The sequence below is a fragment of the Odontesthes bonariensis genome, chromosome 7, assembly GCF_027942865.1.
Source record: "Odontesthes bonariensis isolate fOdoBon6 chromosome 7, fOdoBon6.hap1, whole genome shotgun sequence".
Taxonomy (NCBI): domain Eukaryota; kingdom Metazoa; phylum Chordata; class Actinopteri; order Atheriniformes; family Atherinopsidae; genus Odontesthes; species Odontesthes bonariensis.
The window spans coordinates 40,714,215-40,775,162 of NC_134512.1; the positions used below are offsets into that span (position 1 = coordinate 40,714,215).

Sequence of the window (60,948 nt, forward strand, 5' to 3'; positions counted from 1 at the left end):
TGTTGTTTTGTGTTGTTTTAAGTTGTTTAGTGATGTTTCTCTGTTCTTATAAGGTTTAATAAGTTGTTTTAAGGTTGTTGTGTGTCGTTTTTGTGTTGTTTTGTGTTGTTTTAAGTTGTTTAGTGATGTTTTTCTGTTCTTATAAGGTTTAATTAGTTGTTTTACGGTTGTTGTGTGTTGTTTTTGTGTTGTTTTGTGTTGTTTTAAGTTATTTAGTGTTGTTTTTCTGTTCTTATAAGGTTTAATAAGTTGTTTTACGGTTGTTGTGTGTTGTTTTTGTGTTGTTTCTCTGTTCTTATAAGGTTTAATAAGTTGTTTTACGGTTGTTGTGTGTTGTTTTTGTGTTGTTTTGTGTTGTTTCTCTGTTCTTATAAGTTGTTTTGTGTTGTTTCTCTGTTGTTATAAGGTTTAATAAGTTGTTTTAAGGTTGTTGTGTGTCGTTTTTGTGTTGTTTTGTGTTGTTTTAAGTTGTTTAGTGATGTTTTTCTGTTCTTATAAGGTTTAATTAGTTGTTTTACGGTTGTTGTGTGTCGTTTTTGTGTTGTTTTGTGTTGTTTCTCTGTTCTTATAAGTTGTTTTGTGTTGTTTCTCTGTTGTTATAAGGTTTAATAAGTTGTTTTAGGGTTGTTGTGTGTTGTTTTGTGTTGTTTCTCTGTTCTTATAAGGTTTAATAAGTTGTTTTAAGGTTGTTGTGTGTTGTTTTGTGTTGTTTCTCTGTTCTTATAAGGTTTAATAAGTTGTTTTAGGGTTGTTGTGTGTTGTTTTGTGTTGTTTCTCTGTTCTTATAAGGTTTAATAAGTTGTTTTAAGGTTGTTGTGTGTTGTTTTGTGTTGTTTCTCTGTTCTTATAAGGTTTAATAAGTTGTTTTAAGGTTGTTGTGTGTTGTTTTGTGTTGTTTTAAGTTGTTTAGTGTTGTTTTTCTGTTCTTATAAGGTTTAATAAGTTGTTTTACGGTTGTTGTGTGTTGTTTTTGTGTTGTTTTGTGTTGTTTTAAGTTATTTAGTGTTGTTTTTCTGTTCTTATAAGGTTTAATAAGTTGTTTTAAGGTTGTTGTGTGTTGTTTTGTGTTTTTATAAGTTGTTTTGTGTTGTTTTGTGTTGTTTTAAGTTGTTTAGTGATGTTTTTCTGTTCTTATAAGGTTTAATAAGTTGTTTTAAGGTTGTTGTGTGTCGTTTTTGTGTTGTTTTGTGTTGTTTTAAGTTGTTTAGTGATGTTTTTCTGTTCTTATAAGGTTTAATAAGTTGTTTTACGGTTGTTGTGTGTTGTTTTTGTGTTGTTTCTCTGTTCTTATAAGGTTTAATAAGTTGTTTTACGGTTGTTGTGTGTTGTTTTTGTGTTGTTTTGTGTTGTTTCTCTGTTCTTATAAGTTGTTTTGTGTTGTTTCTCTGTTCTTATAAGTTGTTTTGTGTTGTTTCTCTGTTCTTATAAGTTGTTTTGTGTTGTTTCTCTGTTCTTATAAGTTGTTTAGTGATGTTTTTCTGTTCTTATAAGGTTTAATAAGTTGTTTTAAGGTTGTTGTGTGTTGTTTTTGTGTTGTTTTGTGTTGTTTCTCTGTTCTTATAAGTTGTTTTGTGTTGTTTCTCTGTTCTTATAAGTTGTTTTGTGTTGTTTCTCTGTTCTTATAAGTTGTTATGTGTTGTTTCTCTGTTGTTATAAGGTTTAATAAGTTGTTTTAAGGTTGTTGTGTGTCGTTTTTGTGTTGTTTTGTGTTGTTTCTCTGTTGTTATAAGGTTTGATAGGTTGTTTTACTGTTGTTGTGTGTTGTTTTTGTGTTGTTTTGTGTTGTTTTAAGTTGTTTAGTGTTGTTTTTCTGTTCTTATAAGGTTTAATAAGTTGTTTTACGGTTGTTGTGTGTCGTTTTTGTGTTGTTTTGTGTTGTTTCTCTGTTCTTATAAGGTTTAATAAGTTGTTTTGTGTTGTTTTTCTGTTCTTATAAGGTTTAATAAGTTGTTTTGTGTTGTTTTTGTGTTGTTTTTGTGTTGTTTTGTGTTGTTTCTCTGTTCTTATAAGTTGTTTTGTGTTGTTTCTCTGTTGTTATAAGGTTTAATAAGTTGTTTTAGGGTTGTTGTGTGTTGTTTTTGTGTTGTTTCTCTGTTCTTATAAGGTTTAATAAGTTGTTTTACGGTTGTTGTGTGTTGTTTTTGTGTTGTTTTGTGTTGTTTCTCTGTTGTTATAAGGTTTAATAAGTTGTTTTACGGTTGTTGTGTGTTGTTTTTGTGTTGTTTTGTGTTGTTTCTCTGTTCTTATAAGGTTTAATAAGTTGTTTTACGGTTGTTGTGTGTTGTTTTTGTGTTGTTTTGTGTTGTTTCTCTGTTCTTATAAGTTGTTTTGTGTTGTTTCTCTGTTGTTATAAGGTTTAATAAGTTGTTTTACGATTGTTGTGTGTTGTTTTTGTGTTGTTTTGTGTTGTTTCTCTGTTCTTATAAGTTGTTTTGTGTTGTTTCTCTGTTCTTATAAGTTGTTTTGTGTTGTTTCTCTGTTGTTATAAGGTTTAATAAGTTGTTTTACGGTTGTTGTGTGTTGTTTTGTGTTGTTTCTCTGTTCTTATAAGGTTTAATAAGTTGTTTTAAGGTTGTTGTGTGTTGTTTTTGTGTTGTTTTTGTGTTGTTTCTCTGTTCTTATAAGGTTTAATAAGTTGTTTTACGGTTGTTGTGTGTTGTTTTTGTGTTGTTTTGTGTTGTTTCTCTGTTCTTATAAGTTGTTTTGTGTTGTTTCTCTGTTGTTATAAGGTTTAATAAGTTGTTTTACGATTGTTGTGTGTTGTTTTGTGCTATTTGTGTTTTTTTGTGTTGTTGTGTGTTGTTTGTGTGTTGTTATAAGTTGTTATGTGTTGTTTCTCTGTTGTTATAAGGTTTAATAAGTTGTTTTACTGTTGTTGTGTGTTGTTTTTGTTTTGTTTTGTGTTGTTTTAAGTTGTTTAGTGTTGTTTTTCTGTTCTTATAAGGTTTAATAAGTGGTTTTAGGGTTGTTGTGTGTTGTTTTGTGTTGTTTCTCTGTTCTTATAAGGTTTAATAAGTTGTTTTAAGGTTGTTGTGTGTTGTTTTGTGTTGTTTCTCTGTTCTTATAAGGTTTAATAAGTTGTTTTAGGGTTGTTGTGTGTTGTTTTGTGTTGTTTCTCTGTTCTTATAAGGTTTAATAAGTTGTTTTAAGGTTGTTGTGTGTTGTTTTGTGTTGTTTTAAGTTGTTTAGTGTTGTTTTTCTGTTCTTATAAGGTTTAATAAGTTGTTTTACGGTTGTTGTGTGTTGTTTTTGTGTTGTTTTGTGTTGTTTTAAGTTATTTAGTGTTGTTTTTCTGTTCTTATAAGGTTTAATAAGTTGTTTTAAGGTTGTTGTGTGTTGTTTTGTGTTTTTATAAGTTGTTTTGTGTTGTTTTGTGTTGTTTTAAGTTGTTTAGTGATGTTTTTCTGTTCTTATAAGGTTTAATAAGTTGTTTTAAGGTTGTTGTGTGTCGTTTTTGTGTTGTTTTGTGTTGTTTTAAGTTGTTTAGTGATGTTTTTCTGTTCTTATAAGGTTTAATAAGTTGTTTTACGGTTGTTGTGTGTTGTTTTTGTGTTGTTTCTCTGTTCTTATAAGGTTTAATAAGTTGTTTTACGGTTGTTGTGTGTTGTTTTTGTGTTGTTTTGTGTTGTTTCTCTGTTCTTATAAGTTGTTTTGTGTTGTTTCTCTGTTCTTATAAGTTGTTTTGTGTTGTTTCTCTGTTCTTATAAGTTGTTTTGTGTTGTTTCTCTGTTCTTATAAGTTGTTTAGTGATGTTTTTCTGTTCTTATAAGGTTTAATAAGTTGTTTTAAGGTTGTTGTGTGTTGTTTTTGTGTTGTTTTGTGTTGTTTCTCTGTTCTTATAAGTTGTTTTGTGTTGTTTCTCTGTTCTTATAAGTTGTTTTGTGTTGTTTCTCTGTTCTTATAAGTTGTTATGTGTTGTTTCTCTGTTGTTATAAGGTTTAATAAGTTGTTTTAAGGTTGTTGTGTGTCGTTTTTGTGTTGTTTTGTGTTGTTTCTCTGTTGTAAGTTGTTATGTGTTGTTTCTCTGTTGTTATAAGGTTTAATAAGTTGTTTTAAGGTTGTTGTGTGTCGTTTTTGTGTTGTTTTGTGTTGTTTCTCTGTTGTTATAAGGTTTGATAGGTTGTTTTACTGTTGTTGTGTGTTGTTTTTGTGTTGTTTTGTGTTGTTTTAAGTTGTTTAGTGTTGTTTTTCTGTTCTTATAAGGTTTAATAAGTTGTTTTACGGTTGTTGTGTGTCGTTTTTGTGTTGTTTTGTGTTGTTTCTCTGTTCTTATAAGGTTTAATAAGTTGTTTTGTGTTGTTTTTCTGTTCTTATAAGGTTTAATAAGTTGTTTTGTGTTGTTTTTGTGTTGTTTTTGTGTTGTTTTGTGTTGTTTCTCTGTTCTTATAAGTTGTTTTGTGTTGTTTCTCTGTTGTTATAAGGTTTAATAAGTTGTTTTAGGGTTGTTGTGTGTTGTTTTTGTGTTGTTTCTCTGTTCTTATAAGGTTTAATAAGTTGTTTTACGGTTGTTGTGTGTTGTTTTTGTGTTGTTTTAAGTTGTTTAATGATGTTTTTCTGTTCTTATAAGGTTTAATTAGTTGTTTTACGGTTGTTGTGTGTCGTTTTTGTGTTGTTTTGTGTTGTTTCTCTGTTGTTATAAGGTTTAATAAGTTGTTTTAGGGTTGTTGTGTGTTGTTTTTGTGTTGTTTTGTGTTGTTTCTCTGTTGTTATAAGGTTTGATAGGTTGTTTTACTGTTGTTGTGTGTTGTTTTTGTGTTGTTTTGTGTTGTTTTAAGTTGTTTAGTGTTGTTTTTCTGTTCTTATAAGGTTTAATAAGTTGTTTTACGGTTGTTGTGTGTCGTTTTTGTGTTGTTTTGTGTTGTTTCTCTGTTCTTATAAGGTTTAATAAGTTGTTTTGTGTTGTTTTTCTGTTCTTATAAGGTTTAATAAGTTGTTTTGTGTTGTTTTTGTGTTGTTTTTGTGTTGTTTTGTGTTGTTTCTCTGTTCTTATAAGTTGTTTTGTGTTGTTTCTCTGTTGTTATAAGGTTTAATAAGTTGTTTTAGGGTTGTTGTGTGTTGTTTTTGTGTTGTTTCTCTGTTCTTATAAGGTTTAATAAGTTGTTTTACGGTTGTTGTGTGTTGTTTTTGTGTTGTTTTGTGTTGTTTCTCTGTTGTTATAAGGTTTAATAAGTTGTTTTACGGTTGTTGTGTGTTGTTTTTGTGTTGTTTTGTGTTGTTTCTCTGTTCTTATAAGGTTTAATAAGTTGTTTTACGGTTGTTGTGTGTTGTTTTTGTGTTGTTTTGTGTTGTTTCTCTGTTCTTATAAGTTGTTTTGTGTTGTTTCTCTGTTGTTATAAGGTTTAATAAGTTGTTTTACGATTGTTGTGTGTTGTTTTTGTGTTGTTTTGTGTTGTTTCTCTGTTCTTATAAGTTGTTTTGTGTTGTTTCTCTGTTCTTATAAGTTGTTTTGTGTTGTTTCTCTGTTGTTATAAGGTTTAATAAGTTGTTTTACGGTTGTTGTGTGTTGTTTTGTGTTGTTTCTCTGTTCTTATAAGGTTTAATAAGTTGTTTTAAGGTTGTTGTGTGTTGTTTTTGTGTTGTTTTTGTGTTGTTTCTCTGTTCTTATAAGGTTTAATAAGTTGTTTTACGGTTGTTGTGTGTTGTTTTTGTGTTGTTTTGTGTTGTTTCTCTGTTCTTATAAGTTGTTTTGTGTTGTTTCTCTGTTGTTATAAGGTTTAATAAGTTGTTTTACGATTGTTGTGTGTTGTTTTGTGCTATTTGTGTTTTTTTGTGTTGTTGTGTGTTGTTTGTGTGTTGTTATAAGTTGTTATGTGTTGTTTCTCTGTTGTTATAAGGTTTAATAAGTTGTTTTACTGTTGTTGTGTGTTGTTTTTGTTTTGTTTTGTGTTGTTTTAAGTTGTTTAGTGTTGTTTTTCTGTTCTTATAAGGTTTAATAAGTTGTTTTACGGTTGTTGTGTGTTGTTTTGTGTTGTTTCTCTGTTCTTATAAGGTTTAATAAGTTGTTTTGTGTTGTTTTTGTGTTGTTTTTGTGTTGTTTTGTGTTGTTTCTCTGTTCTTATAAGGTTTAATTAGTTGTTTTACGGTTGTTGTGTGTCGTTTTTGTGTTGTTTTGTGTTGTTTCTCTGTTCTTATAAGTTGTTTTGTGTTGTTTCTCTGTTCTTATAAGTTGTTTTGTGTTGTTTCTCTGTTGTTATAAGGTTTAATAAGTTGTTTTAGGGTTGTTGTGTGTCGTTTTTGTGTTGTTTTGTGTTGTTTCTCTGTTCTTATAAGTTGTTTTGTGTTGTTTCTCTGTTCTTATAAGTTGTTTTGTGTTGTTTCTCTGTTGTTATAAGGTTTAATAAGTTGTTTTAGGGTTGTTGTGTGTTGTTTTTGTGTTGTTTCTCTGTTCTTATAAGGTTTAATAAGTTGTTTTACGGTTGTTGTGTGTTGTTTTTGTGTTGTTTTGTGTTGTTTCTCTGTTCTTATAAGTTGTTTTGTGTTGTTTCTCTGTTGTTATAAGGTTTAATAAGTTGTTTTAGGGTTGTTGTGTGTTGTTTTTGTGTTGTTATGTGTTGTTTCTCTGTTGTTATAAGGTTTAATAAGTTGTTTTACGATTGTTGTGTGTTGTTTTGTGCTGTTTTGTGTTTTTTTGTGTTGTTGTGTGTTGTTTGTGTGTTGTTATAAGTTGTTATGTGTTGTTTCTCTGTTGTTATAAGGTTTAATAAGTTGTTTTACGGTTGTTGTGTGTTGTTTTTGTGTTGTTTTGTGTTGTTTCTCTGTTCTTATAAGTTGTTTTGTGTTGTTTTTCTGTTGTTATAAGGTTTAATAAGTTGTTTTGTGTTGTTTTTGTGTTGTTTCTCTGTTGTTATAAGGTTTAATAAGTTGTTTTAGGGTTGTTGTGTGTTGTTTTTGTGTTGTTTTGTGTTGTTTCTCTGTTGTTATAAGGTTTAATAAGTTGTTTTACGATTGTTGTGTGTTGTTTTGTGCTGTTTTGTGTTTTTTTGTGTTGTTGTGTGTTGTTTGTGTGTTGTTATAAGTTGTTATGTGTTGTTTCTCTGTTGTTATAAGGTTTAATAAGTTGTTTTACGGTTGTTGTGTGTTGTTTTTGTGTTGTTTTGTGTTGTTTCTCTGTTCTTATAAGTTGTTTTGTGTTGTTTTTCTGTTGTTATAAGGTTTAATAAGTTGTTTTGTGTTGTTTTTGTGTTGTTTCTCTGTTGTTATAAGGTTTAATAAGTTGTTTTAGGGTTGTTGTGTGTTGTTTTTGTGTTGTTTTGTGTTGTTTCTCTGTTCTTATAAGGTTTAATAAGTTGTTTTACGGTTGTTGTGTGTTGTTTTTGTGTTGTTTTGTGTTGTTTCTCTGTTGTTATAAGGTTTAATAAGTTGTTTTACGGTTGTTGTGTGTTGTTTTTGTGTTGTTTTGTGTTGTTTTGTGTTGTTTCTCTGTTCTTATAAGTTGTTTTTGTGTTGTTTCTCTGTTGTTATAAGGTTTAATAAGTTGTTTTAGGGTTGTTGTGTGTTGTTTTTGTGTTGTTTTGTGTTGTTTCTCTGTTCTTATAAGGTTTAATAAGTTGTTTTACGGTTGTTGTGTGTTGTTTTTGTGTTGTTTTGTGTTGTTTCTCTGTTGTTATAAGGTTTAATAAGTTGTTTTACGGTTGTTGTGTGTTGTTTTGTGCTGTTTTGTGTTTTTTTGTGTTGTTGTGTGTTGTTTGTGTGTTGTTATAAGTTGTTATGTGTTGTTTCTCTGTTGTTATAAGGTTTAATAAGTTGTTTTACGGTTGTTGTGTGTCGTTTTGTGTTGTTTCTCTGTTCTTATAAGTTGTTTTGTGTTGTTTCTCTGTTGTTATAAGGTTTAATAAGTTGTTTTACGATTGTTGTGTGTTGTTTTGTGCTGTTTTGTGTTTTTTTGTGTTGTTGTGTGTTGTTTGTGTGTTGTTATAAGTTGTTATGTGTTGTTTCTCTGTTGTTATAAGGTTTAATAAGTTGTTTTACGGTTGTTGTGTGTCGTTTTGTGTTGTTTCTCTGTTCTTATAAGTTGTTTTGTGTTGTTTCTCTGTTGTTATAAGGTTTAATAAGTTGTTTTAGGGTTGTTGTGTGTTGTTTTTGTGTTGTTTTGTGTTGTTTCTCTGTTCTTATAAGTTGTTTTGTGTTGTTTCTCTGTTGTTATAAGGTTTAATAAGTTGTTTTAGGGTTGTTGTGTGTTGTTTTTGTGTTGTTTTGTGTTGTTTCTCTGTTGTTATAAGGTTTAATAAGTTGTTTTACGGTTGTTGTGTGTTGTTTTTGTGTTGTTTTGTGTTGTTTCTCTGTTCTTATAAGTTGTTTTGTGTTGTTTCTCTGTTCTTATAAGTTGTTTTGTGTTGTTTCTCTGTTGTTATAAGGTTTAATAAGTTGTTTTGTGTTGTTTTTGTGTTGTTTCTCTGTTGTTATAAGGTTTAATAAGTTGTTTTAGGGTTGTTGTGTGTTTTTTTTGTGTTGTTTTGTGTTGTTTCTCTGTTGTTATAAGGTTTAATAAGTTGTTTTACGATTGTTGTGTGTTGTTTTGTGCTGTTTTGTGTTTTTTTGTGTTGTTGTGTGTTGTTTGTGTGTTGTTATAAGTTGTTATGTGTTGTTTCTCTGTTCTTATAAGGTTTAATAAGTTGTTTTAAGGTTGTTTTGTGTTGTTTTTGTGTTGTTATGTGTTGTTTTTGTTTTTTGTGTTGTTTTGTGTTGTTTTTGTGTTGTTGTGTGTTGTGTTGTGTTGTTTTTGTGTTGTTTTTGTGTTGTTTTGTGTTGTTTTTGTGTTGTTTTGTGTTGTTGTGTGTTGTTTTGTGTTGTTTTTGTGTTGTTTTGGTGTTGTTTTTGTGTTGTTTTTGTGTTGTTGTGTGTTGTTTTGTGTTGTTTTTGTGTTGTTTTGTGTTGTTTTTGTGTTGTTATGTGTTGTTTTGTGTTGTTATGTGTTGTTTTTGTGTTGTTATGTGTTGTTTTGTGTTGTTATGTGTTGTTTTGGTGTTGTTTTTGTGTTGTTTTTGTGTTGTTGTGTGTTGTTTTGTGTTGTTTTTGTGTTGTTTTGTGTTGTTTTTGTGTTGTTATGTGTTGTTTTGTGTTGTTATGTGTTGTTTTTGTGTTGTTTTGTGTTGTTTTTGTGTTGTTATGTGTTGTTTTTGTGTTGTTTTGTGTTGTTTTTGTGTTGTTATGTGTTGTTTTGTGTTGTTATGTGTTGTTTTTGTGTTGTGTTGTTTTGTGTTGTTTTGGTGTTGTTTTGGTGTTGTTTTTGTGTTGTTTTTGTGTTGTTTTGTGTTGTTTTGTGTTGTTTTTGTGTTGTTGTGTTGTTTTGTGTTGTTTTGGTGTTGTTTTTGTGTTGTTTTTGTGTTGTTGTGTGTTGTTTTGTGTTGTTTTGTGTTGTTTTTGTGTTGTTTTGTGTTGTTTTTGTGTTGTTATATGTTGTTTTTGTGTTGTTATGTGTTGTTTTGTGTTTGTTTTTGTGTTGTTTTGTGTTGTTTTTGTGTTGTTTTGGTGTTGTTGTTGTGTTGTTGTGTGTTGTTTTGTGTTGTTTTTGTGTTGTTTTTGTGTTGTTTTGTGTTGTTTTGGTGTTGTTTTGGTGTTGTTTTGGTGTTGTGTGTTGTTTTGTGTTGTTTTGTGTTGTTTTGGTGTTTTTTGTATTGTTGTGTGTTGTTTTGTGTTGTTTTGTGGTGTTTTGTGTTGTTTTGTGTTGTTTTTGTGTTGTTTGTGTGTTTGTGGTTGTGTGTGTTTTGAGTTGTTTTGGTGTTTGTTTTTGTGTGTGTTTTGTGTTGTTGTGTGTGTTTTGTGTGTTTTGTGTGGTTTTTGGTGGTTTTGTGTGTTTTGGTGTGTTTGAGGTTGTTGTGTGTTGGGTTGTTGTTGGTGTGTTTGTGTTGTTTGTGTGTTGTTGTGGTGTTGTGGGGTGTGTTGTGTGTTGGTGTGTGTTTTTTGGGGTTGTTGGTGTGTGTTTGTGTTGGTGGTGTGTTTGGTGTGTTTTTGTGTGGTGTGTGTGTTGTGGGTGTGTTGTGTGTTGTTTGTTGTTGTTGTTGTGTTTGTGTTGTTTTGTGTGTTTTGTGTTGTTTTGTGTTGTGTTTGTGTGTGTTTTTGTGTTGTTGTGTGTTGTTTTGTGTTGTTGTGTGTTGTTTTTGTGTGGTTTTGGTGTTGTTGTTGTGGTGTTGTGTGTTGTTTTGTGTTGTTTTGTGTGTTGTGTTGGTTGTTTGTGGTGTTGTTTTGTGTTGTTTTGTGTGTGTGTTGTTGTGTTGTTTTTGTGGGTGTTGTGTGGGGTGGGGTGTGGGGGGGGGGGGGGGGGGGGGGGGGGGTGGGGGGGGGGTGGGTGGGGGGTGGGGGTGGGTGGGGGGGTGTGGGGGTGGTGGGGGGGGGGTGTGGGGGGGGGTGTGTGGGGGGGGTGGGGGGGGGGTGTGGGTTTGGTGGTGTTTGTGTTGTTGGGTGTAGTTGTATGTGTGTGTTGTGTTGTTGTTTGTGTTTGGTGTGTGTGTGTGTGGTTTGTGTGTTGTGTGTTGTTTTGTGTTGTTTTGGTTTGTGTGTTGTTGTTGTGTGTTGTTTTGTGTTGTTTTTGTGTGTTTTGTGTGTTGTTTTGTGTTGTGTGTTGTTGAGGGTGTGTGTGTGTTGTTGGGTTGTTGTTGTGTTGTGGGGTGTTGGTGTGGTTGTTTTGTGTTGTTTTGTGTTGTGTGGTGTGTTGTGTGTTGTGTGTTGTGTGTTGTTGCGTGTGTGGTGTGTTGTTGTGTGTGGGGGGGGGGGGGGGGGGGGGGGGGGGGGGGTGGTTGTGTGTGTTGTGTGGTTGTGTGTGGTTTGTGTTGTGGTGGTGTGTTGTGTTGTGTGTTGTAGTGTTGTTGTGTGTTGTTTTTGTGTTGTTGTGTGTTGTTTGTGTGTGGTTGTTTTTGTGTTGTGTGTGTTGTGTGTTGTGTTGTGTGTGGTGTGTGTGGTGGTGTGGGTTGGGGTGGGGGGGGTTGTGGGTGGGGGTGGGGTGGGGGGTTGTTTTGTGTGGTGTTTTGTGTTGTTTTGTGTTGTTGTGTGTTGTTTTGTGTTGTTTTTGTGTTGTTGTGTGTTGTTTTGTGTTGTTTTTGTGTTGTTTTGTGTGTAGTTTTTGTGTTGTTGTGTGTTGTTTTGTGTTGTTTTGTGTTGTTTTTGTGTTGTCCTGTGCATGTCAGTGGCTCGCGGGGAGAGGCCCTGGCTGTCCCGGACCTGATGGCCGCGCATGCGCAGTGGGTCGGAGGCTGCTGAAGTGTCGGAAGTTGAACTCGCAGTGATTTAGCCCGACAGACAGCTAGCGGCGGGGAGACGCTCCGAGCGCCCAAAACTTGGTTTTCAGCTCCTAAAAGTGCGTTCGGACGGAGCCCGGAACCCCACAGCGAACCGTTAAGGACTACCGATGGATTATAACCTGTTTTCTGTGGTTTAAATTGCGCTAACGGGAGCTCTAAGGCCGCCTGGAAGAAGTTGTGATTGTTTTTTTTTTTTTTTTTTTTTGGCGCTCCAGCAGCGCAGAGGGAAAGAAAGATGGAGGATCTGCTGTAGCTAATGCTAATGCTAACGCTAGCTGTAGCAGCGGCTAATGCTAGCTGTAGCAGCGGCTAATGCTAGCTGTCCGCCGCCGTCTCCGGACCAGTTCGAGCCGACGTCCGCCGTGTGGGAGACCCGGGAGTCGGGAAGCCAGAAGTCCCCCCAGCTAAGCTAACGGAGCCCGGTGAGTTTGTGCTGGCGGAACTGGCGGGTCTGTGGGGGCGGCTGGCGGGGTGGGAGCTGCTGGTGTCGGGGCGCTGCTGAGGGTTAGCCGCGGAGCTAATGAGCTGAAATCAGGGTTAGCTTATTGAAGCTGAGCTCTCTGCTAACCAGCTGCATTACACCCAGAAGTTTCAGTGATGGTGGACATCCAAAGGTGTTGTTCTACCGAATAAACACAGCTTATAAGTGTATGAGGAGGGTCAAAATACAGTTTTAAGTCCTGATCCAGCCTAATTTCTTTCTATTTTACCATGGTAACAGCTGCAGAGATTCACTGAAACATGTTCCAACATGAACATAAACCCAGAATCTGAGGCAGAACCAGAGTTAGTTCAGTTCTGAGCAGCTTTAAAGTGAATATCTGCAGATGTTTCCATGGTAACAGCTGCAGAGATTCACTGAAACATGTTCCAACATGAACATAAACCCAGAATCTGAGGCAGAACCAGAGTTAGTTCAGTTCTGAGCAGCTTTAAAGTGAATATCTGCAGATGTTTCCATGGTAACAGCTGCAGAGATTCACTGAAACATGTTCCAACATGAACATAAACCCAGAATCTGAGGCAGAACCAGAGTTTGTAGATAGTTCTTTAGGCCTGACACTTCTTCTTCTGTCCTCCACTTGTCCAGTTTCCTCAGATGTTTTAAGGACACACTGCACACCATGCTGAGATATGCCAAGTTTTCAGCTAGCAGCTCTTTGGGAATCACCTTGTTGCTGCAGAAATCCTGTTTTCTGTCTGTCACACTGTGTTATCTTTGCTGTTTTTCACACATGCAGCTAAAGAAATGGGAACAAATCTTAATTCCAGTCTAAAACCCACAAAGAGCTTCTAGATGATTCATTTCTGGTGGCATAAAACAGTTTAATCATTTCATTTATATTAACTGTTCCATAATTAGTCATTAGATTATATCTTATATTCCTTTTTTAAGCTTTAAATTGAATCTTATTTACTTTTTCTTGATGTTGAATAACATATAATTCTTATTATTGTCTGTTTTTTCCTACTTTTAGACGTGATAACGTTCATTATTTTGGGATTAGGATTTTTTTTAAACTGAATTTCATATATTAATTTGACTCTTTTGGTAACTGAAAGCAGTTTTAAACATAAATTTACAAAAAAGTTGAAACTATGAAGCTGTTTTTCACAGATGCAGCTAAAGAAATGGGAACAAATGATGTGTCTCTGTGACAGGCTGCTGGGAACAAAGAGCCTAAAGATCCAGTTTAAAATGTGGACACAGCACTGGTCCATCCCTTGAGTTAGGAGCCTTTTTCCTGCCTGAATGCTTCATAGGTCAGAGTTAAGTGGCTGAACAAAAAAAACACATTCCTCTGAAGATGCTCAGGTACAAGGACTGGGCTGAAGATGAGGGAAGAAGCAGAAAATGTCCAAAGAGAAACTGAGAGAGCTTCAGGAAGCTGCAGAACTGCTGATCAGGACACTTTAAAGGTTCCAGGAACAGAAATGAGGCTGATCAGGACTTTCAGAGCAGGGCTGCTCCATTATGGAAAAAATCAAAATCACGATTATTTTGGTCAATATTGAAATCACGATTATGTAACACGATTATTTCACGTGACTTTGGGAACTTTGGATTTATTGAAAAGACACCAACAATTCTTAAAAAAAAAATCTGACATTTGTTGCACTTTTTAAATGATCAAAATAAATAATATAACAGATATTCAAATAAAAGTAAAAATGATAACCTGAAATAAATAAGATCAACAATAAAGTGCACTTCCACAATCTCTTGAAAACAAGTAGTAGTATTAAATGCTGGCCCAGCATTAACAGCAAATAAGTGAGCTAAAACTCAACATGCTGCTAGGCCTGCTAATGAAATATCTTAAAGATTTTTAGCCAGAAACGCTAATCTGTTAACATTACCTGGTTTAAGGGATGAACAAAAGCAAGTGACAATGTTTCCACTTGTGCTAAAGAGCCTTTCTGAAGAGGAACTTGTAGCTGGAATGCAGAGGTACTTTGGAGCCCGGAGCTCAGACCGGAGCTCAGCCCGGCCCGGAGCTCAGCCCGGAGCTCAGCCCGGAGCTCAGCCCGGAGCTGAGCCCGGAGCTCAGACCGGAGCTCAGCCCGGAGCTCAGACCGGAGCTCAGACCGGAGCTCAGCCCGGAGCTCAGCCCGGAGCTCAGACCGGAGCTCAGCCCGGAGCTCAGACCGGAGCTCAGACCGGAGCTCAGACCGGAGCTCAGCCCGGAGCTCAGACCGGAGCTCAGACCGGAGCTCAGACCGGAGCTCAGACCGGAGCTCAGACCGGAGCTGAGCCCGGAGCTCAGCCCGGAGCTGAGCCCGGAGCTCGGCCCGGAGCTCAGCCCGGAGCTCAGCCCGGAGCTGAGCCCGGAGCTCGGCCCGGAGCTCGGCCCGGAGCTCAGCCCGGAGCTCAGCCCGGAGCTCGGCCCGGAGCTCAGACCGGAGCTCGGCCCGGAGCTCGGCCCGGAGCTCGGCCCGGAGCTCGGCCCGGAGCTCGGCCCGGAGCTCAGCCCGGAGCTCAGCCCGGCCCGGAGCTCAGACCGGAGCTCAGCCCGGAGCTGAGCCCGGAGCTGAGCCCGGAGCTCAGCCCGGAGCTCGGCCCGGAGCTCGGCCCGGAGCTCGGCCCGGAGCTCAGCCCGGAGCTCAGCCCGGAGCTCAGCCCGGCCCGGAGCTCAGACCGGAGCTCAGCCCGGAGCTGAGCCCGGAGCTGAGCCCGGAGCTCAGCCCGGAGCTCGGCCCGGAGCTGAGCCCGGAGCTCGGCCCGGAGCTCAGCCCGGAGCTCAGCCCGGCCCGGAGCTCAGCCCGGAGCTCAGCCCGGAGCTCAGCCCGGAGCTCAGCCCGGAGCTCAGCTCAGCCCGGCCCGGAGCTCAGCCCGGAGCTCAGCCCGGAGCTCAGCCCGGAGCTCAGACCGGAGCTCAGACCGGAGCTCAGACCGGAGCTCGGCCCGGAGCTCAGCCCGGAGCTCGGCCCGGAGCTCGGCCCGTAGCTCGGCCCGTAGCTCAGACCGGAGCTCAGCCCGGAGCTGAGCCCGGAGCTGAGCCCGGAGCTCAGCCCGGAGCTCAGCCCGGAGCTCAGCCCGGAGCTCAGCCCGGAGCTCAGCCCGGAGCTGAGCCCGGAGCTCAGCCCGGAGCTCAGCCCGGAGCTCAGCCCGGAGCTCAGCCCGGCCCGGAGCTCAGCCCGGAGCTCAGCCCGGAGCTGAGCCCGGAGCTCAGCCCGGAGCTCAGACCGGAGCTCAGACCGGAGCTCAGCCCGGAGCTCAGACCGGAGCTCAGACCGGAGCTCAGCCCGGAGCTCGGCCCGGAGCTCCGGGCTGTGGCCTGGTCCTGTTGCTCAGGAGGTGTGATTGTAGTGACCTTGGAGAAGCTGCCTCGGCCCTTCTTCTTCTTCTTCTTCTTCTTCTTCGGAGCATCTGTATCTTCAGCAGGTGTTGCTGCAGACTCAGAGGGATGTTCTCCTGGAGGGAACAAATGATAGATTTGGGAATTTAGGAATATTATTTTTAACCTGACCTGAGCTGACCGTTGTGGTATTAATGTTCACAATATTTGCCAACCTGTTCATGCACCGATTTATTATTATTATTATTATTATTATTATTATTATTATTACCATGACAGTCTTCATCTCCGCTATCAGTCTGTCTTCATTGACATATTTCAGTTTGAACCTTGGGTCCAGGGCAGAGGCTGTGCCACTGTATTTGTCATTGAGATTGTCTCTTATATTCATTTTTATGCTTTTGGCAAGGTTCGTGTCTTCATCTGGCACTTCCAATATTTGATTATTGAAGAGGTGGAGGGTTGGTTTCAGGAAAGAGACGCTGACGTATTTCTCTCCAGAAAGGGCGTCGGTGAACTCAACCAAAGGGCTGAGTGACTTCCTCCAGCACATCAATATCTTGCCATGTGAGGGAGAGATGATACTAATAATAATACATTTATTTATATAGCACCTTTCATACATAAAATGTAGCTCACAGTGCAGAGCGAGGAGGAAACGGACACAAACCAAAAAAATAGAAAAATTAATTTACCAATAAAATAGAGAAACAACAAATGCAATATACAAATAGTAATAATGATAATAATAGAATCCATAAAACTAGTAGAAGGCGAGGGTGTATAAATGTGTTTTTAGCTGCTTTTTAAAGTTTGTAATATCTGTTTTGTTTACACACATAATGAAAGGAGAATTACAGAGGGATTTCAGGATATCTGCTTTCATTTCCTAGGAAATCAAACTATACTGTCCATAGCCTAAAATACATCGATTTTCGCCATATTTTTTAATTATAATGTCACATAAATCAGGCCAGGAATGATTTATCAACAAATCCTTCAGTAAATATCTTCAGAATACTACTAAGTGCATAACTGGGAAGTTTGGTGTTAGTAGGTGCTCCATAGGCTGAGATACTGATACTGGAAAAATAAGGCTGGTTTCTGTATAAGGCTGGTTTCTGTATAAGGCTGGTTTCTGTAAGGCTGGTTTCTGTATAAGGCTGGTTTCTGTAAGGCTGGTTTCTGTAAGGCTGGTTTCTGTATAAGGCTGGTTTCTGTAAGGCTGGTTTCTGTATAAGGCTGGTTTCTGTAAGGCTGGTTTCTGTAAGGCTGGTTTCTGTATAAGGCTGGTTTCTGTAAGGCTGGTTTCTGTATAAGGCTGGTTTCTGTATAAGGCTGGTTTCTGTATAAGGCTGGTTTCTGTATAAGGCTGGTTTCTGTATAAGGCTGGTTTCTGTATAAGGCTGGTTTCTGTAAGGCTGGTTTCTGTATAAGGCTGGTTTCTGTATAAGGCTGGTTTCTGTAAGGCTGGTTTCTGTATAAGGCTGGTTTCTGTATAAGGCTGGTTTCTGTAAGGCTGGTTTCTGTATAAGGCTGGTTTCTGTATAAGGCTGGTTTCTGTATAAGGCTGGTTTCTGTATAAGGCTGGTTTCTGTAAGGCTGGTTTCTGTAAGGCTGGTTTCTGTATAAGGCTGGTTTCTGTAAGGCTGGTTTCTGTAAGGCTGGTTTCTGTAAGGCTGGTTTCTGTATAAGGCTGGTTTCTGTAAGGCTGGTTTCTGTATAAGGCTGGTTTCTGTATAAGGCTGGTTTCTGTAAGGCTGGTTTCTGTAAGGCTGGTTTCTGTATAAGGCTGGTTTCTGTATAAGGCTGGTTTCTGTATAAGGCTGGTTTCTGTATAAGGCTGGTTTCTGTATAAGGCTGGTTTCTGTAAGGCTGGTTTCTGTAAGGCTGGTTTCTGTATAAGGCTGGTTTCTGTAAGGCTGGTTTCTGTAAGGCTGGTTTCTGTAAGGCTGGTTTCTGTATAAGGCTGGTTTCTGTAAGGCTGGTTTCTGTATAAGGCTGGTTTCTGTAAGGCTGGTTTCTGTAAGGCTGGTTTCTGTAAGGCTGGTTTCTGTATAAGGCTGGTTTCTGTAAGGCTGGTTTCTGTAAGGCTGGTTTCTGTAAGGCTGGTTTCTGTATAAGGCTGGTTTCTGTAAGGCTGGTTTCTGTAAGGCTGGTTTCTGTAAGGCTGGTTTCTGTAAGGCTGGTTTCTGTAAGGCTGGTTTCTGTATAAGGCTGGTTTCTGTAAGGCTGGTTTCTGTAAGGCTGGTTTCTGTAAGGCTGGTTTCTGTATAAGGCTGGTTTCTGTATAAGGCTGGTTTCTGTATAAGGCTGGTTTCTGTAAGGCTGGTTTCTGTATAAGGCTGGTTTCTGTATAAGGCTGGTTTCTGTAAGGCTGGTTTCTGTAAGGCTGGTTTCTGTATAAGGCTGGTTTCTGTATAAGGCTGGTTTCTGTATAAGGCTGGTTTCTGTATAAGGCTGGTTTCTGTATAAGGCTGGTTTCTGTAAGGCTGGTTTCTGTAAGGCTGGTTTCTGTATAAGGCTGGTTTCTGTATAAGGCTGGTTTCTGTATAAGGCTGGTTTCTGTAAGGCTGGTTTCTGTAAGGCTGGTTTCTGTAAGGCTGGTTTCTGTAAGGCTGGTTTCTGTATAAGGCTGGTTTCTGTATAAGGCTGGTTTCTGTATAAGGCTGGTTTCTGTATAAGGCTGGTTTCTGTATAAGGCTGGTTTCTGTAAGGCTGGTTTCTGTAAGGCTGGTTTCTGTAAGGCTGGTTTCTGTATAAGGCTGGTTTCTGTATAAGGCTGGTTTCTGTATAAGGCTGGTTTCTGTAAGGCTGGTTTCTGTAAGGCTGGTTTCTGTAAGGCTGGTTTCTGTATAAGGCTGGTTTCTGTATAAGGCTGGTTTCTGTATAAGGCTGGTTTCTGTAAGGCTGGTTTCTGTATAAGGCTGGTTTCTGTAAGGCTGGTTTCTGTAAGGCTGGTTTCTGTATAAGGCTGGTTTCTGTATAAGGCTGGTTTCTGTATAAGGCTGGTTTCTGTAAGGCTGGTTTCTGTAAGGCTGGTTTCTGTAAGGCTGGTTTCTGTATAAGGCTGGTTTCTGTATAAGGCTGGTTTCTGTATAAGGCTGGTTTCTGTAAGGCTGGTTTCTGTATAAGGCTGGTTTCTGTAAGGCTGGTTTCTGTAAGGCTGGTTTCTGTATAAGGCTGGTTTCTGTATAAGGCTGGTTTCTGTATAAGGCTGGTTTCTGTAAGGCTGGTTTCTGTAAGGCTGGTTTCTGTAAGGCTGGTTTCTGTATAAGGCTGGTTTCTGTAAGGCTGGTTTCTGTAAGGCTGGTTTCTGTAAGGCTGGTTTCTGTAAGGCTGGTTTCTGTATAAGGCTGGTTTCTGTAAGGCTGGTTTCTGTAAGGCTGGTTTCTGTAAGGCTGGTTTCTGTAAGGCTGGTTTCTGTAAGGCTGGTTTCTGTATAAGGCTGGTTTCTGTAAGGCTGGTTTCTGTAAGGCTGGTTTCTGTAAGGCTGGTTTCTGTAAGGCTGGTTTCTGTATAAGGCTGGTTTCTGTAAGGCTGGTTTCTGTATAAGGCTGGTTTCTGTATAAGGCTGGTTTCTGTAAGGCTGGTTTCTGTAAGGCTGGTTTCTGTAAGGCTGGTTTCTGTAAGGCTGGTTTCTGTAAGGCTGGTTTCTGTATAAGGCTGGTTTCTGTATAAGGCTGGTTTCTGTAAGGCTGGTTTCTGTATAAGGCTGGTTTCTGTATAAGGCTGGTTTCTGTATAAGGCTGGTTTCTGTAAGGCTGGTTTCTGTATAAGGCTGGTTTCTGTATAAGGCTGGTTTCTGTAAGGCTGGTTTCTGTATAAGGCTGGTTTCTGTATAAGGCTGGTTTCTGTAAGGCTGGTTTCTGTATAAGGCTGGTTTCTGTGTAAGGCTGGTTTCTGTATAAGGCTGGTTTCTGTAAGGCTGGTTTCTGTATAAGGCTGGTTTCTGTGTAAGGCTGGTTTCTGTATAAGGCTGGTTTCTGTATAAGGCTGGTTTCTGTATAAGGCTGGTTTCTGTATAAGGCTGGTTTCTGTATAAGGCTGGTTTCTGTAAGGCTGGTTTCTGTATAAGACTGGTTTCTGTAAGGCTGGTTTCTGTAAGGCTGGTTTCTGTATAAGACTGGTTTCTGTAAGGCTGGTTTCTGTGTAAGGCTGGTTTCTGTATAAGGCTGGTTTCTGTAAGGCTGGTTTCTGTATAAGGCTGGTTTCTGTAAGGCTGGTTTCTGTATAAGGCTGGTTTCTGTAAGGCTGGTTTCTGTATAAGGCTGGTTTCTGTAAGGCTGGTTTCTGTAAGGCTGGTTTCTGTATAAGGCTGGTTTCTGTAAGGCTGGTTTCTGTATAAGGCTGGTTTCTGTAAGGCTGGTTTCTGTAAGGCTGGTTTCTGTATAAGGCTGGTTTCTGTAAGGCTGGTTTCTGTATAAGGCTGGTTTCTGTATAAGGCTGGTTTCTGTAAGGCTGGTTTCTGTATAAGGCTGGTTTCTGTAAGGCTGGTTTCTGTATAAGGCTGGTTTCTGTAAGGCTGGTTTCTGTAAGGCTGGTTTCTGTATAAGGCTGGTTTCTGTAAGGCTGGTTTCTGTAAGGCTGGTTTCTGTATAAGGCTGGTTTCTGTAAGGCTGGTTTCTGTATAAGGCTGGTTTCTGTATAAGGCTGGTTTCTGTATAAGGCTGGTTTCTGTATAAGGCTGGTTTCTGTAAGGCTGGTTTCTGTATAAGGCTGGTTTCTGTATAAGGCTGGTTTCTGTATAAGGCTGGTTTCTGTAAGGCTGGTTTCTGTAAGGCTGGTTTCTGTAAGGCTGGTTTCTGTATAAGGCTGGTTTCTGTATAAGGCTGGTTTCTGTATAAGGCTGGTTTCTGTATAAGGCTGGTTTCTGTATAAGGCTGGTTTCTGTAAGGCTGGTTTCTGTAAGGCTGGTTTCTGTAAGGCTGGTTTCTGTATAAGGCTGGTTTCTGTATAAGGCTGGTTTCTGTATAAGGCTGGTTTCTGTAAGGCTGGTTTCTGTAAGGCTGGTTTCTGTAAGGCTGGTTTCTGTGTAAGGCTGGTTTCTGTCTAAGGCTGGTTTCTGTATAAGGCTGGTTTCTGTATAAGGCTGGTTTCTGTAAGGCTGGTTTCTGTATAAGGCTGGTTTCTGTAAGACTGGTTTCTGTAAGGCTGGTTTCTGTATAAGGCTGGTTTCTGTATAAGGCTGGTTTCTGTATAAGGCTGGTTTCTGTAAGGCTGGTTTCTGTATAAGGCTGGTTTCTGTAAGGCTGGTTTCTGTATAAGGCTGGTTTCTGTAAGGCTGGTTTCTGTAAGGCTGGTTTCTGTAAGGCTGGTTTCTGTAAGGCTGGTTTCTGTATAAGGCTGGTTTCTGTAAGGCTGGTTTCTGTAAGGCTGGTTTCTGTAAGGCTGGTTTCTGTATAAGGCTGGTTTCTGTAAGGCTGGTTTCTGTATAAGGCTGGTTTCTGTAAGGCTGGTTTCTGTATAAGGCTGGTTTCTGTGTAAGGCTGGTTTCTGTAAGGCTGGTTTCTGTAAGGCTGGTTTCTGTATAAGGCTGGTTTCTGTAAGGCTGGTTTCTGTATAAGGCTGGTTTCTGTATAAGGCTGGTTTCTGTAAGGCTGGTTTCTGTATAAGGCTGGTTTCTGTAAGGCTGGTTTCTGTATAAGGCTGGTTTCTGTAAGGCTGGTTTCTGTATAAGGCTGGTTTCTGTATAAGGCTGGTTTCTGTATAAGGCTGGTTTCTGTGTAAGGCTGGTTTCTGTATAAGGCTGGTTTCTGTAAGGCTGGTTTCTGTAAGGCTGGTTTCTGTATAAGGCTGGTTTCTGTATAAGGCTGGTTTCTGTAAGGCTGGTTTCTGTATAAGGCTGGTTTCTGTATAAGGCTGGTTTCTGTATAAGGCTGGTTTCTGTATAAGGCTGGTTTCTGTAAGGCTGGTTTCTGTATAAGGCTGGTTTCTGTATAAGGCTGGTTTCTGTATAAGGCTGGTTTCTGTATAAGGCTGGTTTCTGTATAAGGCTGGTTTCTGTAAGGCTGGTTTCTGTATAAGGCTGGTTTCTGTATAAGGCTGGTTTCTGTATAAGGCTGGTTTCTGTAAGGCTGGTTTCTGTAAGGCTGGTTTCTGTATAAGGCTGGTTTCTGTATAAGGCTGGTTTCTGTATAAGGCTGGTTTCTGTAAGGCTGGTTTCTGTAAGGCTGGTTTCTGTATAAGGCTGGTTTCTGTATAAGGCTGGTTTCTGTATAAGGCTGGTTTCTGTAAGGCTGGTTTCTGTAAGGCTGGTTTCTGTAAGGCTGGTTTCTGTAAGGCTGGTTTCTGTAAGGCTGGTTTCTGTATAAGGCTGGTTTCTGTATAAGGCTGGTTTCTGTATAAGGCTGGTTTCTGTATAAGGCTGGTTTCTGTAAGGCTGGTTTCTGTAAGGCTGGTTTCTGTAAGGCTGGTTTCTGTAAGGCTGGTTTCTGTAAGGCTGGTTTCTGTATAAGGCTGGTTTCTGTAAGGCTGGTTTCTGTAAGGCTGGTTTCTGTATAAGGCTGGTTTCTGTATAAGGCTGGTTTCTGTATAAGGCTGGTTTCTGTATAAGGCTGGTTTCTGTATAAGGCTGGTTTCTGTATAAGGCTGGTTTCTGTATAAGGCTGGTTTCTGTATAAGACTGGTTTCTGTATAAGGCTGGTTTCTGTATAAGGCTGGTTTCTGTATAAGGCTGGTTTCTGTAAGGCTGGTTTCTGTAAGGCTGGTTTCTGTATAAGGCTGGTTTCTGTAAGGCTGGTTTCTGTATAAGGCTGGTTTCTGTATAAGGCTGGTTTCTGTATAAGGCTGGTTTCTGTATAAGGCTGGTTTCTGTATAAGGCTGGTTTCTGTAAGGCTGGTTTCTGTATAAGGCTGGTTTCTGTATAAGGCTGGTTTCTGTATAAGGCTGGTTTCTGTATAAGGCTGGTTTCTGTAAGGCTGGTTTCTGTATAAGGCTGGTTTCTGTATAAGGCTGGTTTCTGTATAAGGCTGGTTTCTGTATAAGGCTGGTTTCTGTATAAGGCTGGTTTCTGTATAAGGCTGGTTTCTGTATAAGGCTGGTTTCTGTATAAGGCTGGTTTCTGTAAGGCTGGTTTCTGTATAAGGCTGGTTTCTGTAAGGCTGGTTTCTGTATAAGGCTGGTTTCTGTATAAGGCTGGTTTCTGTATAAGGCTGGTTTCTGTAAGGCTGGTTTCTGTATAAGGCTGGTTTCTGTATAAGGCTGGTTTCTGTATAAGGCTGGTTTCTGTATAAGGCTGGTTTCTGTAAGGCTGGTTTCTGTATAAGGCTGGTTTCTGTAAGGCTGGTTTCTGTATAAGGCTGGTTTCTGTAAGGCTGGTTTCTGTAAGGCTGGTTTCTGTATAAGGCTGGTTTCTGTATAAGGCTGGTTTCTGTAAGGCTGGTTTCTGTATAAGGCTGGTTTCTGTAAGGCTGGTTTCTGTATAAGGCTGGTTTCTGTATAAGGCTGGTTTCTGTAAGGCTGGTTTCTGTATAAGGCTGGTTTCTGTATAAGGCTGGTTTCTGTAAGGCTGGTTTCTGTAAGGCTGGTTTCTGTATAAGGCTGGTTTCTGTAAGGCTGGTTTCTGTAAGGCTGGTTTCTGTAAGGCTGGTTTCTGTATAAGGCTGGTTTCTGTAAGGCTGGTTTCTGTAAGGCTGGTTTCTGTATAAGGCTGGTTTCTGTATAAGGCTGGTTTCTGTAAGGCTGGTTTCTGTATAAGGCTGGTTTCTGTAAGGCTGGTTTCTGTAAGGCTGGTTTCTGTATAAGGCTGGTTTCTGTATAAGGCTGGTTTCTGTAAGGCTGGTTTCTGTATAAGGCTGGTTTCTGTATAAGGCTGGTTTCTGTATAAGGCTGGTTTCTGTATAAGGCTGGTTTCTGTATAAGGCTGGTTTCTGTATAAGGCTGGTTTCTGTAAGGCTGGTTTCTGTATAAGGCTGGTTTCTGTATAAGGCTGGTTTCTGTAAGGCTGGTTTCTGTATAAGGCTGGTTTCTGTATAAGGCTGGTTTCTGTAAGGCTGGTTTCTGTAAGGCTGGTTTCTGTATAAGGCTGGTTTCTGTATAAGGCTGGTTTCTGTAAGGCTGGTTTCTGTATAAGGCTGGTTTCTGTATAAGGCTGGTTTCTGTAAGGCTGGTTTCTGTATAAGGCTGGTTTCTGTAAGGCTGGTTTCTGTAAGGCTGGTTTCTGTATAAGGCTGGTTTCTGTATAAGGCTGGTTTCTGTATAAGGCTGGTTTCTGTAAGGCTGGTTTCTGTAAGGCTGGTTTCTGTATAAGGCTGGTTTCTGTATAAGGCTGGTTTCTGTAAGGCTGGTTTCTGTAAGGCTGGTTTCTGTAAGGCTGGTTTCTGTAAGGCTGGTTTCTGTAAGGCTGGTTTCTGTATAAGGCTGGTTTCTGTATAAGGCTGGTTTCTGTAAGGCTGGTTTCTGTATAAGGCTGGTTTCTGTATAAGGCTGGTTTCTGTAAGGCTGGTTTCTGTATAAGGCTGGTTTCTGTATAAGGCTGGTTTCTGTATAAGGCTGGTTTCTGTAAGGCTGGTTTCTGTAAGGCTGGTTTCTGTATAAGGCTGGTTTCTGTAAGGCTGGTTTCTGTAAGGCTGGTTTCTGTAAGGCTGGTTTCTGTATAAGGCTGGTTTCTGTAAGGCTGGTTTCTGTAAGGCTGGTTTCTGTAAGGCTGGTTTCTGTAAGGCTGGTTTCTGTATAAGGCTGGTTTCTGTAAGGCTGGTTTCTGTAAGGCTGGTTTCTGTATAAGGCTGGTTTCTGTATAAGGCTGGTTTCTGTAAGGCTGGTTTCTGTAAGGCTGGTTTCTGTAAGGCTGGTTTCTGTAAGGCTGGTTTCTGTATAAGGCTGGTTTCTGTATAAGGCTGGTTTCTGTAAGGCTGGTTTCTGTAAGGCTGGTTTCTGTATAAGGCTGGTTTCTGTAAGGCTGGTTTCTGTAAGGCTGGTTTCTGTATAAGGCTGGTTTCTGTAAGGCTGGTTTCTGTATAAGGCTGGTTTCTGTATAAGGCTGGTTTCTGTATAAGGCTGGTTTCTGTATAAGGCTGGTTTCTGTATAAGGCTGGTTTCTGTATAAGGCTGGTTTCTGTAAGGCTGGTTTCTGTATAAGGCTGGTTTCTGTATAAGGCTGGTTTCTGTAAGGCTGGTTTCTGTATAAGGCTGGTTTCTGTATAAGGCTGGTTTCTGTATAAGGCTGGTTTCTGTAAGGCTGGTTTCTGTATAAGGCTGGTTTCTGTAAGGCTGGTTTCTGTATAAGGCTGGTTTCTGTAAGGCTGGTTTCTGTAAGGCTGGTTTCTGTAAGGCTGGTTTCTGTATAAGGCTGGTTTCTGTAAGGCTGGTTTCTGTATAAGGCTGGTTTCTGTAAGGCTGGTTTCTGTAAGGCTGGTTTCTGTATAAGGCTGGTTTCTGTATAAGGCTGGTTTCTGTATAAGGCTGGTTTCTGTATAAGGCTGGTTTCTGTAAGGCTGGTTTCTGTATAAGGCTGGTTTCTGTATAAGGCTGGTTTCTGTAAGGCTGGTTTCTGTATAAGGCTGGTTTCTGTATAAGGCTGGTTTCTGTAAGGCTGGTTTCTGTATAAGGCTGGTTTCTGTATAAGGCTGGTTTCTGTATAAGGCTGGTTTCTGTATAAGGCTGGTTTCTGTATAAGGCTGGTTTCTGTAAGGCTGGTTTCTGTAAGGCTGGTTTCTGTATAAGGCTGGTTTCTGTATAAGGCTGGTTTCTGTAAGGCTGGTTTCTGTAAGGCTGGTTTCTGTATAAGGCTGGTTTCTGTATAAGGCTGGTTTCTGTAAGGCTGGTTTCTGTATAAGGCTGGTTTCTGTAAGGCTGGTTTCTGTAAGGCTGGTTTCTGTATAAGGCTGGTTTCTGTAAGGCTGGTTTCTGTAAGGCTGGTTTCTGTATAAGGCTGGTTTCTGTATAAGGCTGGTTTCTGTAAGGCTGGTTTCTGTATAAGGCTGGTTTCTGTATAAGGCTGGTTTCTGTATAAGGCTGGTTTCTGTAAGGCTGGTTTCTGTAAGGCTGGTTTCTGTAAGGCTGGTTTCTGTAAGGCTGGTTTCTGTAAGGCTGGTTTCTGTAAGGCTGGTTTCTGTATAAGGCTGGTTTCTGTAAGGCTGGTTTCTGTATAAGGCTGGTTTCTGTATAAGGCTGGTTTCTGTAAGGCTGGTTTCTGTATAAGGCTGGTTTCTGTATAAGGCTGGTTTCTGTAAGGCTGGTTTCTGTATAAGGCTGGTTTCTGTATAAGGCTGGTTTCTGTAAGGCTGGTTTCTGTAAGGCTGGTTTCTGTAAGGCTGGTTTCTGTAAGGCTGGTTTCTGTATAAGGCTGGTTTCTGTAAGGCTGGTTTCTGTATAAGGCTGGTTTCTGTATAAGGCTGGTTTCTGTATAAGGCTGGTTTCTGTAAGGCTGGTTTCTGTATAAGGCTGGTTTCTGTATAAGGCTGGTTTCTGTATAAGGCTGGTTTCTGTAAGGCTGGTTTCTGTAAGGCTGGTTTCTGTATAAGGCTGGTTTCTGTAAGGCTGGTTTCTGTAAGGCTGGTTTCTGTATAAGGCTGGTTTCTGTATAAGGCTGGTTTCTGTAAGGCTGGTTTCTGTAAGGCTGGTTTCTGTATAAGGCTGGTTTCTGTAAGGCTGGTTTCTGTAAGGCTGGTTTCTGTATAAGGCTGGTTTCTGTAAGGCTGGTTTCTGTATAAGGCTGGTTTCTGTATAAGGCTGGTTTCTGTATAAGGCTGGTTTCTGTATAAGGCTGGTTTCTGTAAGGCTGGTTTCTGTAAGGCTGGTTTCTGTAAGGCTGGTTTCTGTAAGGCTGGTTTCTGTAAGGCTGGTTTCTGTATAAGGCTGGTTTCTGTAAGGCTGGTTTCTGTATAAGGCTGGTTTCTGTAAGGCTGGTTTCTGTAAGGCTGGTTTCTGTAAGGCTGGTTTCTGTATAAGGCTGGTTTCTGTAAGGCTGGTTTCTGTATAAGGCTGGTTTCTGTATAAGGCTGGTTTCTGTAAGGCTGGTTTCTGTATAAGGCTGGTTTCTGTATAAGGCTGGTTTCTGTAAGGCTGGTTTCTGTATAAGGCTGGTTTCTGTATAAGGCTGGTTTCTGTATAAGGCTGGTTTCTGTAAGGCTGGTTTCTGTAAGGCTGGTTTCTGTATAAGGCTGGTTTCTGTATAAGGCTGGTTTCTGTATAAGGCTGGTTTCTGTATAAGGCTGGTTTCTGTATAAGGCTGGTTTCTGTAAGGCTGGTTTCTGTATAAGGCTGGTTTCTGTATAAGGCTGGTTTCTGTAAGGCTGGTTTCTGTATAAGGCTGGTTTCTGTATAAGGCTGGTTTCTGTATAAGGCTGGTTTCTGTAAGGCTGGTTTCTGTAAGGCTGGTTTCTGTATAAGGCTGGTTTCTGTATAAGGCTGGTTTCTGTATAAGGCTGGTTTCTGTAAGGCTGGTTTCTGTAAGGCTGGTTTCTGTATAAGGCTGGTTTCTGTAAGGCTGGTTTCTGTATAAGGCTGGTTTCTGTATAAGGCTGGTTTCTGTGTATGGCTGGTTTCTGTATAAGGCTGGTTTCTGTAAGGCTGGTTTCTGTATAAGGCTGGTTTCTGTATAAGGCTGGTTTCTGTATAAGACTGGTTTCTGTATAAGGCTGGTTTCTGTAAGGCTGGTTTCTGTATAAGGCTGGTTTCTGTATAAGGCTGGTTTCTGTAAGGCTGGTTTCTGTATAAGGCTGGTTTCTGTATAAGGCTGGTTTCTGTAAGGCTGGTTTCTGTATAAGGCTGGTTTCTGTATAAGGCTGGTTTCTGTATAAGGCTGGTTTCTGTATAAGGCTGGTTTCTGTAAGGCTGGTTTCTGTAAGGCTGGTTTCTGTAAGGCTGGTTTCTGTAAGGCTGGTTTCTGTATAAGGCTGGTTTCTGTAAGGCTGGTTTCTGTAAGGCTGGTTTCTGTATAAGGCTGGTTTCTGTAAGGCTGGTTTCTGTAAGGCTGGTTTCTGTATAAGGCTGGTTTCTGTATAAGGCTGGTTTCTGTATAAGGCTGGTTTCTGTAAGGCTGGTTTCTGTATAAGGCTGGTTTCTGTAAGGCTGGTTTCTGTATAAGGCTGGTTTCTGTATAAGGCTGGTTTCTGTATAAGGCTGGTTTCTGTATAAGGCTGGTTTCTGTAAGGCTGGTTTCTGTAAGGCTGGTTTCTGTATAAGGCTGGTTTCTGTAAGGCTGGTTTCTGTATAAGGCTGGTTTCTGTATAAGGCTGGTTTCTGTATAAGGCTGGTTTCTGTATAAGGCTGGTTTCTGTAAGGCTGGTTTCTGTAAGGCTGGTTTCTGTAAGGCTGGTTTCTGTAAGGCTGGTTTCTGTAAGGCTGGTTTCTGTAAGGCTGGTTTCTGTAAGGCTGGTTTCTGTATAAGGCTGGTTTCTGTAAGGCTGGTTTCTGTAAGGCTGGTTTCTGTATAAGGCTGGTTTCTGTATAAGGCTGGTTTCTGTAAGGCTGGTTTCTGTATAAGGCTGGTTTCTGTAAGGCTGGTTTCTGTAAGGCTGGTTTCTGTATAAGGCTGGTTTCTGTATAAGGCTGGTTTCTGTATAAGGCTGGTTTCTGTAAGGCTGGTTTCTGTATAAGACTGGTTTCTGTAAGGCTGGTTTCTGTAAGGCTGGTTTCTGTATAAGACTGGTTTCTGTAAGGCTGGTTTCTGTATAAGGCTGGTTTCTGTATAAGGCTGGTTTCTGTATAAGACTGGTTTCTGTATAAGGCTGGTTTCTGTATAAGGCTGGTTTCTGTGTAAGGCTGGTTTCTGTGTAAGGCTGGTTTCTGTAAGGCTGGTTTCTGTAAGGCTGGTTTCTGTATAAGGCTGGTTTCTGTATAAGACTGGTTTCTGTGTAAGGCTGGTTTCTGTATAAGGCTGGTTTCTGTATAAGGCTGGTTTCTGTAAGGCTGGTTTCTGTAAGGCTGGTTTCTGTATAAGGCTGGTTTCTGTAAGGCTGGTTTCTGTAAGGCTGGTTTCTGTATAAGGCTGGTTTCTGTAAGGCTGGTTTCTGTAAGGCTGGTTTCTGTATAAGGCTGGTTTCTGTATAAGGCTGGTTTCTGTAAGGCTGGTTTCTGTAAGGCTGGTTTCTGTATAAGGCTGGTTTCTGTAAGGCTGGTTTCTGTAAGGCTGGTTTCTGTATAAGGCTGGTTTCTGTATAAGGCTGGTTTCTGTAAGGCTGGTTTCTGTATAAGGCTGGTTTCTGTATAAGGCTGGTTTCTGTATAAGGCTGGTTTCTGTATAAGGCTGGTTTCTGTATAAGGCTGGTTTCTGTATAAGGCTGGTTTCTGTATAAGGCTGGTTTCTGTAAGGCTGGTTTCTGTATAAGGCTGGTTTCTGTATAAGGCTGGTTTCTGTATAAGGCTGGTTTCTGTAAGGCTGGTTTCTGTAAGGCTGGTTTCTGTATAAGGCTGGTTTCTGTATAAGGCTGGTTTCTGTATAAGGCTGGTTTCTGTAAGGCTGGTTTCTGTAAGGCTGGTTTCTGTATAAGGCTGGTTTCTGTATAAGGCTGGTTTCTGTAAGGCTGGTTTCTGTAAGGCTGGTTTCTGTATAAGGCTGGTTTCTGTATAAGGCTGGTTTCTGTAAGGCTGGTTTCTGTAAGGCTGGTTTCTGTAAGGCTGGTTTCTGTATAAGGCTGGTTTCTGTATAAGGCTGGTTTCTGTAAGGCTGGTTTCTGTAAGGCTGGTTTCTGTAAGGCTGGTTTCTGTATAAGGCTGGTTTCTGTATAAGGCTGGTTTCTGTAAGGCTGGTTTCTGTAAGGCTGGTTTCTGTATAAGGCTGGTTTCTGTATAAGGCTGGTTTCTGTATAAGGCTGGTTTCTGTATAAGGCTGGTTTCTGTATAAGGCTGGTTTCTGTAAGGCTGGTTTCTGTATAAGGCTGGTTTCTGTAAGGCTGGTTTCTGTATAAGGCTGGTTTCTGTATAAGGCTGGTTTCTGTAAGGCTGGTTTCTGTATAAGGCTGGTTTCTGTATAAGGCTGGTTTCTGTAAGGCTGGTTTCTGTAAGGCTGGTTTCTGTATAAGGCTGGTTTCTGTATAAGGCTGGTTTCTGTATAAGGCTGGTTTCTGTATAAGGCTGGTTTCTGTATAAGGCTGGTTTCTGTAAGGCTGGTTTCTGTAAGGCTGGTTTCTGTAAGGCTGGTTTCTGTAAGGCTGGTTTCTGTATAAGGCTGGTTTCTGTATAAGGCTGGTTTCTGTAAGGCTGGTTTCTGTAAGGCTGGTTTCTGTATAAGGCTGGTTTCTGTATAAGGCTGGTTTCTGTAAGGCTGGTTTCTGTAAGGCTGGTTTCTGTATAAGGCTGGTTTCTGTATAAGGCTGGTTTCTGTATAAGGCTGGTTTCTGTATAAGGCTGGTTTCTGTATAAGGCTGGTTTCTGTAAGGCTGGTTTCTGTAAGGCTGGTTTCTGTATAAGGCTGGTTTCTGTATAAGGCTGGTTTCTGTAAGGCTGGTTTCTGTATAAGGCTGGTTTCTGTAAGGCTGGTTTCTGTATAAGGCTGGTTTCTGTATAAGGCTGGTTTCTGTAAGGCTGGTTTCTGTAAGGCTGGTTTCTGTATAAGGCTGGTTTCTGTATAAGGCTGGTTTCTGTATAAGGCTGGTTTCTGTATAAGGCTGGTTTCTGTAAGGCTGGTTTCTGTATAAGGCTGGTTTCTGTAAGGCTGGTTTCTGTAAGGCTGGTTTCTGTAAGGCTGGTTTCTGTAAGGCTGGTTTCTGTAAGGCTGGTTTCTGTATAAGGCTGGTTTCTGTATAAGCCTGTTTCTGTATAAGGCTGGTTTCTGTAAGGCTGGTTTCTGTAAGGCTGGTTTCTGTAAGGCTGGTTTCTGTAAGGCTGGTTTCTGTAAGGCTGGTTTCTGTATAAGGCTGGTTTCTGTATAAGCCTGTTTCTGTATAAGGCTGGTTTCTGTAAGGCTGGTTTCTGTAAGGCTGGTTTCTGTATAAGGCTGGTTTCTGTAAGGCTGGTTTCTGTAAGGCTGGTTTCTGTAAGGCTGGTTTCTGTAAGGCTGGTTTCTGTAAGGCTGGTTTCTGTATAAGGCTGGTTTCTGTAAGGCTGGTTTCTGTAAGGCTGGTTTCTGTAAGGCTGGTTTCTGTATAAGGCTGGTTTCTGTATAAGGCTGGTTTCTGTAAGGCTGGTTTCTGTATAAGGCTGGTTTCTGTATAAGGCTGGTTTCTGTATAAGGCTGGTTTCTGTAAGGCTGGTTTCTGTAAGGCTGGTTTCTGTATAAGGCTGGTTTCTGTAAGGCTGGTTTCTGTAAGGCTGGTTTCTGTAAGGCTGGTTTCTGTATAAGGCTGGTTTCTGTAAGGCTGGTTTCTGTATAAGGCTGGTTTCTGTATAAGGCTGGTTTCTGTATAAGGCTGGTTTCTGTATAAGGCTGGTTTCTGTAAGGCTGGTTTCTGTAAGGCTGGTTTCTGTAAGGCTGGTTTCTGTATAAGGCTGGTTTCTGTATAAGGCTGGTTTCTGTAAGGCTGGTTTCTGTAAGGCTGGTTTCTGTAAGGCTGGTTTCTGTAAGGCTGGTTTCTGTATAAGGCTGGTTTCTGTAAGGCTGGTTTCTGTAAGGCTGGTTTCTGTATAAGGCTGGTTTCTGTAAGGCTGGTTTCTGTAAGGCTGGTTTCTGTATAAGGCTGGTTTCTGTAAGGCTGGTTTCTGTGTAAGGCTGGTTTCTGTATAAGGCTGGTTTCTGTAAGGCTGGTTTCTGTAAGGCTGGTTTCTGTAAGGCTGGTTTCTGTATAAGGCTGGTTTCTGTATAAGGCTGGTTTCTGTAAGGCTGGTTTCTGTATAAGGCTGGTTTCTGTATAAGGCTGGTTTCTGTATAAGGCTGGTTTCTGTATAAGGCTGGTTTCTGTAAGGCTGGTTTCTGTAAGGCTGGTTTCTGTAAGGCTGGTTTCTGTATAAGGCTGGTTTCTGTATAAGGCTGGTTTCTGTATAAGGCTGGTTTCTGTATAAGGCTGGTTTCTGTAAGGCTGGTTTCTGTAAGGCTGGTTTCTGTAAGGCTGGTTTCTGTATAAGGCTGGTTTCTGTAAGGCTGGTTTCTGTATAAGGCTGGTTTCTGTAAGGCTGGTTTCTGTATAAGGCTGGTTTCTGTAAGGCTGGTTTCTGTATAAGGCTGGTTTCTGTAAGGCTGGTTTCTGTATAAGGCTGGTTTCTGTAAGGCTGGTTTCTGTAAGGCTGGTTTCTGTAAGGCTGGTTTCTGTATAAGGCTGGTTTCTGTATAAGGCTGGTTTCTGTATAAGGCTGGTTTCTGTATAAGGCTGGTTTCTGTATAAGGCTGGTTTCTGTAAGGCTGGTTTCTGTAAGGCTGGTTTCTGTATAAGGCTGGTTTCTGTAAGGCTGGTTTCTGTAAGGCTGGTTTCTGTAAGGCTGGTTTCTGTAAGGCTGGTTTCTGTATAAGGCTGGTTTCTGTAAGGCTGGTTTCTGTAAGGCTGGTTTCTGTATAAGGCTGGTTTCTGTAAGGCTGGTTTAAAAAATCATTTTTTTTGTATTTTTCCAGTATCAGTATCTCAGCCTCTGGAACACCTATTAACACCAAACTTCCCAGTTATACACTTAGTAGTATTCTGAAGATATTTACTGAAGGATTTGTTGATAAATCATTCCTGGCCTGATTTTTGTGACATTATAATAAAAAAATATGGCGAAAATCGATGTTTTTTAAGCTGTGGACAGTATAATTTGATTTCCTAGGAAATGAAAGCAGATATCCTGAAATCTCTCTGTAATTCTCCTTTCATTATGTGTGTAAACAAAATGAAAAAAGAATTTTGCACCTGGCTTTATCACATGTTCAGATCTATCTTCCTGAAATATATGAAAATGTGCGCACATTTAATGAGATAATGCATAATTTGCGTAATTAAACTACCTTAGACTACCTTCATCAGCACCAAAACGAGGCTGGAACTCTGCTCACAGGACGCAGCAGGGGGTAAGAAGATGTTCAGAAATGATGCTGCTGATATGGGATGTTGCACAGCTTCATGTCAGAAGAGGCGAACTGTCCCTTTAAAGACAAAGTGCATGTGAGGTAAAGTGCAGCCCTTGAAATATTTAACAGAACAATGGGGTTTATCTGTATCATGGGTCTTGGCGCAGTAAATGACGTAACCAGTGCGCCGTGGCCAGTGTTTCGACTACTCGACCTGAATAAAACAGCCGGCATCTCCGCGTGCAAACTTTTATTTAACGGATTATTTTATCTGAAAAATGTTCCTATCGGATCGATAAAAATGACGTAATTTTCCCCCAAATCGACAGAATTCCTCCAGTGATAGGAGCTGAATATCAGGCCCTGCTATCAGCGCTGTCATGATTTAATGAGAAATACCGAACACGCATGGTAACACGGTGTCATAGAACAACTGTTTACAGGGTTGGAGTTCGGCTGTTCCACTGGTTTCCAATACTGAGAAGGGGGGGGGGGGAAAGGCTCGACCAACCACGACCTTATATCGTGTAGTTCCTAAACTTATCGGGTCTTTCCATCTGCTCGATCTCTGCTATAACATCCGTTTATAAAGCCTTTTAACACAGCCTTGGCTGAAACAAAGTGCTTCACAACACAAAATAAAACAAGGCATAAAACACAAGAACAATGTAAAAACAACAATAAACAACAACAATATTAAAATTATAAAAACAATAAAACAGAAACAGTCTCATGCTGGGTCAAAAGCCAGGGAATAAAAATGGGTTTTAAGATGAGTTTTAAAAATGGGCATTGAAGGGGCCTGTCTGATATAAAATGGGAGGTCGTTCCAAAGTTTAATTCAGGTGGTTAAAGTGTGGATGCTGCCTGACCAGTTGGGCTGTGTTCGAAACCGCATACTACATACTGCATACTACATACTGCATACTGCATACTGCATACTACATACTGCATACTACATACTACATACTGCATACTGCATACTGCATACTACATACTGCATACTACATACTACATACTGCATACTACATACTGCATACTGCATACTGCATACTACATACTGCATACTACATACTGCATACTGCATACTACATACTGCATACTACATACTGCATACTACATACTGCATACTGCATACTACATACTGCATACTACATACTACATACTGCATACTACATACTGCGTACTGCATACTACATACTGCATACTGCATACTGCATACTACATACTACATACTGCATACTGCATACTGCATACTGCATACTACATACTGCATACTACATACTGCATACTGCATACTACATACTGCATACTACGTACTGCATACTACATACTGCATACTACATACTGCGTACTGCATACTGCATACTACATACTACATACTGCATACTACATACTGCATACTACATACTACATACTGCATACTACATACTACATACTGCATACTGCATACTGCATACTACATACTGCATACTGCATACTGCATACTGCATACTACATACTGCATACTACATACTGCATACTACATACTGCATACTGCATACTACATACTGCATACTACGTACTGCATACTACATACTGCATACTACATACTGCGTACTGCATACTACATACTACATACTGCATACTGCATACTGCATACTGCATACTACATACTGCGTACTACATACTGCATACTACATACTGCGTACTACATACGACATACTGCATACTACATACTGCGTACTGCATACTGCATACTGCATACTACATACTGCATACTACATACTGCGTACTACATACTGCATACTGCATACTACATACTGCATACTACATACTGCGTACTGCATACTACATACTGCATACTGCATACTGCATACTACATACTACATACTGCGTACTGCATACTGCATACTGCATACTTGCATACTGCATACTGCATACTGCATACTACATACCGCATACTACATACTGCAGACTACATACTGCATATTACATACTACATACTGCATACTACATACTGCATATTACATACTGCATATTACATACTGCATATTACATACTGCATACTGCATACTGCATATTACATACTGCATATTACATACTGCGTACTGCATACTGCATACTACATACTGCATACTACATACTGCGTACTGCATACTGCATACTACATACTGCGTACTGCATACTGCATACTACATACTGCATACTTGCATACAGCATACTGCATACTACATACTGCATACTGCATACAGCATACTGCATACTACATACTGCATACTGCATACTTGCATACTGCATACTGCATACTTGCATACTGCACACTGCATACTGCACGCTGCACACTACATACTGCTCACTGCATACTTCACACTACATACTGCATACTACACACTGCATACTGCATACTGCATACTGCATACTTGCATACAGCATACTGCATACTACATACTGCATACTGCATACTTGCATACTGCATACTGCATACTTGCATACTGCACACTGCATACTGCACGCTGCACACTACATACTGCTCACTGCATACTTCACACTACATACTGCATACTACACACTGCATACTACATACTGCATACTGCATACTGCATACTGCGTACTACATACTACATACTGCATACTGCATACTACATACTGCGTACTGCATACTGCATACTGCATACTACATACTGCATACTACATACTGCGTACTGCATACTACATACTGCATACTGCATATTACATACTACATACTGCATACTACATACTGCGTACTGCATACTTGCATACTGCATACTACATACTGCATACTACATACTGCGTACTACATACGACATACTGCATACTACATACTGCGTACTGCATACTGCATACTGCATACTGCATACTACATACTGCGTACTACATACTACATACTGCATACTGCATACTACATACTGCGTACTGCATACTGCATACTGCATACTACATACTGCATACTGCATACTACATACCGCATACTACATACTGCAGACTACATACTGCATATTACATACTACATACTGCATACTGCATACTGCATATTACATACTGCATATTACATACTGCGTACTGCATACTGCATACTACATACTGCATACTACATACTGCGTACTGCATACTGCATACTACATACTGCGTACTGCATACTGCATACTGCATACTTGCATACAGCATACTGCATACTACATACTGCATACTGCATACTGCACACTGCATACTGCACGCTGCACACTACATACTGCTCACTGCATACTTCACACTACATACTGCATACTACACACTGCATACTGCATACTGCATACTACATACTGCATACTGCATACTACATACTGCATACTGCATACTGCGTACTACATACTACATACTGCATACTGCATACTACATACTGCATACTGCATACTACATACTGCATACTACATACTGCGTACTGCATACTACATACTGCATACTGCATATTACATACTACATACTGCATACCACATACTGCGTACTGCATACTTGCATACTGCATACTGCATACTGCATACTACATACCGCATACTACATACTGCAGACTACATACTGCATACTACATACCGCATATTACATACTGCATATTACATACTGCATATTACATACTGCATACTGCATACTGCATATTACATACTGCATATTACATACTGCGTACTGCATACTGCATACTACATACTACATACTGCGTACTACATACTGCGTACTGCATATTACATACTGCGTACTGCATACTGCATACTACATACTACATACTGCATACTACATACTGCGTACTGCATACTGCATACTGCATACTACATACTGCGTACTGCATACTGCATACTGCATACTTGCATACAGCATACTGCATACTACATACTGCATACTGCATACTTGCATACTGCATACTGCACACTGCATACTGCACGCTGCACACTACATACTGCTCACTGCATACTTCACACTACATACTGCATACTACACACTGCATACTGCATACTACATACTACATACTGCATACTACATACTGCGTACTGCATACTTGCATACTGCATACTTGCATACTGCATACTGCATACTACATACTGCATACTACATACTGCATACTACATACTACATACTGCAAACCACATACTGCATACTGCATACTTGCATACTGCATACTGCACACTACATACTGCATACTGCACGCTACATACTACACACTGCACACTGCATACTGCTCACTGCATACTTCATACTGCATACTACACACTGCACACTACATACTGCACACTGCACACTGCATACTGCACACTGCACACTGCATACTACATACTACACACTGCGTACTGCACACTGCACACTGCATACTGCACGCTGCACACTGCATACTGCATACTGCACACTACATACTGCATACTGCACACTGCATACTGCATACTACATGCTGCATACTGCACACTGCACACTGCATACTGCACACTGCATACTGCACGCTGCATACTGCACGCTGCATACTGCACGCTGGATACTGCACACTGCATACTGCACACTGCATACTGCACGCTGCATACTGCACGCTGCATACTGCACGCTGGATACTGCATACTGCACACTGCATACTGCATACTACATGCTGCATACTGCACACTGCACACTGCATACTGCACGCTGCATACTGCACGCTGGATACTGCACACTGCATACTGCACACTGCATACTGCACGCTGCATACTGCACGCTGGATACTGCATACTGCACGCTGCATACTGCACGCTGCATACTGCACGCTGGATACTGCATACTGCACACTGCACACTGCATACTGCACACTGCATACTGCACGCTGCATACTGCACGCTGGATACTGCATACTGCACGCTGCATACTGCACGCTGCATACTGCACGCTGGATACTGCATACTGCACACTGCACACTGCATACTGCACGCTGCATACTGCACGCTGGATCCTGCATACTGCACACTGCATACTGCATACTACATGCTGCATACTGCACACTGCATACTGCACACTGCATACTGCACGCTGCATACTGCACGCTGGATACTGCACACTGCACACTGCATACTGCACGCTGCATACTGCACGCTGGATACTGCATACTGCACACTGCACACTGCATACTGCACACTACATACTGCACACTACATACTGCATACTGCACGCTGGATACTGCACGCTGGATACTGCATACTGCATACTACACACTGCATACTGCACACTGCACACTGCATACTGCACGCTGCATACTGCACGCTGCATACTACACGCTTCATACTGCACGCTGGATACTGCATACTGCACACTGCACACTGCATACTCCATACTACATACTGCATACTGCACGCTGCATACTGCACGCTGGATACTGCATACTGCACACTGCACACTGCATACTGCACACTGCATACTGCACGCTGCATACTACACGCTGCATACTGCACGTTGGATACTGCATACTGCACACTGCATACTCCATACTACATACTGCATACTGCACGCTACATACTGCGGTTTCGAACACAGCTTTGGTGTGAAATGTGTTCTAACCAAATTCACGTCGCGCAGGCAGTGGTAAAAGTGGTTTTAAATGTTTTCTATAGTTTAATTAGTGTAATTTTTGGTCTTCCTCCATCTTCTGGAAGTTATCGATTATAGATGTGAAGGTATTATTCCATCACGGGGGGGCAGAGCCTATCCCAGCTGCCATAGGGTTGATAAATCATTCCTGGCCTGATTTATGTGACATTATAATAAAAGAATATGGCAAAAATCAATGAGGTGAGCCCTCAGGTGTGAACAGGTTGAGCCCTCAGGTGTGAACAGGTGAGCCCTCAGGTGTGAACAGGTTGAGCCCTCAGGTGTGAACAGGTGAGACCTCAGGTGTGAACAGGTTGAGCCCTCAGGTGTGAACAGGTGAGACCTCAGGTGTGAACAGGGTGAGACCTCAGGTGTGAACAGGTTGAGCCCTCAGGTGTGAACAGGTGAGCCCTCAGGTGTGAACAGGTTGAGCCCTCAGGTGTGAACAGGTGAGACCTCAGGTGTGAACAGGTTGAGCCCTCAGGTGTGAACAGGTGAGCCCTCAGGTGTGAACAGGTTGAGCCCTCAGGTGTGAACAGGTTGAGCCCTCAGGTGTGAACAGGTGAGCCCTCAGGTGTGAACAGGTTGAGCCCTCAGGTGTGAACAGGTGAGCCCTCAGGTGTGAACAGGTTGAGCCCTCAGGTGTGAACAGACCCTCTTCTGTGTGTCCGCAGACTTCTCGTTGTTCTGGACCGGCCTTCAGACCCACTGAAGAATGAGAGTCCGTCCGGCTCTGAGGATGGAAGCAGAGCGACTGGAGGCAGGATTTAGGTGAGTGCACCTGCACGGCTCCACCTGTGTGACATCACCGGGACTGCCGCGTTCTGATTGGCTGCTGCTGTGTGTCCGCAGACGTCACATGGTGCTCTGAAGAAGCCATGGGTAGCTGTCTAAGCTGTCCAGAGAAAGAGTCGGTTCCAGATAATCATCAGAGTAAATTCAAGGTGAGTTCTCAACTCGGGCTGTGATTGGTCCTCAGCTGAGGCTGGGGGCGGGCCTTCAGGGGTCACATGACACAGAACTAATTAATATTAAACAGGTTTGAGAGCTCAGTCTGCTGTTGGAGGCATAACAAACTTTATTCCAAACCATGAAACTTTGCTCAGGTGAGTCTGAATACAGCTGCCAGCATTCAACTTTATTACAGCTTTATTACAACTTTATTACAGCTTTATTTCAGCTTTATTACAACTTTATTACAGCTTTATTTCAGCTTTATTACAGCTTCATTTCAGCTTTATTACAGCTTTATTACAACTTTATTACAGCTTCATTACAGCTTTATTACAACTTTATTTCAGCTTTATTACAGCTTTATTATAGCTTTATTACAGCTTTATTACAGCTTCATTACAGCTTTATTTCAGCTTTATTACAGCTTCATTATAGCTTTATTACAGCTTTATTACAACTTTATTTCAGCTTTATTACAGCTTTATTACAACTTTATTTCAGCTTTATTACAACTTTATTACAGCTTTATTACAGCTTTATTACAGCTTTATTTCAACTTTATTCATTACACATATACAAGTATAGCATGGGCGTTGCAGGTAAAGGACCGGGGGAGATGGCGGGTAAAGGACCGGGGGAGATGGCGGGTAAAGGACCGGGGGAGATGGCGGGTAAAGGACCGGGGGAGATGGCGGGTAAAGGACCGGGGGAGATGGCGGGTAAAGGACCGGGGGAGATGGCGGGTAAAGGACCGGGGGAGATGGCGGGTAAAGGACCGGGGGAGATGGCGGGTAAAGGACAGGGGGAGATGGCGGGTAAAGGACCGGGGGAGATGGCGGGTAAAGGACATGGGGGAGATGGCGGGTAAAGGACATGGGGGAGATGGCGGGTAAAGGACATGGGGGAGATGGCGGGTAAAGGACACGGGGGAGATGGCGGGTAAAGGACACGGGGGAGATGGCGGGTAAAGGACACGGGGGAGATGGCGGGTAAAGGACACGGGGGAGATGGCGGGTAAAGGACACGGGGGAGATGGCGGGTAAAGGACCGGGGGAGATGGCGGGTAAAGGACCGGGGGAGATGGCGGGTAAAGGACCGGGGGAGATGGCGGGTAAAGGACCGGGGGAGATGGCGGGTAAAGGACATGGGGGAGATGGCGGGTAAAGGACCGGGGGAGATGGCGGGTAAAGGACATGGGCAGATGGCGGGTAAAGGACATGGGGGAGATGGCGGGTAAAGGACATGGGGGAGATGGCGGGTAAAGGACATGGGGGAGATGGCGGGTAAAGGACATGGGGGAGATGGCGGGTAAAGGACCGGGGGAGATGGCGGGTAAAGGACATGGGGGAGATGGCGGGTAAAGGACCGGGGGAGATGGCGGGTAAAGGACCGGGGGAGATGGCGGGTAAAGGACATGGGGGAGATGGCGGGTAAAGGACCGGGGGAGATGGCGGGTAAAGGACATGGGCAGATGGCGGGTAAAGGACATGGGGGAGATGGCGGGTAAAGGACATGGGGGAGATGGCGGGTAAAGGACATGGGGGAGATGGCGGGTAAAGGACATGGGGGAGATGGCGGGTAAAGGACATGGGGGAGATGGCGGGTAAAGGACATGGGGGAGATGGCGGGTAAAGGACATGGGGGAGATGGCGGGTAAAGGACATGGGGGAGATGGCGGGTAAAGGACATGGGGGAGATGGCGGGTAAAGGACATGGGGGAGATGGCGGGTAAAGGACCGGGGGAGATGGCGGGTAAAGGACATGGGGGAGATGGCGGGTAAAGGACATGGGCAGATGGCGGGTAAAGGACCGGGGGAGATGGCGGGTAAAGGACATGGGGGAGATGGCGGGTAAAGGACATGGGGGAGATGGCGGGTAAAGGACATGGGGGAGATGGCGGGTAAAGGACATGGGCAGATGGCGGGTAAAGGACCGGGGGAGATGGCTCCAGCCTGCTAACCTTTCAGCTGCTGTATTTCTGACTGAATGTTGCTTCCTTCTGAACACTTCCTGTCTGTGCCGTCAGGTCATCAACGTGGACGATGACGGCAACGAGCTGGGCTCAGGTGTGATGGAGCTGACGGAGGCCGAGCTCGTCCTGCACACGCATCGCCGGGACGATGTCAGGTGGCCGTACCTGTGCCTGCGTCGCTACGGCTACGACTCCAACCTGTTCTCCTTCGAGAGCGGGCGGCGCTGCCAGACGGGACAAGGTACGCACGCACGCACGCACGCACGCAGACACACAGGCCCAGTTTATCCTTATGCTGCGTGTACACCTAGGGCGACCTACGCTGCCTGGTAGCGGAGGTCGCTGGAGAAGCTTCGCTTGAGAATTCGCTTTGGCAGCTTTGGCAGCTTTGGTAGCTTTGGTAGCTTTGGTAGCTGTGGTAGCTGTGGTAGCTTTGGTAGCTTTGGTAGCTGTGGCAGCTTTGGTAGCTGTGGTAGCTGTGGCAGCTTTGGCAGCTTTGGTAGCTGTGGCAGCTGTGGCAGCTTTGGCAGCTTTGGTAGCTTTGGCAGCTTTGGTAGCTTTGGTAGCTGTGGCAGCTTTGGCAGTTGTGGCAGCTGTGGCAGCTTTGGCAGCTTTGGTAGTTGTGGCAGCTTTGGCAGCTTTGGTAGCTTTGGTAGCTTTGGTAGCTTTGGTAGCTGTGGCAGCTTTGGTAGTTGTGGCAGCTTTGGCAGCTTTGGTAGCTTTGGTAGCTGTGGCAGCTTTGGTAGTTGTGGCAGCTGTGGCAGCTTTGGTAGCTGTGGTAGCTGTGGTAGCTTTGGTAGCTTTGGTAGCTGTGGCAGCTTTGGTAGCTGTGGTAGCTGTGGCAGCTTTGGCAGCTTTGGTAGCTGTGGCAGCTGTGGCAGCTTTGGCAGCTTTGGTAGCTTTGGCAGCTTTGGTAGCTTTGGTAGCTGTGGCAGCTTTGGCAGTTGTGGCAGCTGTGGCAGCTTTGGCAGCTTTGGTAGTTGTGGCAGCTTTGGCAGCTTTGGTAGCTTTGGTAGCTTTGGTAGCTGTGGCAGCTTTGGTAGTTGTGGCAGCTTTGGCAGCTTTGGTAGCTTTGGTAGCTGTGGCAGCTTTGGTAGTTGTGGCAGCTGTGGCAGCTTTGGTAGCTGTGGCAGCTTTGGTAGCTTTGGTAGCTTTGGCAGCTTTGGCAGCTTTGGTAGTTGTGGCAGCTGTGGCAGCTTTGGCAGCTTTGGCAGCTTTGGTAGCTTTGGTAGCTTTGGTAGTTGTGGCAGCTGTGGCAGCTTTGGTAGCTTTGGCAGCTTTGGTAGCTTTGGTAGCTTTGGCAGCTTTGGCAGCTTTGGCAGCTTTGGTAGCTTTGGCAGCTTTGGCAGCTTTGGTAGCTTTGGCAGCTTTGGTAGTTGTGGCAGCTGTGGCAGCTTTGGTAGCTTTGGCAGCTTTGGCAGCTGTGGCAGCTGTGGCAGCTTTGGCAGCTTTGGCAGCTTTGGCAGCTTTGGTAGCTTTGGCAGCTTTGGTAGTTGTGGCAGCTGTGGCAGCTTTGGTAGCTTTGGCAGCTTTGGCAGCTTTGGTAGCTTTGGCAGCTGTGGCAGCTTTGGCAGCTTTGGCAGCTTTGGCAGCTGTGGCAGCTTTGGCAGCTTTGGCAGCTGTGGCAGCTTTGGCAGCTTTGGTAGCTTTGGCAGCTTTGGTAGCTTTGGCAGCTGTGGCAGCTGTGGCAGCTTTGGTAGCTTTGGCAGCTTTGGTAGCTTTGGCAGCTGTGGCAGCTTTGGCAGCTTTGGCAGCTTTGGCAGCTTTGGTAGCTTTGGCAGCTGTGGCAGCTTTGGCAGCTTTGGCAGCTTTGGCAGCTGTGGCAGCTTTGGCAGCTTTGGCAGCTTTGGTAGCTGTGGCAGCTTTGGCAGCTTTGGCAGCTTTGGTAGCTTTGGCAGCTTTGGTAGCTTTGGCAGCTTTGGCAGCTTTGGTAGCTTTGGTAGCTTTGGTAGCTTTTGCAGCTTTGGTAGCTTTGGCAGCTGTGGCAGCTGTGGCAGCTGTGGTAGCTGTGGTAGCTGTGGCAGCTTTGGTAGCTTTGGCAGCTGTGGTAGCTGTGGCAGCTTTGGTAGCTTTGGTAGCTGTGGTAGCTTTGGTAGCTTTGGCAGCTTTGGTAGCTTTGGCAGCTTTGGTAGCTTTGGCAGCTTTGGCAGCTTTGGTAGCTTTGGCAGCTTTGGTAGCTTTGGCAGCTTTGGTAGCTTTGGCAGCTGTGGCAGCTTTGGCAGCTTTGGTAGCTTTGGCAGCTGTGGCAGCTTTGGCAGCTTTGGCAGCTGTGGCAGCTTTGGCAGCTTTGGTAGCTTTGGTAGCTCGTGACGTCACATTTAGAATGTTCAATTTTTTAAGGCCCCGCGCTGTGCAGCACCCCCGAGGAAAAGAACAAAGGAGGAAAGAGAGGGCAGGGACACGAATAAACGTGTTGTTATTTACTATTTGTTATACAAGATATACATCACGTTACAAATGATGTAAAACTACATTAGGTACACCTGAGAAGAGCAGGAATAGCAGAGGCAGCTGTGAAAAATAAACTGAATTCAAAATAAAATCCGAAATAAAACTTAATTGCAGTGAGAAAGGTATGCGTGGGGTTACTACACTATTGTATTGAAGCACTCGACACGGCAATTGCAACAGTCTCAGGATTAAATGACTATTGTTTGGATAGGGCCTAAACTAATGGCCAAAGAACCAGTTAAAAATGGTCCGATCTCTGAACTTTATAAATTATTATCCCGATATGCAAATGTTGTGGGGTTGTACAGTATCTGGTGGGCGGACACCGCGGCGATTCATTTTTCAGTAGCCATGTTTAAAGGACGTAGGAACTAGGAACCAAAGTTTACACGTCTGTTTTGTCGGACCCCTACAATCTGTGGATTGTCATTGGTTATGCACCCTGCATAGAGAAATAATGATTTCCGGCGCTCAGGTAGCGTAGGTCGCTCTTGGTGTACACAAGGGATTAGTCACCTGACTCATGTGGGGACTGAACCACTGAAACACCATTAAAGGGACAGTTCGCCTCTTCTGACATGAAGCTGTATAACATCCCATATCAGCAGCATCATTTCTGAACATCTTCTTACCCCCTGCTGCGTCCTGTGAGCAGAGTTCCAGCCTCGCTTTGGTGTTGATGAAGGTAGTCCGGCTAGTTGGCTGGGGTTTAAAAAATAAAGCCTTTTGCTTCTCAGAACAATATGCGTTCAACAGAGTAATACATTTGCATCACAAAATGGTTCTCCAGGAAAAAGTCAGACCTCACTTCTCTTGGCCCTATTTTCTCTCCCTTATATGGGATGCCACACAGCTTCATGTAAAAAGAGGCGAACTGTCCCTTTAAGCCCCCACAGGTTGGTGTCATGCAGCTGCTCCCCATCTCAGGTGAGATGTCAGGTGCTCTGCAGCCTGTTAACGTGCACTGTGTCTGCTCTCGTGCACGCTCTCAGGATGTCCAGGTGCTCGGGGTTGAGAGGGGGTAAGTGCTGGGGCCCCACCGCCAATCAATGCTGGGATCAGACCGGTCAGAACATATTGATAACCGTGTGGTGCTGTCCCACTGTGCATGGGTTGCTGTTTCCATGGTTACTGTTGTAGTGTCTCCCCCTTCAGCCGATCAATACCCGATCAGCATCCCTGACAGCGATCGGTCGTCAGATGAGAAATAACCAGCTGAAATCAATCGGTTCCATGGAGATACATTTTTAATTATCTTAAACAACTTAAACAACAAAATGTGCACAAATGAAATGAGGATCAAAAAGTAATTATCAGGAAATGGGTGCAGTACATCCGGTGCCCACCAGGTGCTGCTCTAACACTGGTTTTCAAAGTGGGGGCCTCAGAAAACTGTGAATGAAGATAAGAAAAAAATAAAAAAATAGAATTCAATTTGTTTTAAACATCATTATAAAAAAATGTCACATTTTTTTAATCATTATTGTAAAATACAATTTATAATAATATGTCATATTGAAATGTTATTTGCCATGCTCGTCTTTCTGATTGGCTGCCAGTCAAAACATGGTAGACCTGGTGGTTTGCGCCTGTTCTCAAGCTGCTCTGCTCCTCAAGCTAATGGACAGATTTTTGACCGAAAGAACTGGCCGACTAAAATCAGAAAGTATGAGGCGGCATACATTAAGTTTGGCTTTACAGCCGTACAGAAAAATGGCGTCCTCTGTCTGGAGAGTGTTCAAAACCTTCAAAACTTCTGCGTCACTTGATACAAAAACATCCGGTGGACTTCTTCAGACGTAAAGAAGAGCATTTAGTCAGGCTGCATTCACACGGCGAGCTGCTGTCCGTGAAAGAAAATACCTTCTAAAAGTTGATGTTTCTTTACATATTTTGTAGCATTGTATGTGGTTTGCAAAGTGGGCCAGAAGCTGATATTGTTTGGGGGGCCTTGGCATGGAAAAGTTTGGGAACCCCTGGTCTAACGGACTCTGGTCTCAGCTGTGTGCGTTGCTGTGTCTGCAGGTATCTTTGCCTTCAAATGTTCCCGAGCCGAGGAGATCTTCAACATGCTGCAGGAGGTGATGCACAGCCACAGCATCAGTGTGGTGGAGGAGGCGGTGCTGGACCCCAACCAGCAGGCGGCGCTCACTCCTGCAGGCACGTGCACTCAGTCTCACACACACTCCATACAGCAGGCTGTGAACCATTCAGGAAGAAACGTGAAGAAGGCAGCATCTGTCAGTTGATCATAGGTTCAGTTTTTATATCAAGCATGGTTCCAACTCAGGTACGGACTGTTTTAATGGGTTTAGACCCAAACACATTCAAACTAACGCATCACACAGACCGTTTTAATGGGTTTAGACCCAAACACATTCAAACTAACGCATCACACGGACTGTTTTAATGGGTTTAGACCCAAACACATTCAAACTAACGCATCACACGGACTGTTTTAATGGGTTTAGACCCAAACACATTCAAACTAACGCATCACACGGACTGTTTTAATGGGTTTAGACCCAAACACATTCAAACTAACGCATCACACGGACTGTTTTAATGGGTTTAGACCCAAACACATTCAAACTAACGCATCACACGGACTGTTTTAATGGGTTTAGACCCAAACACATTCAAACTAACGCATCACACGGACTGTTTTAATGGGTTTAGACCCAAACACATTCAAACTAACGCATCACACGGACTGTTTTAATGGGTTTAGACCCAAACACATTCAAACTAACGCATCACACGGACTGTTTTAATGGGTTTAGACCCAAACACATTCAAACTAACGCATCGCACGGACTGTTTTAATGGGTTTAGACCCAAACACATTCTAACTAACGCATCACACGGACTGTTTTAATGGGTTTAGACCCAAACACATTCAAACTAACGCATCACACGGACTGTTTTAATGGGTTTAGACCCAAACACATTCAAACTAACGCATCACACGGACTGTTTTAATGGGTTTAGACCCAAACACATTCTAACTAACGCATCACACAGACTGTTTTAATGGGTTTAGACCCAAACACATTCAAACTAACGCATCACACGGACTGTTTTAATGGGTTTAGACCCAAACACATTCTAACTAACGCATCACACGGACTGTTTTAATGGGTTTAGACCCAAACACATTCTAACTAACGCATCACACAGACTGTTTTAATGGGTTTAGACCCAAACACATTCTAACTAACGCATCACACAGACTGTTTTAATGGGTTTAGACCCAAACACATTCAAACTAACGCATCACACGGACTGTTTTAATGGGTTTAGACCCAAACACATTCTAACTAACGCATCACACGGACTGTTTTAATGGGTTTAGACCCAAACACATTCAAACTAACGTATCGCACGGACTGTTTTAATGGGTTTAGACCCAAACACATTCAAACTAACGCATCACACGGACTGTTTTAATGGGTTTAGACCCAAACACATTCAAACTAACGCATCACACGGACTGTTTTAATGGGTTTAGACCCAAACACATTCAAACTAACGCATCACACGGACTGTTTTAATGGGTTTAGACCCAAACACATTCAAACTAACGCATCACACGGACTGTTTTAATGGGTTTAGACCCAAACACATTCAAACTAACGCATCACACGGACTGTTTTAATGGGTTTAGACCCAAGCACATTCAAACTAACGCATCGCACAGACTGTTTTAATGGGTTTAGACCCAAGCACATTCAAACTAACGCATCACACGGACTGTTTTAATGGGTTTAGACCCAAGCACATTCAAACTAACGCATCGCACAGACTGTTTTAATGGGTTTAGACCCAAGCACATTCAAACTAACGCATCACACAGACTGTTTTAATGGGTTTAGACCCAAACACATTCAAACTAACGCATCACACGGACTGTTTTAATGGGTTTAGACCCAAACACATTCTAACTAACGCATCACACGGACTGTTTTAATGGGTTTAGACCCAAACACATTCAAACTAACGCATCACACGGACTGTTTTAATGGGTTTAGACCCAAACACATTCAAACTAACGCATCACACGGACTGTTTTAATGGGTTTAGACCCAAACACATTCAAACTAACGCATCACACGGACTGTTTTAATGGGTTTAGACCCAAACACATTCTAACTAACGCATCACACGGACTGTTTTAATGGGTTTAGACCCAAACACATTCAAACTAACGCATCACACGGACTGTTTTAATGGGTTTAGACCCAAACACATTCAAACTAACGCATCACACGGACTGTTTTAATGGGTTTAGACCCAAACACATTCAAACTAACGCATCACACGGACTGTTTTAATGGGTTTAGACCCAAACACATTCTAACTAACGCATCACACGGACTGTTTTAATGGGTTTAGACCCAAACACATTCTAACTAACGCATCACACGGACTGTTTTAATGGGTTTAGACCCAAACACATTCTAACTAACGCATCACACGGACTGTTTTAATGGGTTTAGACCCAAACACATTCTAACTAACGCATCACACGGACTGTTTTAATGGGTTTAGACCCAAACACATTCTAACTAACGCATCACACAGACTGTTTTAATGGGTTTAGACCCAAACACATTCTAACTAATGCATCACACGGTCTTGTTTAATGGGTTTAGACCCAAACACATTCTAACTAACGCATCACACAGACTGTTTTAATGGGTTTAGACCCAAACACATTCTAACTAATGCATCACACGGTCTTGTTTAATGGGTTTAGACCCAAACACATTCTAACTAACGCATCACACGGACTGTTTAATGGGTTTAGACCCAAACACATTCTAACTAACGCATCACATGGACTGTTTTAATGGGTTTAGACCCAAACACATTCAAACTAACGCATCACATGGACTGTTTTAATGGTTTTAGACCCAAACACATTCAAACTAATGCATCACACGGACTGTTTTAATGGGTTTAGACCCAAACACATTCAAACTAACGCATCACATGGACTGTTTTAATGGGTTTAGACCCAAACACATTCTAACTAACGCATCACACGGACTGTTTTAATGGGTTTAGACCCAAACACATTCAAACTAACGCATCACACGGACTGTTTTAATGGGTTTAGACCCAAACACATTCTAACTAACGCATCACACGGACTGTTTTAATGGGTTTAGACCCAAACACATTCAAACTAACGCATCACACGGACTGTTTTAATGGGTTTAGACCCAAACACATTCTAACTAACGCATCACACGGACTGTTTTAATGGGTTTAGACCCAATAGGACTAGGTGAGTCAGAACCTGGTCTCAGGTATTTGAGGTGTTACACTTAATGTTTTTTTGTCAATCTGAAGCTGGCCGGGTTCGAACACCGTAGAATCTTTTGGTTCGGCTCTGACCCGGACCGGACCGTGATATGTCTTGAAGGTCACATGACTCTTACATCACCGCGGTTTGTGTCTGCAGCCCTCGGATACTCCGTGCCCGCGGTGCCGAACGGCGTGAGCAGGGCGCCGTCTGTGGGGGAGGCGCCGTCTCACCCCTCCACCCGCCACCCCTCCGTGGCCAGCACCCGCCTGCCATCTGTCGGGGAGGAGTCCACGCACCCGCTGCTGGTGGCCGACGAGGCGGTAAGACCACCACAGTCACACGACCAGATTTCCCCGCCTGTGGTCAGCTGATGCTGCCTAGGGTTGCAAAGGGGCGGAAAATTTCCGGTAAATTTCCATGGGAAGTTAAGCTTGAGAATTTTGGATATATTCCATATTGGAAACTTTCCATGGGAATAATGGGAATTAGATAGATAGATAGATAAGTACTTTATTCATGCCAATTTGGGGAATTGTTGTTGCAGCAGCATACAGTAAAAGATGTGTAAACAATTAAAGTAAAAACAAGCTAATAAAATAAATATAAAATAAAAATAGTGAATAAACATTAGCTATATACAAATCTACAGTATGAAGAGTTTTTATAATTATGGGAATTATTATGGGAATTAGTGGGAATTTAGGAGAACTAACTGGGAATATATTATATCCAAGCATAAATATAAACAGAAGTCATAAGAAAACATCCATACAAAATGTTTTCAACAGATATTTCAACAGATTTATTTGTAAGTAGAGCAGAACACGTTCTAATTACTCGTTTCATGGATGAACTAAAACAGGAGTGTTGGGTTCAATATTACCCGTCCCCTAACCCCACTCATTCAAATGTGATGGAGGAACGGCATCTGTTTGTTTTAGTCAAGATTATGCTAAAATACACTTTCCTCAACTATATTTAAGTTCCCTAGAAGAGCCAACCTTCAATTTAGAAAATTCCCAGTTTATTCCTATAAATTCCCATAAATTCCCGTTAATTCCCATAAATTCCCGTTAATTCCCGTTAATTCCCGTTAATTCCCATGGATATCTCCAGCTCAAACTTAATTTGATGATCTGAATATACTGTAATGCTATAATTATTTAAATGTTTCTGTGGGTAGGGCATTTTTTAAGTTAATTTATATACGTAGATTGTTGGTTAGTGGTAGTTGATGTTATTGTCGTTTATTTTATTTAGTTATTATTATTATTATTATTATGATATATTTTTTTATTTTTACTCCTTTTCTTTTTATTAAAGGGATAATCCGGAGTAAAATGCACTTTAGATCAATTTACGGGATGTTGGGAGTACATACGTTGAGTTGACATCAAAATCATGTCATTCGGATGTGTTTTGAGAATTTCGATTTGAACTTTTTTAGCTAAAAGTCGTTAGTTTGGAAGTGACGCGGGCATATCAGGTCACCGCTGGTTTGATATTGGATATTCGACAGATATTCACAATAAGGACATAAGGTGTCTTTTTTTTCAAACCAATATCAAACCAACTTCACCGCGGTCTGCAGCGGCAGCGGCAGCAGACACATTTCCGGAAAGGTACTGGCTTGATTAAATTAATTCTGGACTCTCTATCCGACCGCATGAAGACCTCGGGACACTTCGGTTTGGCTTTAGGGACCCTCTACTCACTACCACGTAAGTGTTACGTTGTTTGGAGCTGTAGAAGAGGTATAAAAATAGCGTTTTGTAGCGGTGACATGATTTGCCCCATTTACTTCCAGGCTAACGACTTTTGGCTAAAAACGGTGAAATCGAAATTCTCAAAACACATCCGAATGACATGATTTTGATCTCAACTCAACGTATGTACTCCCAACATCCCGTAAATTGATCTAAAGTGCATTTTACTCCGGATTATCCCTTTAAGTAATTTTCTTTCTATTAAGTAATCTTAATTATCGTATTGGCACATGCTATGTTGTGTATTTTTCTTTATGGAAAACTAATAAAGTAAAGTCATAAAAATAAAAAAATTCCCAGTTTATTCCCTTAAATTCCCATGGAAAGTTTCCGTCTTTGAAGATTTGGGGAGTTTTGCCGCCTTGATGCTGACGCTGTGCGTGCTTTCGCAGGTGCACACCTACGTGAACACGACGGGGCTCCTGGAGGACCAGCCCAGCCCGCTGACCGCCACCACCCCCCTGGAGAGCCCCACCTCCCCCCAGGTCCAGTGTCCTCCCACGCCGCCGCCGCCTCCCCGGGCCTGCGCCGACCCCCAGGCTCCGCCCCCCCCGCCGGAGCCGCAGGTGCTGCTGGAGCCTCAGGGCGTGCGCTTCGTGCTGGGCCCCACGCCCGTTCAGAGGCAGCTGATGGAGAAGGAGAAGCGGCAGCAGGAGCTGACGGAGGGCGAGGCGCCCCGAGAGACTAACGGCCCCGCCCACCACGCCGCCGGCCCCACCCCCACACACTCCAACGGCTCCAGCCTCTCCGCGGCGCCGCGCCGCCACCGGCCGCCCCCGCTGACCCCCGACCTGCAGAATGTCAACAACTCGGCGCAGCGCCGCACCGCCCTGCTGGACTATGAGAACCTGCCGGCGCTGCCGCCGGTGTGGGAGACGAGGAAGCCGAGCGCCGAGGAGGAGGAGCGCGGCAGCGGCGGCCTGAAGACGCCGTCGCTCAACGGCTACAACCACCAACACGGCCCGCCGCACCACGCCTTCTCCCACCCGCTGTCCGCCGCGCTCGAGCCCTCGCACAACTACGTCAACACTGAGAACGTGACGGCGCCGCTCAGCGCGCACCGGCCCGACACGGCCCGCCGCCGCGCCGACGGCCCCACCGTCTTCAACTTCGACTTCCGCCGGCCGCCGCCGCCGGGCCACCCGGAGCCGGCCAAAACCCTGAACTACATTGAGGTGGAGATGGAGAGCGGCGGCGGCGGGAACAGGGGCGCCTCGGACGGCAGCAACCCGCACACGCCCCGCACGCCCACGTCGCCGCTGCCGCCCACCACGCCCACGCGGCGCACCGAGCCGTACGCCCTCATCGACATCGAGCGCACCGCCGCCATGTCCAGTCTGCAGAAGGCGCGGCCGCGAGACGACGGCACGGCGCGCAAAACGAGACACAACAGCACGGAGCTGCCCACCAAGAGCACGGCGTGACGGCCCAAGCGCGCACGGCGCCGTGCACGGACTAAGCGAGGCGCGACTCGCTGCGCACCCCCGGCGTTCCCGGGGCCGACCGGTCGGACGGGAGATAGGACTTCCTGCGTGCCCACCTGTGCAGGTGGGCCGCAGCAGGCGAACTGGTTCTGAGGCGGCGAGGCGCCCGGTGATGATGTCACAGACTGCATTCCTTATATGGTACAGATCAGTATTACTGAGCAAACATTCCATGTAACCTTTTGTACGACGTGTACAGTAGGTCTGACTCAATAAAGTCTGGGTTCATTTGTACGCCTCGTCCATCTGATGATGTCACACCGCAGACCGCCGTCGGGCTTGTTGATGCAGCGCTGCTGCGAGCTGATTGGTTGCAGGCTGAGGGTGAAGTTGTCTTTGGTCCAAGTATCTACATACTTCCATACTTACAACATACTTACATACTGATGATGTCACACGCAGCGTCAGCAGGTAGCTGATGATGTCACACGCAGCGTCAGCAGGTAACTGATGATGTCACACAAAGCGTCAGCAGGTAACTGATGATGTCACACAAAGCGTCAGCAGGTAGCTGATGTCACACGCAGCGTCAGCAGGTAGCTGATGATGTCACACGCAGCGTCAGCAGGTAGCTGATGATGTCACACGCAGCGTCAGCAGGTAACTGATGTCACACGCAGCGTCAGCAGGTAACTGATGTCACACGCAGCGTCAGCAGGTAACTGATGATGTCACACGCAGCGTCAGCAGGTAGCTGATGCCACACGCAGCGTCAGCAGGTAGCTGATGATGTCACACGCAGCGTCAGCAGGTAGCTGATGATGTCACACGCAGCGTCAGCAGGTAGCTGATGATGTCACACGCAGCGTCAGCAGGAAGCTGATGTCACACGCAGCGTCAGCAGGTAGCTGATGTCACACGCAGCGTCAGCAGGTAGCTGATGCCACACGCAGCGTCAGCAGGTAGCTGATGTCACACGCAGCGTCAGCAGGTAGCTGATGCCACACGCAGCGTCAGCAGGTAGCTGATGATGTCACACGCAGCGTCAGCAGGTAACTGATGATGTCACACGCAGCGTCAGCAGGTAGCTGATGATGTCACACGCAGCGTCAGCAGGTAACTGATGATGTCACACGCAGCGTCAGCAGGTAGCTGATGATGTCACACGCAGCGTCAGCAGGTAACTGATGATGTCACACGCGGCGTCAGCAGGTAACTGATGATGTCACACGCAGCGTCAGCAGGTAGCTGATGTCACACGCAGCGTCAGCAGGTAACTGATGATGTCACACGCAGCGTCAGCAGGTAGCTGATGATGTCACACGCAGCGTCAGCAGGTAACTGATGATGTCACACAAAGCGTCAGCAGGTAGCTGATGATGTCACACGCAGCGTCAGCAGGTAGCTGATGATGTCACACAAAGCGTCAGCAGGAAGCTGATGTCACACGCAGCGTCAGCAGGTAACTGATGATGTCACACGCAGCGTCAGCAGGTAACTGATGATGTCACACGCAGCGTCAGCAGGTAACTGATGATGTCACACGCAGCGTCAGCAGGTAGCTGATGATGTCACACAAAGCGTCAGCAGGTAACTGATGATGTCACACAAAGCGTCAGCAGGAAGCTGATGTCACACGCAGCGTCAGCAGGTAGCTGATGTCACGCAGCGTCAGCAGGTAACTGATGTCACACGCATGATGTCACGCAGCGTCAGCAGGTAGCTGATGATGTCACACGCAGCGTCAGCAGGTAGCTGATGTCACACGCAACGTCAGCAAGTAGCTGATGATGTCACACGCAGCGTCAGCAGGTAGCTGATGATGTCACACGCAGCGTCAGCAGGTAGCAGATGATGTCACACGCAGCGTCAGCAGGTAGCTGATGATGTCACACGCAGCGTCAGCAGGTAGCAGATGATGTCACGCAGCGTCAGCAGGTAGCTGATGATGTCACACGCAGCGTCAGCAGGTAACTGATGATGTCACACGCAGCGTCAGCAGGTAGCTGATGTCACACGCAGCGTCAGCAGGTAGCTGATGTCACACGCAGCGTCAGCAGGTAGCTGATGTCACACGCAGCGTCAGCAGGTAGCTGATGATGTCACACGCAGCGTCAGCAGGTAGCTGATGATGTCACACGCAGCGTCAGCAGGTAGCTGATGATGTCACGCAGCGTCAGCAGGTAGCTGATGATGTCACACGCAGCGTCAGCAGGTAACTGATGATGTCACACGCAGCGTCAGCAGGTAACTGATGATGTCACACGCAGCGTCAGCAGGTAGCTGATGTCACACGCAGCGTCAGCAGGTAGCTGATGTCACACGCAGCGTCAGCCGCAGCGTCAGCAGGTAGCTGATGTCACACGCAGCGTCAGCAGGTAGCTGATGTCACACGCAGCGTCAGCCGCAGCGTCAGCAGGTAGCTGATGTCACACGCAGCGTCAGCCGCAGCGTCAGCAGGTAGCTGATGTCACACGCAGCGTCAGCAGGTAGCTGATGTCACACGCAGCGTCAGCAGGTAGCTGATGTCACACGCAGCATCAGCAGGTAACTGATGATGTCACACGCAGCGTCAGCAGGTCGCTGATGATGTCACACGCAGCGTCAGCAGGTAGCTGATGTCACACGCAGCGTCAGCAGGTAACTGATGATGTCACACGCAGCGTCAGCAGGTAGCTGATGATGTCACACGCAGCGTCAGCAGGTAGCTGATGTCACACGCAGCGTCAGCAGGTAACTGATGATGTCACACGCAGCGTCAGCAGGTAGCTGATGTCACACGCAGCGTCAGCAGGAAGCTGATGATGTCACACGCAGCGTCAGCAGGTAGCTGATGTCACACGCAGCGTCAGCAGGAAGCTGATGATGTCACACGCAGCGTCAGCAGGTAACTGATGATGTCACACGCAGCGTCAGCAGGTAGCTGATGATGTCACACGCAGCGTCAGCAGGTAACTGATGATGTCACACGCAGCGTCAGCAGGTAGCTGATGTCACACGCAGCGTCAGCAGGTAACTGATGATGTCACACGCAGCGTCAGCAGGTAGCTGATGATGTCACACGCAGCGTCAGCAGGTAGCTGATGATGTCACACGCAGCGTCAGCAGGTAGCTGATGATGTCACACGCAGCGTCAGCAGGTAGCTGATGTCACACGCAGCGTCAGCAGGTAACTGATGATGTCACACGCAGCGTCAGCAGGTAACTGATGATGTCACACGCAGCGTCAGCAGGTAGCTGATGCCACACGCAGCGTCAGCAGGTAGCTGATGCCACACGCAGCGTCAGCAGGTAGCTGATGCCACACGCAGCGTCAGCAGGTAACTGATGATGTCACACGCAGCGTCAGCAGGTAACTGATGATGTCACACGCAGCGTCAGCAGGTAACTGATGATGTCACACGCAGCGTCAGCAGGTAACTGATGATGTCACACGCAGCGTCAGCAGGTACCTGATGCCACACGCAGCGTCAGCAGGTAACTGATGTCACACGCAGCGTCAGCAGGTAACTGATGATGTCACACGCAGCGTCAGCAGGTAACTGATGATGTCACACGCAGCGTCAGCAGGTAGCTGATGTCACACGCAGCGTCAGCAGGTAACTGATGATGTCACACGCAGCGTCAGCAGGTAGCTGATGATGTCACACGCAGCGTCAGCAGGTACCTGATGCCACACGCAGCGTCAGCAGGTACCTGATGCCACACGCAGCGTCAGCAGGTAGCTGATGATGTCACACGCAGCGTCAGCAGGTAACTGATGATGTCACACGCAGCGTCAGCAGGTACCTGATGCCACACGCAGCGTCAGCAGGTACCTGATGCCACACGCAGCGTCAGCAGGTACCTGATGCCACACGCAGCGTCAGCAGGTAGCTGATGCCACACGCAGCGTCAGCAGGTAACTGATGATGTCACACGCAGCGTCAGCAGGTAGCTGATGCCACACGCAGCGTCAGCAGGTAACTGATGATGTCACACGCAGCGTCAGCAGGTAGCTGATGCCACACGCAGCGTCAGCAGGTAACTGATGATGTCACACGCAGCGTCAGCAGGTAGCTGATGTCACACGCAGCGTCAGCAGGTAACTGATGATGTCACACGCAGCGTCAGCAGGTAACTGATGATGTCACACGCAGCGTCAGCAGGTAGCTGATGCCACACGCAGCGTCAGCAGGTACCTGATGATGCCACACGCAGCGTCAGCAGGTACCTGATGCCACACGCAGCGTCAGCAGGTAGCTGATGCCACACGCAGCGTCAGCAGGTACCTGATGATGTCACACGCAGCGTCAGCAGGTACCTGATGATGCCACACGCAGCGTCAGCAGGTAACTCGCCTGAAAATGTTTCAAATGTTGCTAAAGTTTACAGAGTTTAGAGCTAAAGAGAAATCGGCTGATTTCGGCTCGGGCAGGAGCGAAATGCATTGTGGGTAAACGCTCTGCATACTGTCCGATTGAGTATGCAGTATGTAGTATACTATTTGTAGTATGTAGTATGCTGTTTGTAGTATGAAGTATGTAGTATGTAGTATACTGTATGTAGTATGCAGTATGTAGTATGCTGTATGTAGTATGCAGTATACTGTATGTAGTATGCAGTATGTAGTATGCAGTATGCAGTATGTAGTATACTGTATGTAGTATGCAGTATGCAGTATGTAGTATACTGTATGTAGTATGGAGTATACTATATGTAGTATACTGTATGTAGTATGGAGTATACTATATGTAGTATGCAGTATGCAGTATGTAGTATGCAGTATGTAGTATGTAGTATACTGTATGTAGTATGGAGTATACTATATGTAGTATACTGTATGTAGTATGCAGTATGCAGTATGTAGTATGCAGTATGTAGTATACTATCTGTAGTATACTGTATGCAGTATACTGTATGCAGTATGTAGTATGTAGTATGCAGTATGTAATATGTAGTATACTGTATGTAGTATGCAGTATGTAGTATGTAGTATACTATCTGTAGTATACTGTATGCAGTATACTGTATGCAGTATGCAGTATGCAGTATACTGTATGCAGTATGCAGTATGTAGTATGCAGTATGCAGTATACTGTATGTAGTATACTGTATGTAGTATGTAGTATACTATCTGTAGTATACTCTATGCAGTATACTGTATGTAGTATATAGTATGTAGTATACTGTATGCAGTATGCAGTATTTAGTATTCCGTATGTAGTATACTGTATGCAGTATGTAGTGTACTGTATGCAGTATGTAGTATACTGTATGTAGTATGCTTTATGCAGTATGCTGTATGTAGTATGCAGTATGAAGTATGCTGTATGCAGTATGCAGTATGCAGTATGGAGTATGGAGTATGCAGTATGGAGTATTTAGTATGTAGTATGGAGTATTTAGTATGAAGTATGCAGTATGTAGGATGAAGTATACAGTATGAAGTATACGGTATGCGGTATGTAGTATGCAGTATGTAGTATGCAGTATGCAGTATGTAGTATACGGTATGCAGTATGCAGTATGAAGTATACGGTATGCAGTATGCAGTATGAAGTATGCAGTATGCATTATGCAGTATGTAGTATGCAGTATACAGTATGCAGTATGCAGTATGAAGTATACAGTATGCATTATGCAGTATGTAGTATACACTATGAAGTATGTAGTATGCAGTATGCAGTATGCAGTATGAAGTATACAGTATGCAGTATGCAGTATGAAGTATACAGTATACAGTATGCATTATGCAGTATGTAGTATACACTATGAAGTATGTAGTATGCAGTATGCAGTATGAAGTATACAGTATGCAGTATGTAGTATACACTATGAAGTATGTAGTATGCAGTATGCAGTATGAAGTATACAGTATGCAGTATGCAGTATGAAGTATACAGTATGCATTATGCAGTATGAAGTATACACTATGAAGTATGTAGTATACAGTATGCAGTATGCAGTATGAAGTATACAGTATGCATTATGCAGTATGAAATATACACTATGAAGTATGTAGTATGCAGTATACACTATGCAGTATTTAGTATGCAGTATGTAGTATGCAGTATGAAGTATGCAGTATGCATTATGCAGTATGAAGTATACACTATGAAGTATGTAGTATGCAGTATGCAGTATGAAGTATGCAGTATGAAGTATACAGTATGCAGTATGCAGTATGAAGTATACAGTATGCATTATAAAGTATGTAGTATGCAGTATGAAGTATACACTATGCAGTATTTAGTATGCAGTATGTAGTATGCAGTATGAAGTATACTGTATGTAGTATGCAGTATGTAGTATGCGGTATACACTATGCAGTATGTAGTATGCGGTATACACTATGCAGTATGAAGTATACGGTATGCGGTATACAGTATGCAGTATGTAGTATACGGTATGCGGTATGTAGTATGCAGTATGTAGTATGCAGTATGAAGTATGCAGTATGAAGTATACGGTATGCGGTATGTAGTATGCAGTATGTAGTATGCGGTATGAAGTATGCGGTATGTAGTATGCAGTATGTAGTATGCAGTATGAAGTATGCGGTATGTAGTATGCAGTATGCAGTATGCAGTATGGAGTATGGAGTATGCAGTATGGAGTATACTGTATGTAGTATGCTTTATGCAGTATGCTGTATGTAGTATGCAGTATGAAGTATGCTGTATGCAGTATGCAGTATGGAGTATGGAGTATGCAGTATGGAGTATTTAGTATGTAGTATGGAGTATTTAGTATGAAGTATGCAGTATGTAGTATGTAGTATGAAGTATACAGTATGAAGTATACAGTATGCAGTATGCAGTATGAAGTATGCAGTATGTAGTATGCAGTATGAAGTATACTGTATGTAGTATGCAGTATGTAGTATGCGGTATACACTATGCAGTATGTAGTATGCGGTATACACTATGCAGTATGAAGTATACGGTATGCGGTATGTAGTATGCAGTATGTAGTATGCAGTATGTAGTATACGGTATGCAGTATGCAGTATGAAGTATGAAGTATACAGTATGCAGTATGCAGTATGAAGTATACAGTATGCATTATAAAGTATGTAGTATGCAGTATGAAGTATACACTATGCAGTATTTAGTATGCAGTATGTAGTATGCAGTATGAAGTATACTGTATGTAGTATGCAGTATGTAGTATGCGGTATACACTATGCAGTATGTAGTATGCGGTATACACTATGCAGTATGAAGTATACGGTATGCGGTATACAGTATGCAGTATGTAGTATACGGTATGCGGTATGTAGTATGCAGTATGTAGTATGCAGTATGAAGTATGCAGTATGAAGTATACGGTATGCGGTATGTAGTATGCAGTATGTAGTATGCGGTATGAAGTATGCGGTATGTAGTATGCAGTATGTAGTATGCGGTATGAAGTATGCGGTATGTAGTATGCAGTATGAAGTATGCGGTATGTAGTATGCAGTATGCAGTATGTAGTATGCAGTATGTAGTATGCAGTATGTAGTATGCAGTATGCAGTATGCAGTATGGAGTATGGAGTATGCAGTATGGAGTATACTGTATGTAGTATGCTTTATGCAGTATGCTGTATGTAGTATGCAGTATGAAGTATGCTGTATGCAGTATGCAGTATGCAGTATGGAGTATGGAGTATGCAGTATGGAGTATTTAGTATGTAGTATGGAGTATTTAGTATGAAGTATGCAGTATGTAGTATGTAGTATGAAGTATACAGTATGAAGTATACAGTATGCAGTATGCAGTATGAAGTATGCAGTATGTAGTATGCAGTATGAAGTATACTGTATGTAGTATGCAGTATGTAGTATGCGGTATACACTATGCAGTATGTAGTATGCGGTATACACTATGCAGTATGAAGTATACGGTATGCGGTATGTAGTATGCAGTATGTAGTATGCAGTATGTAGTATACGGTATGCAGTATGCAGTATGAATTATACGGTATGCAGTATGCAGTATGAAGTATGCAGTATGTAGTATGCAGTATGCAGTATACAGTATGCAGTATGCAGTATGAAGTATACAGTATGCATTATGCAGTATGTAGTATACACTATGAAGTATGTAGTATGCAGTATGCAGTATGCAGTATGCAGTATGAAGTATACAGTATGCAGTATGCAGTATGAAGTATACAGTATGCATTATGCAGTATGTAGTATGCAGTATGAAGTATACACTATGCAGTATTTAGTATGCAGTATGTAGTATGCAGTATGAAGTATACTGTATGTAGTATGCAGTATGTAGTATGCGGTATACACTATGCAGTATGTAGTATGCGGTATACACTATGCAGTATGAAGTATACGGTATGCGGTATGTAGTATGCAGTATGTAGTATGCAGTATGTAGTATACGGTATGCAGTATGCAGTATGAAGTATACGGTATGCAGTATGCAGTATGAAGTATGCAGTATGCATTATGCAGTATGTAGTATGCAGTATACAGTATGCAGTATGCAGTATGAAGTATACAGTATGCATTATGCAGTATGTAGTATACACTATGAAGTATGTAGTATGCAGTATGCAGTATGAAGTATACAGTATGCAGTATGCAGTATGAAGTATACAGTATGCAGTATTTAGTATACAGCATGCAGTATGCAGTATGAAGTATACACTATGAAGTATGTAGTATGCAGTATGCAGTATGAAGTATACAGTATGCATTATGCAGTATGAAATATACACTATGAAGTATGTAGTATGCAGTATACACTATGCAGTATGTAGTATGCAGTATGCAGTATGAAGTATACAGTATGCAGTATGAAGTATACAGTATGCATTATGCAGTATGAAGTATGCACTATGAAGTATGTAGTATGCAGTATGCAGTATGAAGTATGCAGTATGCAGTATGAAGTATACAGTATGCAGTATGCAGTATGAAGTATACAGTATGCATTATGCAGTATGTAGTATACACTATGCAGTATTTAGTATGCAGTATGTAGTATGCAGTATGAAGTATACTGTATGTAGTATGCAGTATGTAGTATGCGGTATACACTATGCAGTATGTAGTATGCGGTATACACTATGCAGTATGAAGTATACGGTATGCGGTATACAGTATGCAGTATGTAGTATACGGTATGCGGTATGTAGTATGCAGTATGTAGTATGCAGTATGAAGTATGCAGTATGAAGTATACGGTATGCGGTATGTAGTATGCGGTATGTAGTATGCGGTATGAAGTATGTAGTATGCAGTATGTAGTATGCAGTATGTAGTATGCAGTATGTAGTATGCAGTATGTAGTATGCGGTATGAAGTATGCGGTATGCGGTATGTAGTATGCGGTATGAAGTATACGGTATGCGGTATGTAGTATGCGGTATGAAGTATGCGGTATGCAGTATGTAGTATGCAGTATGTAGTATGCAGTATGTAGTATGCAGTATGTAGTATGCGGTATGTAGTATGCGGTATGAAGTATGCGGTATGTAGTATGCGGTATGAAGTATACGGTATGCGGTATGTAGTATGCGGTATGAAGTATACGGTATGCGGTATGTAGTATGCGGTATGTAGTATGCGGTATGAGGTATGCGGTATGTGGTATGCGGTATGAAGTATGCGGT

At 43.1% G+C, this 60,948-nt stretch overlaps 1 protein-coding gene across 1 annotated transcript; it reads left to right on the forward strand.

Moving 5' to 3' along the window:
• The first annotated feature begins 11,060 nt into the window (after window positions 1-11,060).
• On the forward strand, window positions 11,061-51,639 carry LOC142384533 (fibroblast growth factor receptor substrate 2-like). The gene is made up of 7 exons (XM_075470836.1): window positions 11,061-11,656; window positions 38,139-38,235; window positions 38,317-38,408; window positions 40,445-40,631; window positions 44,867-45,001; window positions 48,312-48,475; window positions 50,314-51,639. Exons 3-7 carry the CDS (start codon window positions 38,343-38,345, stop codon window positions 51,343-51,345), a joined length of 1,584 nt encoding a protein of 527 aa, XP_075326951.1. The 5' UTR covers window positions 11,061-11,656; window positions 38,139-38,235; window positions 38,317-38,342; the 3' UTR covers window positions 51,346-51,639.
• The last annotated feature ends 9,309 nt before the right edge of the window (window positions 51,640-60,948 follow it).

Bases quoted from the DNA above. Each gene is read 5' to 3' on its own strand.
- LOC142384533 (XM_075470836.1), top strand. From the start codon at position 38,343: ATGGGTAGCTGTCTAAGCTGTCCAGAGAAAGAGTCGGTTCCAGATAAT. The intron at 38,409-40,444 runs GTGAGTTCTCAA...CTGTGCCGTCAG, and splicing joins ATCATCAGAGTAAATTCAAG to GTCATCAACGTGGACGATGA. The intron at 40,632-44,866 runs GTACGCACGCAC...CTGTGTCTGCAG, and splicing joins GCGCTGCCAGACGGGACAAG to GTATCTTTGCCTTCAAATGT.